General features: G+C 43.4%; 1 protein-coding gene and 1 long non-coding RNA gene across 2 annotated transcripts in view; one reads left to right on the forward strand and one right to left on the reverse strand.

The window, feature by feature from the left end:
* LOC308472575 overlaps nucleotides 1-2,503 on the forward strand; it is a 6,440-nt gene extending 3,937 nt beyond the window's left edge. The window contains exons 2-3 of the long non-coding RNA XR_013983587.1: nucleotides 75-241; nucleotides 1,991-2,503. This is a non-coding gene — a long non-coding RNA (uncharacterized lncRNA). The remainder of the gene's footprint in view (nucleotides 1-74; nucleotides 242-1,990) is intronic.
* A 4,233-nt stretch (nucleotides 2,504-6,736) lies between these two features.
* Nucleotides 6,737-41,698, reverse strand: TBX18 (T-box transcription factor 18). Its single transcript, XM_081000024.1, has 8 exons — nucleotides 40,988-41,698; nucleotides 38,428-38,623; nucleotides 35,083-35,184; nucleotides 30,747-30,918; nucleotides 19,411-19,578; nucleotides 18,717-18,781; nucleotides 16,560-16,654; nucleotides 6,737-10,868 (listed from the first exon to the last, which is right to left on the reverse strand). Exons 1-8 carry the CDS (start codon nucleotides 41,265-41,267, stop codon nucleotides 10,144-10,146), a joined length of 1,803 nt encoding a protein of 600 aa, XP_080856150.1. The 5' UTR covers nucleotides 41,268-41,698; the 3' UTR covers nucleotides 6,737-10,143.
* Between the last annotated feature and the right edge of the window lie 30,391 nt (nucleotides 41,699-72,089).

A 72,089-nucleotide genomic window follows, 5' to 3' on the forward strand; every position in this document is an offset into this window, starting at 1 on the left:
TTACATATAGCTATTGTGACTAGAAGCCATTGATAGCTTTATCCTCCAGGAATTTTTCTAACCCTCTTATAAAGCCATTGCTACATTGAGTGGCAGAATGCCAGCCATGCCCTGCAACATCCTGTATTTCTTCCTTGAAGTGACAGAATCGTCTGCTGACCCAAAATCCAGAGGTCTGGACATTGACATTTCCTCCTTTCCTCCTGCTGCATTTACTGAAGCCAGCCACAAAAAGCTGCAGGTCAGTACAACTGTGCCGCATGATTTGTGTATTAGTCCACAGTTACCTCATCGCTGATTTTAATTTAGCAAGATAGACTACAACGGAAAGTGGACGTCAGTGCATCAGCCACAGCTGTGACAGATGTTGCACAAAACCTGCTTATGCAAAACATAATGTTGGGCCACGTCTTTGAAAGCACCTCCCCTCCCCTCCCCCACCTCCACCCCCCCCAGCCCCAAATACACAAGACTTCAAAGAAATAAATTCTGGCATCTGTAGCAATGACCAAAGATTGTCAGTCAAAGCCAACGCAGAACAGGCTACATCGGAGCGCAGTGTAAGTCATACAGTTACAGAGGTTTGTAGTTCCAGTTGATGGAGGAACATATGGCTGACAGCACTGGGGCCAGGATGTCTTAAAGGAGCTCCAGCCGGGTTTCAAACTTTGATTGTACAGAGGTGTCGGAAAAGAAAAAGGCTGCGTTCATGCCGTGTATATGTTGTCATTTTGGTGATTGAAGGGGCACCTGTGGCACACACACCACTTACGGGCACCGATGAGTGCAATTAATTTACCCTTCACTGAGGTCACTGGAGAAAATCTGTGGGTTTGATTGGTCCTGGACCAAATGGATCGAGTTTCAGATATGTGGGGAAAGTCACAGGAAGCCTCTTTTTGCCAGAACTTCCATTCCTTTGCCAGACAAGGTTAAACTGTAACATAACAATTTACTTGCGCAAAAGAAAATATCCTGTAAAGCTGCATATGCCTTTTTTCTAAATTAAAGACACCCTATTACCTAAAATGTTTGGGGGTTTTCCGTTCTGTTTTGTGCTATATTGCTGTAAGTTGCTTTAAGGTACTTTTCTTTTTTAAAGACTGGCTTATAACTTTAATTAGTAATGATACAAAAGCTATGCTCAAATAAAAAAGTAGAATAGACAATGGTAAAATATTAAGGCACATTCAGTCAAAGAAAAAGGTGAATGGGACTTCTGCACCTTTGCTGAACTTGCTGACTGGGAGAGGAGGCTTATCAGTAATTTGTATTACTTATGTGTACCTGTAATTTCATCCTTCTCTTGTCACATGGACACTGTCCAGATAATGTTATAGAGTAAATAAATGGATGGCATGAGGCCCCACGTAATTCACAATCTGGGTGACCTTAGGCCAGTTGCTATGTGACTTCAGTCATACATATATGGAGCAGTGAATCTTATTTCAGAACAGGGGCTGCATTCCTCATGGCCAGTCAGTCTTCTGAGGGCTGCATGCCAATATTGCGTGGAGCCGAAGACGAAAGTGGGTGGAGAAACAGATGTGACTCTTACCTTTGTACAGTAAGGTCATGCAAAAGTCACAGGTTGTCGTTGTTTTTAAATCCCATATGCACACCTCTACATCCAGGCAAACAAAAGGCATTGACAAAGGTCAATGAGACACATCCCAGCCAGCCAGAGGCACTCAAGGACAATGCAGAACAGACCAGTGGAATCTGTAGCCTGGGAGAGGGGCGTGTGGCCAAGGGAGAGTCCTGAAGTTCAGATATAGAGGTCTGGAGGGCTGCATTTGGCCCCAGATCTGAGGTATACACACTCCCTGGAAGTAAGCCCAGTTGAACACTGTGGGATTTGCATCCAACTAAACATGCAGAGGATTCCATGGGAATGTAGTTATTTTTGCATTATGCATTTTATTGTATGAACTTATTGTGCATTTTTGGATCTTATTCATATTTCACTTTTATGGTTGTTTGTTTTCAGTGTCTTTGGGCATGCTTCTGATTTGCTGTGTTCCTTTTTCTCTCTCCATGGTGGTAGAGGAGGAAGCAACTCAGAGTCTAGAATAATTACAGTGGAGTTGAAGATAAAATAGCAAGCATCTTAATATGGTTAATAAATCCAGAGCATGCCCTTCTGTTGTCTTCTTAAAGAAGGGGGCCAGTTACGAACAGACACTTTAATTAATTATTAAATGTTAAAAGGAGGGGGGGGATGGGAGAGCCTAGTATTTTATATGGGTGGACCATGCTTCCTGATAGCCAAGCCAGATGCATTTGTTTGCTGCTGTGCATATCTGTGGGGGGGGAGCTACTATGGGCAGCCGCGGAGTGCAGTAGTGCAGGCAGCCACCGCATGGAGTTGTGCATTCATTTGAGCTGCTGTTGTAGATGTGTGCACGGGCAACTCCTGTGCCTGATTCAGCAGGCAACTACTGTAGGTGGGTAGATGCTTGTGGGTCACTGTGTGCATGTTTCTGAGCTGCTGCTGCACACCTTGGGGTGGGGCAGCTGCTGTGTGCATCTGTCCAGCTGGCTGCCAAGCATGTTTGTGCAGCTGTCTATCACGGACGCTGTGCTGAGCAGCATGCTGTGGTTGGTTGAAATAGGTGTGGGCATCTTGTGTGCACATATATGTAGTCTGCTTCTGTGCACACCTCTGCATGTAGGAGCTGTATGCATGTTGGTGATCTGCATGTCGGTGCTTGCGTTTATCTGCAAAACTGTGTTGTGCAGGCTCCAGGCTGGTGAGCAGTTGCAGTGTGTGGGCCTCTCTTTTGCGTTGTCTAGTGGGCAGCTGCTGTGAATAGTTGCCATATTTGCAAGTCCACCCCTGTGAGCAGCCATTTTGTAGCTTGGTGCTGGATGCATTTGTACATTTGTCCCGGCCACAGTTCTGCTTTCTGTGGGTAGCTACTGTGTGTCAGTCAGGGAAAGGGAAATGGTTTGTGGAAAAGCCTGCCCAAGAGCTGGGATCATTGAATTAAACTAATGTCAGCTTGGGTTAAAAAGCCTGAGCCTTTAACTGAGCTTTGGGTGCTGTATAAACCAACAGAGCCAATTTCAAGCCAACTCTGGCCTTGGGAAATTCCTTTTTGTGATGCTTCTGGTTGATATTATTGTTCTTAGGGAGCTTATCTACTATCTTGCTGGGAAGGACAGTCCACTTTAATAAAGTGCCTAAAATATCGTAATAAACACAGAGCTTATATCAATAGCATCGGATTTCTCCATGTTGTATTTGTGTGTGGTTTAATTAGAGGGAAGGATCACAGGAGACGTTTGTGTCATAATGATTCTTTAAAGTGAAACCGTAGATCAAAGTTCATAGCTGCCAAATATACAACTTTCAAACTAGGCTCAAGTGCTGCTATTAATCATGGCTGCTGGAGGATTTGATGACAAAGATTAAACTGCTGTAAAGGATACTGCTGTGCATCGGATTCTTGCAACTGTCATCAAATACTCTGCCAACCATTAACAGGCCAGGAAAGCTGTCCAGAATCCATTCCTGATGCTCCACTGCTGGACTTACCTACTGTAAGCCTACACGACAGTCAGCAGCATAGGAAAAGTAGCTGCGACCACCAACTTGATTCGGCTCAGAGGTTCTCTGAGCATGAGGAAATCATCACATTGGAGACCATTGGCTCAAAGCAAGCTTGCCAGAAGCACAGTCCATTGGAGCACGGTTGTGGAAAATTTAGACAGTGTGTTCTGTTCCCAGTTCCTCGCTTCACAAGCCCAAGAAACACGGCAAGGACGATGAGTGTAGCTGCCTCATGCAATCCTACATGGATCACTTTGTAAAGCTGGTGCAACACACTGGGGTTCCTCCAGTTGCCCTTCTATTGCAGCTGCTTTGGACTACGGTTCTCATCAGTCCTGAACAGCACAGCCAATGCTCAGGCAGTTGCAGTCCATGACATCAGGGGTGCACCAGGATGGTGAAACCTACTGAAGAGAACCATTTAGTGTGCTTTGCCCCCTCTGTTGTGACTGTGTAGATTTTCTGATTACCATAGTCTACAAGAACCACCACAATAATAGTGCAAAACATGATATGTCCACAAATCTGTTTATTAGTACACCTCTTCCTCTTAAGCTGCTTTACCAAACCTGGGCAAAAATGTTAACGTTTGAGAGGGAAATAAAGTAATAGGCCAATTTGCTGAACTCTTAGAGAGGACTCTCCCCACCCTGATGTCTCTTTTCCTATTGCATAGGCGAAAGCAACTTCAAGGAAACCTTCCATTTTCTGTGACAGTCAATAATGCACACTATCCATCCCATACACTCGTGAAGCAGGGAATGGAGCGCTGCAGCATATGATAGATAGTATATTAAGGACTTGGTGATACAGGGCAGACTCAGAACAGCTACCATGGGGGATAAAGGTAGGCAGTTTATTTTTACGCCTGCCTTTTGACCAAAAGGCCCTTTGGCCCCCAAGGTAGTGCACCGACACACATATATAATTATTATGTCAGAAACAGTGCTAGGCAATAAAAGACTTGAGGAAATATTGTCAGAGCAAAGTGATCTCTGAGGAGATTCACTAGCTGCCTTCTATGAGACACATGATCATGTGTAGAAATTCCTATCAGAATCAGGCCTATTTACCCAGCGTGGGATACCTCTACTAGCTATTAATTTGTTAAATTATTTAGATACATCCCCCCTGAAATGCCCAAAGCAGCTTACTATAAAAAAATACAATTTGAAATCTACAGTCTAATATTATAACTCAGTAGTAGCGGACACAAAAAACTAAATGGAAAGATGTGTCATCAAAAGACCAGAAGTTGTGTGCTGTATATTACACTAGAGACCACAAGATCTTGATTCAGCACTTTGGGAAATGGCTCACCTTGATACTGAGGACTTTGGAGGCTGGAAAAATTGCCTTGGGGGCCAAGGCCAATTTGGGGGGCGGGGATGAAGTTTCACCCTCACCTTCAGTATTTGGTGGTTTTTTTGCAGAAGTAGATGGAATTTGCAGGTCATCATTACAAGCAAATAGGTCCAGGCTTTTTTTGTGCTGGCAATCTTTAAAGAAAAAGTTTGAGATTGGATATAGAGAACAATCTACCTGTATACCTTTATTTTTGGCAGACTTGTTTGAAATTTGCAGGCATATTCACCCTGCCTGATGGGGGGGGGGGGTTGAATCTTGCCAGATTTCAGGAGAGCTATATTTAGTGTAGGGTTTACGCCTTAGCCTTTTCTTCTCCTGAAGATATTCCGCATGACAAGAGAAGGATCAGAGCTTTCCTTCTCCAGGTTTATGAGCCCCATCTGCTCCTCACTTCCCTCTACAGCATGTAAAGAAACCATCTTCTGGACTGTTGGGTCCACTATTGGTCTCATCTGCTCAATCCATGGGAACCTAGCCTAAGTCCTTAAGTCACTGAGAATTTGAGAGCCACTGGCTACCCCCCACCTGGTTTAGCCAGGTGAAGCAATAGCTGTGTTTTCAAGGGGTTTCCAAGGACCACACATATTATAGCAGATATTTCTATTGTGGTTGCCACCATGCCATTTTCTACCTCCTCACCTCAAGTGTGGCGCAACCATCAATTACTTACATTTGCCAGTGAATCAATATATTCTGCAACATTTAAGTCAGGGGTAGCCAACATGGTGCCCTCCAGATGTTGAGGACAACTTCCATCACCACTGACCATGTTCTTGGCCTGATGTGAGCTGTGGTCTAAATCATCTGGAGAGCAGAGTAATATCTTTCCCTCCTTTTATCAGGCAGCAAAAACAGACCATATACTTGGGGGGTGCAGAGAGAGGGAGAAGCCAAGTGGAGCATGTATGTGAGTGTTAATTTTCTAGATCTGGCCGATAAACAGCTCTCATCCTATCGTCACATCTTTTGGAATGAGTTCAGGCATGTGGCAAAATAGCAAGGGTCTGTCAGGGGCTAGTTCAGCTCAGCAAGCCGTTCATTCCTGTGTTCCAAAATAAAAACGTCGCTGGTTGGCTGCCTGCATTAGACTCTTCATGTGCTCAACATTTATCACAACCTTCACCTTCAAATGACAAGAGGGGACAGATAGCAACAGGTTTAAATTTAAGCACGTAAAAGAACTCCACGTATATTTCTCACTCCGCAAGCCTACCGACTGTGTGCGTAATGACATCCAAGTGGTACTTATTTCCTCAACTTTTACACCTGGGACAAGTGTTTTGAGGGAAATGGATCGTGATGAGACCTTTAATAATGCAGCCATTACATATTCTACAGCAACATGGGGGTTTTGCTGTCTTGTGTGACTGCAAACCCCCATTCCTCTGCAACTTGCAGCTGGTTGCATTTATACCCTAATTTTAGTAGCATACTGAGACCGGATTATGAAAAAAAAAACCTCTCCCATGGTTTGCTGCATGGTTTCTTTACACCAGAATTTTCCACTGCCCATGCCTAGAAGGCTGTAGAGTCAGACCATGATTTCCTTGTACATAATTCCTGTTATGAGTTCCAATTGCCACCTCCGAAGGTAAGCTTGTACCAGGTGCTTAAGGTTTTGTTGTTTCACGCTATGTTAAAGATAGCTAAGGAGCGGGCAGTTCCACTCCTGTATTACGTTTACCATATTAAAATGTTAACACCCTGCAGGGAGAAAGTGACAGGAAGATATATCACACTGAGAGTTCCTCAAGAAGAAATGTAACACGCAATCAAAATGCACAACACTTTTCTGAAGAGGACGGCTGTAGGTTTAGGGTTGTTGTTGGTTTTAAAGGATTTTTATTTTCAAAATTTAATAAAAAGTGTTTTTAGGTACACACTTTAATATCATTTCTGTGGCTTTAAAAAACAAAATACAGCTATATATAATTACAGATATACTGCATATTTGGCATTCATTATATTCCATGAAAAGCTGGACTTTGTAATCATACACAATTTACTATGTACAGCAGGAACTGCATTTTAAGAGAAAAGGTGTTTCAATTATAATACCATGGCTTTATTAATATATGAGGGGGGAAATGTTGCAAAAAAGGCAGGATAATGGAAATCCAATAGAAATTACAAAGCAGATACTGTTATAATTGTGCATATATACCCAGGGGGTTCGGTTGTGCTGCATTTTTTTGCTACAAGACAGCATGACCTTGACCTTCATGGTCCATTTTGCCCCATCACTTCTTAGCATAGCTTCCTTTAAGGTGGCAGCATATAATTCATTTGCGTTAAAAAATTAAATATAGCATCATGTCCATTTAAGATTTTGTGTAACTTAAATATTAATGTTTTCAATTATAGCAGGATTCCTTGTAACTGTGTTGGAATCACAGAATTGTAGAGCTGATCATCTAATCCAAGCCCCTGCAATGCAGGGATCTTATTTAATATATTTTTGTTATTTGAAACTTCACTGCCTTTGTAACAGCATTCATGCAACAAATAAAACAACTGTTCAGGATATCTGACAAACTTAGAATAGAAACGTGTAAGACACTGATATGAGACATCCAAACTCAAGGAGAATCTCATCCAGAATCCTAAATTCAAATTTTGCAATTCAGATACATGTTTAACATCATTTGCGGTGCCATATTTGCTTCCACTTATTGGCACAACCATTTTTGTCATGCCAACACTTTTAGAACTACGATCCTACATTTTCAATAGGAAATCCTACTGAAACAAGCGTTTGCTGCTACAGTAAGAGGGTCCAGAACTATAAACCTAATGTGCTTTTATAACATTGTGCTTGCTGAGTGTTCACACAATATACTTCAAGATTTACAGTTATGCAGGTTAGCCGAATAGACTTCTAATGCGTGAAACATAAACCTTCACAAACCAGGTTGATATTATGGGTTTAAGGAACCATACAATATTGGCCAGGATCCAAAGAGCCGTGCATAGAACACTGTGCATATTTCCTGCCCTTCCCACTATAGCTACTCACAGCCTTCAGAAAGCCAATCTTGGAAGCTGGTGGTCTCCCCAGAGTAGGGTCCAAAGTGTTGTGAAAAGATGCTGCTGAAAGGAAACACCAGCCCTATGCACCTGTGGAAACACTTCCTCTTCATTCACAAGGCTTTTTGGATCCCAACCTCTTATACCAGAATGTGGCTTGAGTTTAAAATTGGGCACTCAAATTCAAAATACCAGGTATAAAGGATACAAGAACTTCTCAGAACTTATCTGACAAGAGCCGCTGCTTAAGTCTGAACAAATCCTATCTGCAATTGGAATAGCCAGACACAATATTTCTGGACCTGAATACTTCTACTCTCATTTCACTGCTCTGCAGATGTAAGATTGCTAAAAGGATAACGAACAGTTTATTCTGCAGTTGCAGTTCTAGTATTCTATATAGCACAGCGGTGTAGTTATTTTAATTGTGTCTTGTTGATGTTTTTCTTCCTTTTAAGGTCTACGGGCAAAACAAATATTCAGAAAACAATCAGGAGAAAAAAATTATAATCAAGTGTTTGTTGGGATGGGGGCAGGGAAATGCTAAAGTTTTGTGTATTGAAGGGGAACAACTGTTGCCCATGGTGGTGCAAGCAGAAAATGTGTACAGTTTAGGTTTCTTACCCCACTACTAGAAACATCATACTTGTAGGGTTTCGAAGAGGTTATAAGAAATGTACACTGCTGCTTCTGCACATCTACTGAAGCATGGCCATTTTTCCGTTCTGACTGAAGCTCCTTGCATTACACCAGTTGCCAGTGTCACCACAAGATGTGGCAGAAGTCTGTCAACACACTGCCAGGCACTGTCCCTGGAAAGAAGAGGCTTCAGATGACCCAAATCTACGCAGTATGTTCTTCTGCTCTTGGGAACACACTCAAAACAAGCTAGCAGTAAGGTTTACAGTGTAATATCATGAATGTCTACTCAGAGGTAAGCACCACTGTGCAGTGGGGCTTCCTTGTAGAAAAGGGTGTACCACATAGGATTGCAGCCTTAGCTATACTGTGACAAAGGTGTGTGAGCAAATGATTTGTAGAACTACTGAAACAGAAAGGGTGATTTTCCACAGCACCCTACCCTGGAGTGGATGGTGGGAAATAGTAGTGATGCTTACTTGACGCCCCAGCAGGTAGATCATTGCTGCTTACCAGGAGGGAGGGGCAAGGCAGCAGGCAGGTCACTGGGCAAATGCAATGGAGGAGTCAATATGGTGTTCCTGCTGATACAAACTGCAGAGTGCCAACCTGCCTAGCACCTTGCCCCTCCACTTCTCCTTCCTCTTAAGCAACAGTGACCCACCTACCAGCTCAGGCAAGTGCCACCCTCCCTCTCCACCATTCTGCTACTGTTCCTAACACCATTCTTAAATAGAAAGCTTATGGAAATATGTAGAAGTCCTGCCTTGTCTTTTCTATTTGCAAACATATATTTAATATTTTAAAATATAAAAATCTCTATCATCTTTATACTCTCTTCACATGGAGCAAGCCTCCTTTAAATTCATTCTGTACAGAAAAATAGGCTGTGTTGCCTGTTCCAATGCTTAATTTAGGTCGTTGTCTCTTCATAGTGCGCGCAAAGCAATGGTGTGCCCATGATAAGCCAGATACACCACAAAGATTGAGAAGGGAGATCATCCTGTCCCTTTATTTAGAAAATTTGACAGACTTCTGAACGAAGCCTAATGCAAGCCCACATATGGTTATTATCTCTCTTACAACAGAGAAGTAATGCGTGCATTGTGGCACCAGCACGTTGTGGTAAGAACGCTTTAAGGACAGCTGTTACCAAATGGTAGTTATATATATTTTAAAAGTGTTTTTTGTTTCATCTAAATCAGACCTGAGTGTTGTTTTGTTCTTTAAAGAGGGAAAGATGTGGGGGGAAAGAGTGCTGCAGGATGCCCTTGTTAATTTGTTGCATATGGCCAAACGTGTTATAAAATGAAGTCTATTGCTACCAGGAAACTAAATGGGCTGCTCTGCAAACAAACTCGGCTTAACTCTGAACACGAGCACATATTCAAATATCTGCCGATAGGCAAGTCAAAAGATTAAGTCAAACTTCCCTTGATGACTTTTTTTTTTTAAGCATAAACACCTTACTAGGCACATTAATCACCTTAGCATAATCCCGAAAAGGAAATACATTGTAGAAACCAATGTACTTTTGTTTTAAAAAGGCTTTATCAAACCATATGTGCAGATACTTGAGATGATGACAGCGTTAAGCTTCCTAGGGTCCTGGAGTCAAAGAAATTCTGCTGCCCCCCGCTGCTAAGTAAGTGCACTCCTTCTACAGGGGGCAACATCTGCCGATCGGTCATGGTTCCACTTGGCGACGACCCCAAGAAACTTCCTTGGGAAGAAACGATTTTCTCAGGACTGGCAGCCAGTTTGGGGGACGTGGAGAAGTTGTATCCGTACAGAGCACAGGGGCTGTGCAGCCTGAAAGTGTTGTAGGAACTCTGGTGGGTTTGATTTGCAGCGAAGGCGTTGCCCGACGGCGAGGGCATGATATACTGCAGCTGCGGAGACATCCCTGAAATCTGCATCGATAAGCCTGTCTGAGGGCAGCCGAACGCATCGCCATCGCTGCCTGCCACAGGCATGTTCACGGTCGAACTGCCCGACACACCGACATAGGAGGGAGTCCTTGGGGTTGCAAAGGTCTCGCTGGATTGGTTTGTAAGCCTGTTGTAGGTTTCGGCCAAGGAAGTGCTGTATCTGTTAAGGGCCAGACCGGAACGGGCACAAGCTGTGTAGTCAGCTGGAGCGAGGCTGCAGAGCTGGCTAGTGTTGGGAGCAAGGTGGAAGGCAGGAGAAGAACAAGGGGACCCCGGGAGCAGGTGGGGGTGAGTGGTTGGTACTCCGTTTCCGGTTCCCTGGAGCAAAGTAGAAGAGCCAGCGTTTCCTAGAAGAAAAAACATATCCAAGTATAAAATGGCATCCTAGGAAAAGAGAATTATTTATTACATACATATTCGAACCTCAAGGTGGCTTAAATAGGATTACACTCTTTTCTTTTGACAAAACCCCTGTAAGGTAAGTTAGACTGATATAGATCTGTTGAAACTTCCTGGCTAATGATGGATTTGAATCCAGATTTCCCCCCTTCAAATGGTACATCTACAGTACAACTATACCTTAGGACATAAGTATTAAAGTTACTTTCGTTGAAGGCAAGCCATTTCCACCCGCCCCCCTGCAGATCCACATATTTCTACAATACAATTCTCAAACAGCAATACTGAAGCTCCAAGCAAGATGACTGATAATAAGCAACGGAAGAAGGGTCCTGCTGGATCACACCAATCTACTTCAGCATATTCTTCTCACAGTGGCCAACCAGAGGTCTCTGGCAAGGCCACAAGGAGGACAACCTATGGGTCCCAGAAATTGGTATTTGGAGGCATAGTGCTTCTGGCCTTTCTCACAGATATGGTTAGCCTTATCCATGAACATATCTAACTCCTTCCAAACATCATCCAAGATGATGGCCGTCGCTACATCTTGTAGGAGCAAATTCCATAGTTTAAAAATGGGAAAAGTTCTGTGTGCCCCGAACCTTCCAGGATTCAGCATCTTTGGGTGGCTCAGGTACTATGAGAGAGGGAGAAAACCTCTCTGTTCATACGATACACCGCTTTAAGTCCACTAAAGGCAAGGTGGCCAGTGGACTGCAGTAAGTTTTTGTTTAGTAGAAGCTTTCCCCCCAGGGGTAGCATGCATTTAAAAAAATATATACATATAGAAGAATCCATGAATCCAAATAGCAATGTAATCCAAATGATTACTATTCAGGTACACCGCTTAGAAATTCTAATGGTTAAGTGGTATACAAATGTCATCAATCAATCAATCAATCCTGAGGCTGGAGTGTTTGTTGAGCAGGGTCACGGAGCTGCCCAACTCTTGCTAGTCACACCATTTCACACTGCTACAACTATGATGCATTTATAGGGTTGGGTGGCTTTCATGGTGCTTCTCAGCACAATCCTACACACACACACACACACAGACACACGTGATTGGACTGGGGGGGGGAGTTTCCACTAAACAGAAACTGACTGCAGTCCACTGACCACATTGCCTTTAGATTGGTATACAAGTCATTAGCAAGATGTTGTCAGTCTCCTCCCCTTGTGCAGTACTGCTGGCTAGTTTTGGAGCTCTGTGCTGACTCCAATCTGTAGCCACTCTGATATCTATTTTTAGCTCACATGTGTAATTCATACCAAGGTGTGTTTACATGGGTTCTGCTAGGTAACCTGCCCTTGAGCAAACTTTCCGAGTCTTCTTCCAGCCCAATCAGCTCAATTTTACTTGGCCTCAGCTGGTGAATTTTGAAGTTCAACACTGAGTGCCCATTCACAGGTGACACATTTATTGTTGCTAAGGACAGTTCTTTTTGGGAGAGGGGAATCCAGTGGTTTTGGGAGGTGGCAGAAATTATTCAGAGGGGGACACTTCCTATGGCAGTGGTGGGTACTTTTTTGTTTTAATTTACTTTTTTAAAGCCTTAACTCCACTTGCATCTGTCCACGTCTGCCTTAGGCTACACTTTGTATCAGCTATGCAAAGTCACATGAAGCACTTAGAACTAATTACATGAACATGTTTTTCTCATTAATTTTGGAATCCGGATCAGTGCATCTCATAAGGAGGAGTCAAAGGTCCTTTCCCAAGTCCCAATGCCTGGGCAATTAGAATTTTTTCCCCCTATTTCTTTTAAAGACCACAGGACACCGGTACACTCTCTAAAGGGGATGTCAAGCCAAGAAGATGGGGAAGTGTATCATATGGAAGAGTTTTCTTGGGCTCTCTTTCTAATGCTAAACACCTGCTAACACCAGCTTGTGTGGCCCTAAGCAAGAGGAGGAAATACAGAGAAGATTCTTTTTTACAAAGCCATACATAGCTAGTAGGAAACTTATTAAAATGGTATCACTCTTCTAACTCTACTCCTTTAGGTATTTAGGAGGGGTATTTATTTTACATCACCATAATCCCTGGCAATTAATATGGAATGAAAAACACCAAGCAAAGTCCTAAGGGACATCTACATCAGTATCTCTATAATGCAGATTTCAGATCCAAAACTAACTTCCTATCAAAAAAATACTTCTGGCACACTCATTTTCCCCACATAGTTTTCACAAAGTTGAATCACCCTGGAGTTTTTGCCTATGCTTATATTCTAGTGCTGCATTTTTATGGAAATTCTGAAGCAAATGATTTTAGAAGAAGAAAATAACTTCTTGCCTTATTGTCTATTATTTTGCTGTTGCTGAATATATCTCTGAAATGACTTAGCATGGAAAACAGAAGATTGGCATTCTGGTTATGTTAAAGACTAGAGCATTGTCTTTAAAAGGTGTTGGGGTGGTTGTTACAGGGCTAAAGAGTATACGTATGTATATATGTGGGTGTGGGTGTGTATACCACAAATTATCTTGACATGCTCTGGGACTGACACGCTATCAACAAAAATGTCTGGTGCCAAAACAGCTATCAACAAAAATGTCTAGCCAAAGTTACCATTTTCAAGTCACATTAATTTTGATGAGGAAAAAATTGAATGTATGCTAGGTTAATGCAACATTTGTTGCATATAGGGTTGGGTGAATATGCCAATTTTGGTTTCTCTCTGTTTCACGTTTTCCCATCTTCAGTTTTTAACAGGTTGTGGCTCTTTTATATAAAATAAAATCCATATGAATATTTATCAGCATTATAGTACTAATTCTGCCCAATAGTCACATTTTTGCCAGGCAACATTTTGCCCTTAAAATATTGCATTCTGGTATGTTTAGAATCATAGAATCATAGAGTTGGAAGAGACCACAAGGGCCAAATAGGTACATTTTTGTGGACATTTTACCCATGTATATACGTTTTTCTACGCATTACTTGACTGGAGAACTGCACTGCAAAATTCATAGAAAGGGCTTTGTAAGATTTGCAATACATCAGTTTTTGCAGTTTACTGAAGACACATTTACTAAAGTTGAACTTTCAGCTCAGACCCGTTTTTTAAGTAAATGTGTAATATCTGAATTACGTAGCAATTCAGGCTTAGAATTGGCAAAGTTTCATAATTTGTTCCACTAGCCAGCAAGCTAAGCAGGACATACTAAATTGAGAATGTTAAAACCAGAGTGAAATAATACTGACTCTCACACCTAATCATAAATGAAACAATAAAAATTAAAATATCAATCAGGAATTGTTTTGTTTGCATCTTGAGTCAACTGCTGGCAAAATAAAGGTAACCTTATATCTTCCCCTTCTTGTGGGAGGTAAGTGGCTCAATATGACTAAAGGCTGACACCCATGACAAAAAAACTAACCCAAAGCACATGGAAAACTCCAGGCACGGTACAAGTTACTAGTGCAGTGAAGCAGTGCTGACTTCTCCCAGATCAATTTTCAGCATTTGGTATGGACAGCAATTTTTCCTGCTCATCTCATCATGTTCTGAACATTAATCCAGGGATGCCTCTAATGAACTCTGAACATACCATTTGCTTAGGGCCAGTTTAGCTTTTTCACTGTTTTGTTTAACTGAAGAGGCTCTCAAAATATACAAATGGAGACTGGAAATCCATGGTTAATTTATTTGTGTTTTTATTCTACCCTTCCATCTAAGAAAGCTCAGACTGGTAAATATGTCTTTCCCCGCCCCCACTGCCGCCTTTTAGTTCTTACAAAAACCCTGAGGACAGTTGACAGAGGTTAGGGTAAAAGAGAGCGAGCAACTGGCCAGGCTCACCCCGTAAGGAGAGGTTTGAATCTGCATCTCCCCAAGTTCAGCACTAGCCTAGCATCACAAATTGGGTGAACCACATCTGTATATTCACAAATTGGGTGAACCACATCTGTATACCTGTAGGTCCCAATTACCTACTGTCCCTTTTTCCTTCTTTCTGTTTAGTTTCAGATTAAAAACTGCTTTTGGGCAGAGACCTGAATTATTTATTGTAGAATACTAGTATATAAGTAAGTAAAAGTATAGATCCCATACCCGCCCCCAGAAGTGTGAGGTGCTTAGCATTTTACAATGGAGCAATGAAGCCTGGGATTAAGTTGCATATACCTGGCTTTCTTGTACCACCACAGCTGTAGCTGTAGCTGTAGCTGCAAGTATCAATTGAAGAGGCAATTGCAAGACAGAGATGGAAGAAACCCTGACATACTAGATCCATTGTGCAGGGCAGAGAGAGACTTCTTGCACCAGGTGTAAATAAGTCCACAAGGCTTCAGTGGCTAGCTTTCTGGGCTGTTTTGGATGACTTGCACCAACTTTCCCATGCCTGGCATCATATGCTGTCAGGCCCAGGAAAAATTGTTACTTGCAAAAGAAGAATCAGGAGTGCAACTGAAGTGTGCTCCCAATTCTTCCTTTGCAACTGCAGCTTGAATGTTAAATCTCGTAATATCATATGTCAGGTGACTGACATGTGGATGAGGACACCCAAGTGTCAAAGTGGCCCATGGAGGGTTGGCCACTTCTGGTACCCTACCCCTGAAGTAGATGGGACACACTGCAAGTCATGCTGTTTCTGATTATCGCCATAACTGTAGCCTTACATTTATATGACTTGCAGCTAAGCTAGCCATGGCTTGAGATGAGGTTACGTGCAAAAATGCAATTGGCATGGACCATTTTTTGGTGGCTTAAATAGCCGCTAAGGAAAAGCATGCAAACCTCAGAGATGTATGAGGTGGCCAGGAAAGGGAGAAGTTCTCTTCCTGCCACAGTCCAGAGAAAAGTCCTCTCCTAGAAGGTACTATTTGCATTTCAAGAAACATTTTCACCAGCTGCCATGTACATAATGTGACTGCTTGACTCTAGTTTGGCCCACATGTCAAGAGTGATGCATGAGCACATCAGTTAGTAAGCCCCGCAACATGGATTAATAATTTTGAAATTAAATTATAAGAGTAAAGGTAAAGGTAAAGGGACCCCTGACCATTAGGTCCAGTCATGACCAACTCTGGGGTGGCGGCGCTCATCTCGCTTTATCAGCCGAGGGAGCCGGCGTACAGCTTCCGGGTCATGTGGTCAGCATGACTAAGCCGCTTCTGGCGAACCAGAGCAGTACATGGAAACGCCATATACCTTCCCGCCGGAGCGGTACCTATTTATCTACTTGCACTTTGACATGCTTTCGAACTGCTAGGTTGGCAGGAGCAGGGACCAAGCAACGGGAGCTCACCCCGTCATGGGGATTCGAACTGCCGACCTTCTGATAAATTATAAGAGTACAAGCTATATTTATGCCCATAACAGTGAAAAGAGCACTGTTATTATATTTAGGCTGAAGTCCTATACACACTTGCCTAGGAGTAAACCCCATTACACTCTATGGAGTTTACTTCTGAGGATGCACAGAATTGCATTGTTAATGATAATCACAGATTTTTTTTCATGTATGAAATTGCTGGAATTGCTGAGTATTGTATTATTGTGCCATTGTGTGATTAAAGATGAAATCTGTTCAAATCAATGTAAATTTTTCCAATGACCAAAATGGGAGGAAGACTGCACCCTCAGTGAGTAATCGTTAGCATTCTTCAGGTTCCCAAGTGAGATTCATACCTTGTTTTGAGATCCCAGGTATATCTTCAAATGTAAGTGTCCTCAGTGAAGGTCTCCAGAATGCATAAGACTCTACTAAAGCTTCTAATCCCATCCTATACAACATAACAAAATCATGAGTTGAATAATAATTTCTTATTATATTTCACAGTGCTTTATGATTGCGCTCTCTCTCTCTGTCTCACACACACACACACACACACACACATAGTAGAAGTATTACATTAAAACAATCTGGTTCCAAGACAATATTTTCAACCAAACAGCAGCCAAGCTGTGGTTGTTTGAACCTCACAGCCATTTGCAATAAACTTGCTTGTGACCCGCAAAGAATATGCCAAAGACACATGATTTTGGCTTTCTTCCTTGTTGCTGCTGCTAAATCAAATATTTTAAAAGCTAAAAATACATTAAATTCTTCCTGAATGTTGCGTCTTTATGTAAGCACTTGTTGAAATTGCCAGAATGTCCATTTGCTATCTTTTACATAGAGGCAAACAACAACAACAACAGTTTTCCCGACTCAATAGATCAACATAGTCATAGAAAAGAATGGGACCTGGATCTCTTTTGAGAACTATGAACAGGCATGCTGAGAGTTCTCAGACACATTCTTTATACATTTGATATAAACGTTTTCTCTTGGCCAACATATGCTTCCCCAAACCCAAATATTTACAATTATTTAGTAAATAAATTTATACCCTGCCTTTGTGGGAAACTTTCATTCCAAGTAGGCTCTCTTTGAAAACAGATTAATAATAATATAATAACCAATGTATTTAAAACCAGAAGCATAAAACCACAACACAAAACAACTTCACCCAGCAATAAATAGCCTTTTTAACAGTGCAATCCATAAAACTATAAAATCATAAAAAGAGCAAAATCAGAATAACCGCAGCCCAATTAAAATACTTACCATTATTAAAAGGAGTAGTAATTAAATAATTTTTAAAGCCCACTTAAAAGCCTGCACAGATGGCACATGTGAGTTAAGTATACAAGTTTTAAACTATTTTTGAATTTTATAGAGCTGGGGGAAGTCCAAAAAGTGGCAACCAAAATGATAAATGGTTACTTGGAACACATTTCCTATGAGAAGAAGTTAAAGGATTTTTAGTCTGATAGAAAGATGATGGCAGGACAGGCATGGTAGAGGTTTAGAAAATTATGAGTGATGTGATAACAGACATATTGTTCAATTTCTCTAATACACCTGCAGCTTGGGGCTCTCTCAATTAAACTGATTGGCAGTAGACATTGGACAGCCAAGACAAAACACAACACTTCTTCATACAATGCACAATTAACTTATGGGATTTGCTTTCTTTGGAAAGTTAAATCAAGATGGGAATTGCATTTCAGCACAGCAGTTGAAAGCAGTCCAATGACGCTGCTTCTCTAAGGTTTTGTTGCCAGAAACACTGAATAAATTTTGCAGGAAAGAGTTACAGAAGTATTAGCTAAATGTGATTTAAAAAATAGTCTGCCCCCGCCCCGTGCTAATGGAGGCTTTTCATTTGTAGTTAAAGTAGAGATAAAAGCCCACCTCCTGGAGGAGCGTAGCCAAGGTGATAATTTATACAAGATGCTTTCAATCATTTTCACATTTTACCGCCATTCCAATTTATATTACCAAATGGCCAATTTTCTTTAACTAAAGCAATCATATTTTTCTCCTGAAGTACTTAAGAAAGAGAAATGTTCATATCCCCCAAGTAAAGATTTTTATAGGATCATTTTCTATGACCTATGTGAAGAATCTAAGCTATTCTCAAGAATATAAATTCTAACTTTGCAAGTGTTCAACAGGAAGAGAGAGCTTTTAAAGCACAAAGCCATTGCTTCTCTTACAAAACAATTTATTTTAAAGCCAGCATTTGCTTTGGGTTAGCAAACCTGTGATACAAAAGTGATTCAAATTTGCATTGTAGATTTTACGTTCCAAATCTCATAAAATCTCATTAAAGCAATGCAACAAAAGGACATGCCAAAAAAAACTAATGCACACAGCACTCTCTCCTGTCATAAGCAAGGCATTATACAAAAGGAAGTGCAAAGTATTCAGTGAAATTTCTCTAAAGCATTTAAAACAGTCTAGCCCCATCATCAACAGCAAGAGTTCTGTAAATTGCAAGGTGTTCCAAAGCTCACCTGTTGCGTCCAGAATCTCTAAATCCTTTGGCAAATGGATTCCTATCAATCTTGAGTCGGGTAATCTGTAAGGGCAACAGAATATGCTGATAATGAAGGTCCAGAGATATAAACAAGTACATCTTAGAAGCCACTCTGTTGATACTGAATGTCTGCTGCATTGCTAAATCACAACTATATTTCAAAGCACTAAGATGCTATTAAATAATTTGAAACAGGGATTCCCACAGTGTGGCCCATAGGACCACCAACGGTCCATGGCGTGTCTGCATTAAATACTCATGTTGTTATTTAATCGTATTTGTATTGACTCTTGTATTTTTATAATATATTTTTACATTACAATTTGCATTCTATGAAATGCTAATTGTAATACAATGAAATGCAATATAAGAAATAAAAGAAGCAGCAAAAAAAATAATACAATTAAAATAATACCATGCCTAGTACGGCATGTTATAATTGCTACAACAGGCAGAAAAAATCATCAAGTGATCTGCCAAGAACATCAGTAATTCTGAAGTGGTCTGTGAGGGGGAAATTGTTTGGGACCTACTAGCTTAATAGACATTAGATGGTTTTCTTTCTCACCTAGTGTCAAGACAGAGGTTCCTTCTTCCCCAGCCATTTGCTTGTAATTAAATGAAAATCCAGTAAATCAGGAGCATTAAAAAGGAAGGAGAGCAAAAGTTACCTGTTGGTTCTGGTATGCCGTGACAGTTGTGAAAACAGTTTCAGGAAAGGAGAATGCCTTCACTCCTTCTCCCGAAGGAATGGGTTTGACTGGGGAGAGGTCATCCCCACAGTCCTTCCGAATGACATGGACACGTGGCTGATATTTGTGCATAGAATGGAGGATAATCTACATCAAAAAGAAAGAGAGAAAGAATGGGGTTTGCAAGAAAAGACTCCCTGTTTCTTCTATGCCAGTATTTTAAACACTTCCTGTTTTGTTCTGAGGACTAACTAAAGGCAATGTGGCACATCTCAAAACTGGTCTTATACCTGATATTCGTCAGCTACTCTTGGAGCCTTTTTCGGCAAAAGAGCAAGGGAAAAATGCTTTAAAGAAATAAATAAGCAACCTCAAAATTAGCCTGGCTTCAGTTCAACAAAGTGCCCATGAGAGTTAGTTTTGTAACCATGTTACCAGAGGCTAAAGGGGAACCTATGTGGCCAGATTGCAGATGGATTCCCTCCAGATCTGTCCGAAGCCTTTAAAAAGTACTCTGGAACTTTCTGTTTCTTGAATCATGAAGAAATATGAAAACTCAACCGCTGAATACGCCCAACATATAAATAGTTACAAAGAATATTAGTTACGTTTTGTTTTTCATGCATTGCATCTACACAATATTTTAATTCTTTTATTTAAATCCTTACTACTGTTATTATTGAAATATGTAGCATGGATATATTTACAGAAGGACAGCCAAACACTGGCCATGGACAGAGCAATCCTATACTGCAATTATACCAGCTAGCAAAGGGCGATGGGGATACACCATCACTATGTAGGCCCAACAGCTGCTGTATCCAATATGAGCTCAGCCCAGGAGGGGAATGGGAAACATGATAGAAACATTTTAAAAGGCCTCAAAAATGCCCTTGGCAACTCCACCAATGGCTGCCAGTTCCCAGGATGGGGCAGAGATAACACCCGCCAACTGCACAGAAATGAAAGGAACAAAGCCAACCCACCACGACTGATCTGGGGGCATGGCCACCAAACCACCACAGCATAGAAGCAAGTGCCCAGCTTTCCCTACAGGAAAAAGGTTCAAGTCCCCAAACACAAAGCTTGCCATGAGCTCAGAACTCTCAGCCCCTTTCTTGTGATGCAGGGTTTTGGAAGAGCTAAAGAATGAATACTGCATAGGCTGAGAGACACCAAGATGCAATCACAAGTGGCCGAGACCAACATCTGTCAATCTAATAAATTGTATCCTCCTTTTATCCCATTATCCCTGCCAAGATATCTGGTTACCAAATGCTAAAATGAGGATAGCCTTTACACAGGCAAGACTAAACGTCCTTTCATTAGCAGATTGGACAGGCCAACATAAAGGAGTTCCTAAGAAGGATAGAGTTGTGGCTGCAACTCTATATCAGTAGAAGACATAACTCATATACTCCTTGAGTGCCCTTTCTATGACGATTTCAGAAAGAATTATATCCACCCATGCTAAGATCGCAGAAGGGAAGGTTCTCTCCCTCTCCCTCTCTCTCTCTTTTTGCTGTCCGATGTTGAGAGAGATATACCCTTTAGAACAGGGGTCAGCAACCTTTTTCAGCCGTGGGCCAGTCCACCGTCCCTCAGACCATATGGTGGGCCAGACTATATTTTTTTTGGGGGGGGGGGGTATGAACGAATTCCTATGTCCCACAAATAACCCAGAGATGCATTCTAAATAAAAGGACACATTCTACTCATGAAAAATACATGCTGATTCCCGGACTGTCCACGGGCCGGATTGAGAAGGCAATTAGGTTGCCTACCCCTGCTTTAGAACATCTAAATTTCTTGTTACACAAATCTGTAAAGCCTTAATAAAACTTGAGGGGGGAACGGGAAATGATTTATCCACTAGGGGTCGGGGAGTAGAAATGTCAACTGTGATTAGTAGCAGTATTCCTGTTGTTGTTGTTGTTGTTGTTGTTGTTGTTGTTGTTGTTGTTATTATTATTATTATTATTATTTTATGTGTGTAATGGCTGCTTGCTAAACACAATAAACCAAAAGAAAAAGAAAAGGGAAACACAATGCTGTTGACCACAGTCACCTCAGGACCCAAGTAGTTTCTCCCTAGGAACCCACAGGACCAATCCGCACCACCCAAGTTCACCTGATAGGCTAGGGCAGTGTAAGGTATCCTGGCAAGTGATGTAACTGGTGCTTTGCTGGTGGAGTGGGGCTTTGCCAAATCCTAAAGCTCCACACCAAGTTCAGCTGCACTATAGGATCGCACTTAAGGCATACCTCATTCTAGAGAGCAAGCAGAAAGAACTTCCACTTGTGCAACAGGCCTGATTGTCCTCTCCTCCTTTCCAGAAACCCTTTGAACACCCTCAAATTCTGATCCAATGGGTTGGGGGACCCTCTTAAGCAGATTATGCAGGACAAGGGAGCTGATGGAGGAAATGAGAGGAAGGTGGCATCCTATCGTGTAAGTAGAAGGAACACTGGATTCCACCCAGAGAATGAAGAACGACCATTGTTCATTTGTATATTTGGGTTCGTCTACATGTAGGCATATGGTGATAATCACTGAGGCTGAACAGAACAAAAGCTAGCTAAATGGCCCCAAAAATGCTTAGTTACCTTGTTTAAAACTGGAAGTAGAAAGAGCAAGAGAAGATTTCAAAGAGGATCAGAAATGTTTGCATTGACACTGTATAGAAGACAGTTTTGGTTAACCAGAGTCCTGAAAGAAATAATTAAAACTGGAAATGCTTTGGACTAAATAAAACATTTCCAGTGAATCTGTGAGGTCTCCTCTCTCGTTCCTGAATTAGCAACTTCCGCTCTTTCCTTCTCCAATTCAAAACGAGTCACATGCAATGAAGCAAATGCCTAAATATTTTCATAATGCTGTATGAATCATGATTTTCAAACTCACTTGGAGAAAGCTTTGCGTTCATTCTATGTTACATATGAATTGACTGTGAATAGTTCAGAATCAAAAACATTAACTATTACTTTTGGAAGCCCATGGGGACATTATATATAAACAGTTCCATGGGCACCAGGCAATAGAAAATCTAATTAAAAAGGAGGGAATTTTTTAATTTCCTGTTTCGTTATTAGCCACAGAATACTAAATTCAGCAGCGCATGTCATCCTTCGCGCTGCCCTCCTTTTTTGGCATCACAATGAACGCCAAATACCATGAAACCTAATTACCCAAATAAAAGAAAGCCTTTTCCATCTGAAAAAAAAAGAGGTATTGTCTATCTGAGATGCTTTTATATGAATTAATTCCTCACTGGGGAACATGACACTGTTTTGGATAAGAAACTTTCTGGATACTTGAACTTTCGCTAGACTGAAGTCAGACTATTACATCAGAAGAAAACCAAAAAGCATGCTTAGGTAAAATCTCCCTACTTCTGCACCTAATACAGAGCAAGATACAAGAAAGCTTTCTGCTGGGTTAAATATTACATTTTGAGAAAGGTTCTGATCTTTACGTTATGCTTTGTTAAAGGACCCTGAAAAGTAAAAAATTATGCTGCAGTCCTGAACACACTGGCTTCGACCCAGCGTGCCTTTTTGTGTATTGTCACATTCACACCATGCATATTATTATTCTTATAATTATTATCATTTATACCCCACTTTTGCCCCCCCCAAGAAGCTCAAGGTGGCCTAGACGGTTCTCCCCCTCCTCATTTAACCCCCACAATGACCTTGTGAGGTAGGTTGGGCTGAGAGGCAGTGACCAGCCCAACGTCACCCAATGACCTTCATGGATGAACACGGATCAGACTGCTTGTCGACACAGGGCCTCTTTGGCATTTTTTGAATAAGAAAAAAAACTAGAAGGGGCAGGGGATATATATATATATCCCATTCCTTTCCCCCAAAGGATGATATCATCTAAGTAAGTGTATGTAGTGGGGAGAGAGAAGGAAACATGAGATGGAGAGAAGCAGGCTGCAGTTTTCTGAGTGAGAGATGAATGAATACAGTGGTACCTTGGTTTAAGAACAGCCCTGTTTACAAACTATTCGGTTTATGAACTCCGCAAAACCGGAAGTAGTGTCCCAGCTTGCAAACTTTACCTCGGTCTGAGAACGGAAGCCGAATGGTGGAAGGGCACCGGCGGCGGGAGGCCTCATTAGGGAAAGTGCGCCTCGGTTTAAGAATGGTTTCAGTTTAAGACTTCTGGAACGGATTAAGTTCGTAAACCGAGGTACCACTGCTTCGGGAGCTGTCTCTCTCTGGATAGATTCTATGGGGCAGTGGGGCACTGTTGCTTTGTACCTCACCTACAATAAAGGACAGTGTGGTGCATCACTGCCACTCACCTGACCTCTCGCTGGTCGTATCACTGCTGCTTGCCAGGAGATGGAAGGGCAAGGCAGCAGGGAGGTTGTTACGGTGCAAATGGACTGGCAGGAGTGCCAAATTGACTTGGCCAGTGTGTTAGCACCATGCCAACCTCCCCAATGTGTTGTCCCTCCCTCTCCTGGGAAGCAGCAACAACATGACCGACCAAAGAAAGGTCCCATGGCTGGTGGCAGCACACCATCCTCCACCACCACCACTCACCTATGCATATTTGCAAATGAACTCAAATACTAAAAAACGTATAGCAAATTATTTTGAAACAACGCCAAACCTAGGAAAACGTTGCATCTCTGGAATTTCTCACTGCTCAGGGAAGTGGAGAGCAGATAGCTTTTATCTTCACTATGAAATTCAGCAATAGGAGATGAATTCCCTGACTGAGGTTGCAACTCTATACACGTTTACGTGGAAATAATCCTTATCGAACGCAGTGTCTAAGCATAGCGTTGTGCTGTAAAACACACTGAATTTTTTCTTACACTGATACATGATATAAATGATATAATGCAAGATTAGAAAATCAGCTGTGCGTGGCCTGATGGATTCCAAATCCAAAATTACAAAGAGCTTCTATTAAAGCATACAACATTTTTAAAGTGTTTGTAAAGCACCTGTAAAGCTAGATTTCACCATCACTTTCATAGCATCAAGAACCAGTCCCCCACACCTACAGTTTTACAGACAGGCAATCTTTAGTAAACTTCAGATTTGAGTACACAGAAATGTGCACACAGACACACACACACACACACACACACACACACACGATAATTTTGGATTAGCAACAAAGACAAGAGAGAAATATATTGTGAATCTTTGTGTTCCCTCTTCTACTTCTCATTCCAATGTTCCTGTCTTGTAGCATAGAGATGCACCCTTACTGTAAAGAAAGCTTTGAAATCAGTGGGTCTGCTAGTGCAAATCTGTATGTTCCCACTCAGAAGTTCCCACTACATTGAGTTCACCAAGTTTTACTCCAAGATGAATGAGAACAGGATTGTAACCTGAATCAGCTAAAACCTAGCCAATCCAGTGGTGTGGTTACAGATTACTATAGATATTCTGCAAAACGTACCCAAAATATCCATCACCCACAAACATTTAGCTTTGCAACAGTAGATGGTCAAAATTGCACTTTACAGCTCTATAATTTGTGGTCAAGATCGAGAGGATTACATGCAGAAAAATACTGCTCTCATTGCTCTGCTTCAGCTAAATTGTGGGTATGTCTTGTGCAAGATATATAGAAGGGGATCTCTGTTTATGTCTTGAAATAGAAAACAGTTAACTCCAGTTACAGTTGCCAGCTTTCCCATGCAGGAGTTACGGTAATCTTTTGATCCTGGCCATAATTTCACCCCCATGTTGTAGCCTCCACACATGAAAAACCTGATGGATCATTAACAGTTAATCCACATTTAGAACCCCAGTTGCACCTGGAACATTCACCTATATATCCAACCAGCTGGAGTCAATGACAACCAACAGGTGTTGCTATCATCAAATGTTGTCAGTTTATATTTTTAGCCACTTAAAAGCTGAGGCAACAGATTAGTAAGCTTAGCCTGACTAGTTTTGTGCTGGATCACAGACTTAAGATATTGCAAGATTTTAAAAATGCAAATATGTTGGCAGGATTTTTTGTGTTCTATTTAGTGATGCTTTCATGCTTCCTAGCTGTAATTTCATAAGCATGACAAAAAGAGGCTATTTTAGAATACTGTTGAAATTCTTGGAACAAGTGCAGATACAATATATAAAAATGTTTTCTTTTGCAGTTCTCAAACTTTCTTTTATTAAACGACATGATAAAGTATACATACTATAAGTACAGAGATAGTATCAATAAAGTTAACACAATTCCCTGTTTTTATTTATTATCTTATCCATAAAACTGTCTTAAAAAGAAAAAGAAAACTAACAAATATAGCAACCAACCCTCCACCTAAATTCCAAATCTGTAAATAAAATATAGGCATACAAGCTTCCCAGTCTGCCCTTGGTTTTAAATAACAAGAAAACACACAACAGGTAGTCAGCAACAGAAAATAATACCTAAGTAACAGTCTTAAGAGTGTGTAATGCTTGTGAAAATATGGGACCAATACATAGTGGAGTTTAATATTTGAGCAGGCATCCCCAAACTCGGCTCTCCAGATGTTTTGGGACTACAATTACCATCATCCCTGACCACTGGTCCTGTTAGCTAGGGATGGTGGGAGTTGTAGTCCCAAAACAGCTGGAGGGCCGAGTTTGGGGGTGCCTGTATTAGAGCATCTGTGACCTTCAAGTGTTGAATTTAAAGTCTAAAATCTAAATTTTAACTTTCCCTATTTCCCTTTTGCAAAATAACCTCATCTTCCCTGTGTTCCGTGATGCTGCTATATCATCTGTAAGTGGACGGACGTATATAATCAGTGGGCTTCTTCAGGCAACTTGCTGTTGATTTGTGTAAGCAATAAAGTTATACCAAACTCTATGTGTTTGTTTTGAGTGGTTGCTAGTCAGCGCTTTTCTGTCAATTTTTCAACTAAGGCCAGATTAGAGTATACTACTTTTCTTTGCTAAGCCCCTCTAAATTGTTCAGAGTCCGTGCTAGCATTGTTGCCTATTAACTGCTGTGAAGACAAACTAAATCTTTGTTTTGCAGAGCTTTATTTTCATCAGTGACTATATTAAGAAGGGCTAACTGCTGCATTATTTTGATTTTTTTTTATTCACTATTAATTGTATTCCCCTAAAAACCAGTTCAGAATTCCTGTAAGTTGGGCACGCCCACCACTCAGGCATACATGTTCCTACGCTATGTCTGGTTCAAAGAACAATACAGGGAAGAGTAATACTTAACAAATTGATTACTTATTTGAGGGACTGTTTGTGCCACAGATCTGCCTTTTTAAAAAAAAGCAAGAAGAAAAAATAATAATGAAAACTGGAGGCACCTTTTGTATCAAAAAGACTAAATTATCTGTATTCTGCATCTCTGGTTCTGTACTAAATTAGGGAAAGGAGCAACTGTAGTAATGAGTAAGGTAAGTATGGCGATATTCTTTGTCTCATCCAAATGTGAGCAAGCAGGGTGCCATCCACAAAATATTTATGCATCCTTACTCATCATTGGTTCAACTGGGAATAAGCACTGTGCTAAGAATGTTTCAGTAATTTATTTTGCAAGAGTATAACAGTTCTGAATACCAGCTTGTATAACTCTACCTCCAACTTTCCTCCCTGCATTTATATAAGAAAAATTTTCCCCTGTGTGTTTCTACATGGGCAATCTTTCAGCCATCTCAAAACACTTTTTCATTCTGCTGTAAAGCAAAAGAATGAAAGTATACACGTTGGAACAGCCAGTTCTCTGGTTTATATTTCTGCATTTTCTGGTAACAATAAATGACATTCTTTGCAAACTTTCCAATTTTAGAAAGATGAATTTCTTACAAAATCTTTTGTCTCCAAAACCTATATTTTAATTTTCAAGGCACATTTCGGGACTGAATCAGTTCAATGTGTATTTTGAAATACTCTAGGAAAAAGCTACTTGACTTTCCTCCAAGCTGAAGTACTCATTAAAGTGGAGTGCTCAAATAATTCCAACCACGATAGAGTTTTCAATTCAGAGGGGGGAAAAGTTAAACCTCATTATCACACAATATGGAAACTTGCTCTTTCCATCCTGAGACTTTGTTGGTAGACTACCATTATCTAACTCACAGAGGTTTGTCTACCTGCTGCGTCCAATGAAAATAATGATTATAAGCAATCAATTCATGCATGGTAAACTGCAGACTCCAGAACCTTTGCTGAATAAAACTCAATTTTAGGAGTCTCCCATGTTTGGCTCTTAGAGGTTATTTAAAATGATGGGGCCTGATATACTGCACCCTATACCCTACTTTCTTTCTTTACAAGTGGCCTCATTATTTAATATCCAATCCTATTACAGTGGTACCTCGGGTTAAGTACTTAATTCGTTCCGGAGGTCCATACTTAACCTGAAACTGTACTTAACCTGAAGCACCACTTTAGCTAATGGGGCCTCCTGCTGCTGCCGCACCGCCAGAGCACGATTTCTGTTCTCATCCTGAAGTAAAGTTCTTAACCCAAGGTACTATTTCTGGGTTAGCGGAATCTGTAACCTGAAGCGTCTGTAACCTGAGATACCACTGTACTCCTATTCATAGTAGCTGTAGGTATGCAACAGTGCTCCTGAAATAGAGTTAATTCACCTGTATCTATTGCTCAGCTTTACATCTCTCTTTCTAATGATACCAATGAGGTTGTAGATGTTCTAGACCAGGGCTAGCTCAGATGTCAGTTATGGGCAGGATGAGGACTAATAAACTAAAGATAAATCTGGGCAAAACAGAGGTTCTTCAGTACAAAAGGTATCAGTTTCAGTGTCCAACTGGTGCCAAAAAAGAGGCTACACTCCCTCTGATAACACAGCCTTGCAGCTTCAGAATGTGTTTGGACCCAGCTTTGGACCTGGGTTGTCAGGCTTCAGTCAGAAGCACCTTTGCAGAATTAAGATTGGCATGCCAGCTGCATCTCTTTTCAAACTTGCTATGGTGATCTGTGTATTAGTCACCTCTCATATCTTGATTTCTACATGGTGCTCTGCCTTTGAACGCAGTTAAGAAATGTGAACTCGTTCAGAATGCAACAGCCAGACTTGATATGGGGGTGAAATATAGGGTTCATGTTTCCCCCACTCCAAGCACCACTTTTGTACTAACTGCCTTGGCTTCCTATTAATTTCTGGACACGATTTGAAGTGTGAGTTCTAAAAAGCTCTAAGTGGCAGGAAACCAGTTTGTCTGAATGTCTTTCTCCATATAATTCTGACCTAGAAGTAAAGCATTCCAGACAGTTCCTGTCCCTACAGGTATTCATAAGGTGACCATGCAGAAAAAAGCAAACCTCACTTCTGAAACTCTCTCACCCCACCCCAAGGAAATTCATTCCGATCCTTGCTGATTATATTCAGGAGAGAAATTAAAGCCTCTCTTTTTAATAAGCTCTCTCAGGTATTTTGGCTCGCTGAACTGAAACTGAAATAGTCCGCTGGGTATATATTGCCTGTTATATTTTACTGTTTTTACTGTACACTGTTCCAATCTCCTTAGTGAGGAAGAACAGGATATATATAATTTTAAAATAAATAAATATTCCTCTTCCATCTAATTCACCTGATGATTGCAGCATCAAACCCCAGCAACCTAGGGACAAACTAGTGCTCAAAGTTACAGAGACAAAAAGTTAAAATTAGCTTTCAGCTGGCTTACAAAAATGTATTATGGGATGCTTCGTTTATTTTCTAAAACATCATATTGACGTTTAAAAAACAATTGGCCAGGCATTCCAATTTTCAACTCCTATCTCTGAACTGTTACTCATGGAATGCCGGGGGGGGGGGAGACTCAGGCAAAGTGCAAAACAAGGGTATGTGCATCAAAATTCCATACAGCCTTGACTGAACTAAAGTCAGCACCGCTGTATTCCCAGACATTCTAAAACAACTGACCATTTACCTTGTAATTTCATCCTTCCTTAGAACTCAAAAAAAGCTGATTTTTTACAAGTAATTCCCAACAATTTAGCTAACAACTTGCTCGTGGAAAAAGAAGTAGCAGATTCATTCATAACTTCATTAAACAAAATTACAGACTCTAAAAGTGCTTAGAGTATTCAGTATGGATCAGGGCTACAAAACAGTTAGAGGTGGCCTTGAAGAAATCATAGCATGCAAATCCTTCCCTCATGTGCCCAAGAGGGAAGAGTTCTCACAAGAGTGTGGTCATGTCTGTAAGAATATTAGGATGGCCATCACATCCCTCAGTTTTTAGAAATCCACCGCAGTGTTCTCTTTAAAAGAGGTTAATGTATTCCTTTATTAATGAATTTTCAAAATGTTCAAAGAGTCCCGTCTCAAAACCATTTCCTATAATTTTTTACCAAGGAAGGAAACGTGGATATTTTAAGGATTAACTGAAAGGTATTAGTTCGCCTGTCTATCTTCCATCTCATAAGCATTGAAGAGAAAATGAAATATTACCATAGTGTATTTTGTCATGTGAGGTGTTGTCATAGCTAAACAATCTGGAGCTTGCAAACAGAACACTTAACTGCACAATTCCCTGCCAGTGTTGCAGAAGTAATGAGCTTCAGCTGTGAAAAGGTCTTGCTCCATAAGGTAGGTAATAAATCACTATCAGAGGGAACGTAGCTCTCGTGTTGCTCCTTTTAAATACGGTTATTAACACCTCACGAGGCTTTCGCACAAATGATTTTATTTCTAAAAAATCATTAATTGAATTTTATTTTGCCCAGTTAAGGCTGCTAAATACTGAAGATGTTCACATTAGGTACAGACATATTGTTTCACCTTACAGAGGGGGATCTGAAGACTATGAATACAATGCCAATGTGTTCAGGTAGATCTGCACTTTCAGTTAAGTTAATTTAGGGCTTATCCATACTTCTGCTTGTAGGAAGCACAGATCCAAGCGGTTTTCTAGGCAAGAATCCAAGCAGTTTCCCCCTTGCCCTGTTCCTTTCCCAGGGAAAACCCGCTCTTTAGCTTTAAATCAGAATGAACAGAAATCCGCTGAAAACCCAATTTCATTTGTTCTGATTGAGCGCTAAAGAGCAGTTTTCCCCAAGGGAAAGGCAGCTGGAAAAGCAGAAGTACAGATGAGCCCTTACTTAGGAAGCTCAGTTCTGCTTCTCCAACAGTCCAAATTATTCCACAAGGGGAAATGGCACACAGTTACCGATGAATTGTTGTAGCGGGGAAGGGAAACATGTCTGTATCTAACCTGCCCTAAGCTTCACAAAATCAATCAGTTTTTGCTAATGTGAGAGTGCAGGTCAAAAAGAATTGTGCTTTTTTTTAAAAAAAAATACTGTACAATTGATGATTAAATGCACATTGTAGAAAATAATATACTCACGTGTCCCTGGTCATCCAGTTCATTATTTGTAAGTTTCAGTTTGTCAAAGCTAATCACCTGCCTCATCCAAGTCTCTCCTGAGGCGGGTGAATCTGGGTGGATGTACACACGGGGAGGAACCGGCGAATCAGCATTCCCAGCTACCATCCATTTGGAGCTGTGATAAACATACCTATAGAAAGAAACCCAATGTGCATGAGATACAGAATGGAAATAATGTGGTGGCATTGCTTAATCGTTCTGGAGAAGCAAGAGGAGGGAGGAAAAGCAGACGAGGGAAGAAGAAAGAGCGACTCACTTCTAGGCAGCAGTATTTGTTTATAAAGGAGAAAAACAGTTTGGTACCGACTGTTTTTGTTTTATTTAGCCCTTTTCCCCAAATTAAACTAGCTGTCGAAAATCTTCAACTGGGGGTTGCACAAATTAGCTAAATATCAGGAGGAATTCAGGAAAAGTTGTAGCCTAATATTTAACATTACAAATGGATTGTTTCAACTGAAAACAAAATTCTACGAAGATCTCTTTTAAAGGCCACAAAATTACAATAATTCTGAGCTTTATCTTATAACCAGAATAATATTTTCACTTATAGGTCAATCCATTTAAAATAATTTATTGAAAACTGAGCCAATGAATATATTTATGAAGTATTTTCAGCCGTTATAAAAAACCTCTGTAAGGTGAAGCTTTTTATAGCATTCTAAAACAGCCTTAACGTCTTCATGTGCATTTTAATTTTAGGACATTTAGTTCTAAAAGGGAGTAAGCATCATAAGTGCTATTTGCTCTCACACTGAAAATATAATTGTTTAATTGTAATGTGGCACAAGTAATCACAGCTGACACAATCAAGACAAAATGGACATTTTGTCTTATAAAAGTATTTTAAAAATCTAAGGATGTCGGAGAATTCCGACAGAAATGGGAGAACTTGGCAGTGCTCACTTATTCATCACATGACTGAAACAAAAATCAATCCAGCAATAATTATCAGTATTCACTGTCGCTCCTGTTTTCAGTCTGAAAATGATACGTAATTGATAACTCCCCTCATCTCATTTGCACTGTGTTTCATTTGCATTGAAATGAACGGTGCAGAGTAATGTAAACATAACACAATTATGAAATTAATTGCATAATTATCTACGTAAAATTCTACGACAGAAGAAAGCAAGACGAATAATGAAGCGTTTGTCAGAAGCCGAACTGCAGCAGACTGGAAACAGCACTGCCCCCAGCAAACACAGGTCGGAATGGAAATCGATGCCTTCTTACACCTATACACAAGCCAAAGGCCCATCTATATGCAACTGCAAACACAGAACTCTTGCAAGTAGGCTGGAATTATGTGCTGGGCTGCAGTGAATATGAAAACACTTCAGGGCACTAGAACTGGGCACTGGAGCCTCACAATTACTGGAATGGGGAGATCTAGTGCAGTGATGTGGTCATAACCTAATCTATTTTATTACAGAAACTTTTTAAAAAATCACTGTCATTTTTCTATTTGCAAACTATACTGTACTATGGTCCTAAGTATTATCTCAACATTTCATTTCTTATATTTACAACAGCATTAAACATTAACTGGGCTTCAATAATGAATTATTAAATATCAGAAATTTATTTTAAACTGTTTATAGTTGAATAATGGCAGAACTGGGATCATTGGCTTGAATTCCAAGTGTCCCTTCTTCAAATGGAAAGGCTCATACCGTTTGCTGAAAGGTTGTAGTCCTAGCAAGCACTCCTGCTGGCTGATTCATCAATTTCCCTTCCCTTTGCAGATCCAGCACCACCACTACCTATTCCAGATGGCCCCCTACCCCACAGAGCAGATGTTCAGGAGGTGAAGGGATAGCAGGAAAGGGGGAGAAATCAGTGAAAAACACCTATCTGTCTCACCCACCCACACCACAGACAGAGGAAATGTCCCATGTTCTGCTCACAAGAACTCGGAATCTGATCCTAGGGACACAATCTACAAAGCACTGGTCCCATTTAAGCCATTTAAAATAATGTTAGTCATTTTAATTTTAAATAAATCCATTATATGAAAAGCTTTCTACCTCAGTTCAAGAGGAAAGGGGGGGAGGAAATAAGTATGCCGTCTGACATATAGAAAGACTGAAATGTACAACAAAATCATCTGCGTGTGTGAATCACGGACATAAAATTCAGTCAAACCAATCTACTGGTGATTTAATTTCATTACTAATTTCAATCTTGAATATGTTGTTGCTAACTTTAGAGATATGCCATTGCAAAAAATATGTCAAATGTATGAGCATTCATGAATACTTATCAAGTTCAATGGGATCTCCTCTGAAGAAATCCTTATTTAGGTTTGTACGCTTAGACTAACTCATCAAATGTTATCTGACTCCAATTCAGACCCAAGACACTGACCTTTAAAAAACAATCTAATTTATGTTGAGCCAAAGGAAAGATTACAGACTACAATCCAGCCAGTTATACAATTTTAAGACTCGCTAAACAGTGTATCCAGTGTTTTCCTTTTATATACAGGGACACATATTTGATGGAAATTTAATAATAATGTGGCAAGGGCAAACAAATTCAACTATCCCACAAAGCAAGCGTAATTATGCCATGCTCCTGCTAGTGCAAGGCACAAGCTAGTTAAAATAAAGTAAAACCATAATGATCCTAATCATTCTGACACAGTTAAATTAACCATTTAAATCCAGATATTCTGTCAAAACATAGAAGTGAACCAGGCCATCTGAAAGCAGCAATATTCCATATATTAAGAAAGTATCAGAGAGCTGCATAGATTCCCACCCCACCCCCCAATTAATGCTGTAGTCACAGCCTGGTATTACAACCATGAGTAAATTATGTTGGAAGCATGTCTCATGGGTACTTTCATGAAATGGCTACAAGCAAAAAATGGTAGCACTCTCCAATGAATATACAGAGCTCTGTGTCAGTCCAAAGGTTCACATAGCACCTTCATTTTGCATCTGTCACATGCTCAAGACACACTTCTTCATCTTGGCCTATGACACCTGAGCTATTTTCAGTACCTACCCTATTCTTATAACAGTAATTTGCTTCAAACTGTTTTAATGTTACTTTTTAAAATTGCCATAGGTCACTTGTGTTGAAGGGCAGATAAGAAAGTCATCAACAACAAAAGAAATCATCCCAGTTTTTACAACACTTGTGGTAAATGCTCCATAAACCCATGAGGTATGAGCGTACACAACATTCTTTGCCAGGAAAAAAAATGGACACAGGCTTTGCTTATACAAAATTCCATTTCCATATCAGAGCCTGGACCAAAAAGCATTCTCCGTTCCTGAATATCATTCAATCTGTAACGGAACTGCAGGTTTGCCCTCACTTTTGAAATGTCAATTTGCTGAGAAACTTGTCAAACGTAAAACAGAAATAATAACGGCACATAATACGTACTGTACAGTAAGATGACTGGTTTAAAAAAGGAGCAAAAACTTCAGACCATATACAAGGCATGATTGAACCTATTTATACAACAAGACTGAGAGGACTGGGAGTAGGAAAGTTAAGCATAAGGAAGCTATCTTCCTTAAGTTTGATAACTTGGGCTTCTTAACGAAAGAATTAAAAAAAAAACTGTTCTAATGATGGTATCATTAAAAGTGCTAATAGACAAGAACACGGAGAACCATTTGGGCAACCCTTCTTTAATGCAACAGCAAATATACTTGGGATGCAGATCTGTCATCTCTTAAATTGCTAAAAGAAGTCACTGTGTTCCCATTCCTACAAATTCATGCCAGGAGTTCTAGAGGGAAATGATTACTTAGATGTGCATTGCCTTGGTCGAGGTCTACATGATCAAGACCTTATGTTAAAGCATTTAAGGAGTGATTACTGATAGCTACTAGCCAATTATTGCAAATAGCTGCACAGACAGAAATGCTGTTAAATAACTAAACAAAGAAAGCCACCAAAAGTGCTATTCTGCAATTATACTCGAACTGGGTTAGAATAGTGGTTTATACAGGTTATGGACAATCCACCCCAGTCTTCCCAGCTTCAATAAATATTCCCAAGTAAGGGGGCTCAAGAACAGCAGCTTGTGATGGGGGGGGGGGGGATACAATTCGGATAATGTAGAATGTGTTCAAAATATGAGCCAATGTACAAAGCAGTTCAATAAAACAAGCCTTGATTGTTCTCACGTGCTTGGCACAAGGCACTTATTTTTCATGCAGTGAGATGAAGATAGGAATTTGGGAGTTAAGCACAACCTTCTGTTAATTTCCAAACTAGCAATATTCTTTTGCAGTTCCTGATATCCCAAAGGTTTATATACTGCAATTACCTGTATCTTTTGTTATCCACAGGGACAATGTCCATGGCAATATAGTATTGCTGATGAGGGTCTAGGCCTGAAATTTTCACTCTCATTGCAGGAAACATCCGTCTGAACACAGAAAAAGAAGAGCATTTAATAAAAAACAGACATGGAAGACAGAAACAGCAACATGTTTGTGGAATCTACCTCCAACTCTTTTTCATTTAAAGTTATTTGTGGGAAGCTTCTCTTTTTAAATAATTATACTCATTCACAAAATAGACTTATGGCACATGCCTCCATGGATTTTAATCTTTTTTGCTGAACAAAAACTTGTGTTTCTCCCCTGAAATTTCTTCAAAGAGCAAACTGCCAAATTATTCAGATGCAATTGTTAAGCATTTTTTAATGGAGATTTTCTTTTAGCAGGGGTTTTTTTTTTTTAAAAAAGGTAATTCTAAGAAAACATGTGCTTAATTTGGAACTGTAATTCACAAAAGAACAGATTTTTCAGACATTGCAGTTTGGATTCTAAGCAAATTGAAGTATTTTCTAAGCCACAGGCCAAATAGATCATTGCATCCAGCACTGGCTTTGTATGCAATGAGCATCTTCCCCATGTACACAACTGTGCATTGAAATCATGAGCAGCAGCCACAGGGGTGATGCTTGTTTCTTATTTCCAGTGCAGGCTTGTACTGATTACCTAGATCACATTAAAAATATTTTTAAGAGAGTATTAACCATGAACCAGGGAGAGTGTCGTTGTGATCATTGCCTGCTCAGGGGCTTCCCAATGGCATCTAGTTGCGCAGCGGGAAAATAGAATGCTGGACTAAATGGTCTATGGTCTGATCCAGCAGGACTTTCCTTATATGCTTAAGATGACATTAGAAACAAGTCCCATTCAAACGAATGGGATTTACTTCTGCAGAAATGCAATCAGGATTGGGCTACAATTTAAGTCTAAGGTTGCAGTCCTATACAAACTTAACTGGGAGTAAATCCCATTAAACTCAACAGGGCTTACTTCTGTGTAGACATGAATAGGATTTCACTAGAAGGTGAATTAGTTACTTGAGGTGCAATCCTAACCTGTTTTCTCATAAGAAATCCCCACTAACTTCAAAGGAACTTACTCTCTAATAAATATACTCTGGTTTCTCTTCGGATCGCATGAATATGCTTGGGACTGCAGCCTTTTTATTATTTAACAATATCAAACAATTAGCAATTCTATAATGGAATTCTATGGAATGACAGTCTAAATATAGAATCATGACAATGCCATAGGATTTATTATACTAGTATAGACAAAGTACAATCAAAGAGCACAGCTCCCATTCATTTCAACTGGGATTGCAGAGGGATCGTTTAAGCCAAGGGATGTGTTCTATGAATTCAGAAGTTATGTAAAATCTTCATTTTTAGATATTATAAAGTTCATTTTCTTAGGAACAGGAATTGATATCAAATCTACACTAATACAAAGGTGCACATGTGAAGCTTTGCTAGAATAACGCTGAAGTGGTTATAGGTTGTAGAAGTTTAAAATACATTTTATTTTCAAATTAACATATACCCGATACCTGTCTCTATTCATCTGTTTTGAAGGATATTTTTCACAAAGGCATGTTATATTTTTCTTTCTATACAAATGAATGTGCAATGCTATTTTCTTGTATTACTGATGTTGTTGGAAATGCATGAAATCAAAGTTAGATTTTGGAAGGGGGAAAGGAGTTACTGACATCATGGCTAACTAAAAAAGAGGGCAAAACTAGCTGCTGCTAACTAGTTCTTGCTGTTATTTCAGTGCACCTGTAAGATAAAAAAGAAAAATTTTGACAGGACAACTTTTAAGACAAATGTTGCCTTGTGCTGTTTAAGACTGCACTTCAATCATTAATAAAGCCTCTCTGAAAATGTAGAAGGTAACATATGGATTCAATAAAATATGTTTCTGTAATTTCTAATAAGTTTAGATACTTTTATACTGTGCAGGTTTTTACCATGTGTATCCTTTGGAAAGGGAAGAAAAAAAGTTCTTTTAAGAACCTAGCATTCATGCCCTTTAACATAATGAACAGGAAACCTAGAAGTCCACATATTTCTATATCATCTGAAATGACTGTGGCCTATCCAGCTTTATAAATCAATTTGCTTAATTCATTTTGACATATTGACAGATTTGGGATTGTATTCGCAACTTTAAGCATTATAGAAATTAAGAGGCAATTTAAACATCCAGCTTCTGCAGCATAAAGACTTTGTATTTAATTAAGATGGTAGAGAAACTATCTTGTGAAACAACATGCTGCAACATATAGCACCTTAAGCCATCCACATTGCAAAACCAAGAGAGATCAGTGGGTTCTCTTGTATATATGGATTTGACTTGATCTTCCGCAATAATCTACTCAGAAAACATCTAGTAGAATTTTAATCATGCTAAAAATGTCAGGCACTGTACAGTGGTACCTCGGGTTACATACGCTTCAGGTTACAGACCCTGCTAACCCAGAAATATTACCTCGGGTTAAGAACTTTGCTTCAGGATGAGAACAAAATCTTGCAGCGGCGGCGCAGCGGCAGCAGGAGGCCCCATTAGCTAAAGTGGTGCTTCAGGTTAAGAACAGTTTCAGGTTAAGAACGGACCTCCAGAACGAATTAAGTTCTTAACCTGAGGTACCACTGTAATTATACACATGTCTTACATATATTTCTACAGAGTCAATACAGACTTCTTAAGAGGCAGACGGCTCACTTCTAAAATGACCCCATCACTTGTAAACAATTCAATTTTAAATCAAGTGATTTTATTTCAAGTACTCCAGATCAGGCTGTTAGTTTGCAAAGCCTTATTGCCACTTACTTTAAAATCAGTATGTCTAGGTCAGGGGCAGAATGACCTATCTAATAACCAAACCTTAAGCAAACGACACAGTATTCAACAGTTTACAAAGACCTGCTCACGAGTGGTTTAGAGTAACAGAAGGAAATAAAACACCTTTTAGGGTTGTTAGGCAGATAAACTAAGGCTATTAAGAAATGAATGGTGCTGTTTTGAGGCAACCCCCTCCGGCTGAATGTGAGGGAGAGAACTGTCAAGAGTGCGCAAAATGGATGCATGGCATTCGCAACGAAATTTCGCGGGGAGGCAAATCCCTGCCAGGAGAGGAAACGCAAAACCTCGGCCCGTCTCCAAGTGGCGCAGCGCCGTTGGCGAAAGCGGGAAAGGCGCCTAAGGGCGCTGCGGGCCTGCCGCTCCTTCCAAAGTGCTTCGGCCAGTCTTTCCTACGGCTGCCTGCCTGCCTGGCTGGCTCCGGGAGGCCTTGCTTTGCTCGTGTTGTTTCGCGTTTTGTTCCTTACCTCCCCGCCTTGGTGATGATCATCTCGGTGCCGATCTCGTGAAAGCGCTTCCAGAGCTCGGCGCCCTGCAGGTCGACGCGAGGCACCGGCGGGGCCAGCAAGGGAGAAGCAGGCCGGGAGGAGCCTTTGGCCTTGGCGGGGCCTCCGGGGGACAGCGGCGGCGACGTAGCGCTCAGGAAACTGTCCTCGCAGCCACCTGCAGGAGGGGGAAAGCGGGCGACGGGTTAGAGGGCGCGCCGGGCAAAGAAACGCGAGGCCCGGAGGCGCCAAACCTAGAGAGGCGCGGGTCGCAATGTACCCTTATTGCTGCCTTGCGCGTCTTCTCGGGAAAGGCCGGCGCTTCTAGGGATCACGGGCCAAGCCGGGAAAGGCCCACGCCGGGTCCCCCTTCCTTCTCCCAGCGGCACGTGCGTCCTGCGCCTTCCCCCGCGCCACGTTTTTGCGCGCTTCGGCGCAGCCTCTGCGCGGGGCCAGAACGCACAAGGAAGAGGGCCGGGAAAGGGATTCGCTTGCAGAAAGGCCGCCGGGCCCGGCCGAAGGCGGGAAGGGAAGAAGTGCCCGTTTCCCTCACCGCCACACTAGGGAGACCAGCCCCGGAAGGGGGCCGGGGTCGGGGGGGGGGGTGTTTCGGTAGTAGGCACGCGCGTCCTGGCGAAAGACGTGGCCCTTCCTCCGAGCAGAAGGAAGCCCCGGTTCGGGTCAACGAGGGCGGCTTGGAGGAAGCCGGCCACCTCGAGCTCGTCTGCTGGGAGGTCGAGGGCCTTCGCTTCGAGGAAGGCCCGTCCGTGTCAGTGGAAGTCCCGAATCAGGATCGAGCTGCCAATCTAGTTCGAGGTTCATCCTTTCCTCCATAATAGCGCAACTCCGCGCAACAGAAGTTTTAAGTTCCTCGGTTTTTCTGAAGGAATTAGTGTCTTGCAGCATCTTTATGATGGCATGAGTTTTCATAAACGGCTATTTTTCTTCACAGAACAACCAACATTTTCGCTGGGGGACTTTTGGGCAGGTTCTGCAACAGTTCTCGGGGATTATGAGGTGCAAAACTGCGCAGGCCCAAATGCTATAAAAGTATACATGATCGTAGCAATAAAATCGGCGTTTCAACTGTACTGTAGATACGTTCTTAAGATTTCAGTGGGTTACACCCAGGTTGCCCGTGCAACCTAGACGCTACTCAGCAAGACCCACTGAGTTCAATAGAATTTACGCCCCGATAAGTGGGCATAGGATTGCAGTCTAAAATAGAAAGCCAAGCATTCCAATCCAAAACACATTTGAAAATAAACCCTAAGGATTTGAAATGGATTAAATATAAAATGGATTAAATATAAAAGGAACTGGTTTCTTTATTTTTATAAAGGATGTTAATCCATTATCTCGCTAAATAAATCCCTAAAATAATATACTAGTCATTTTAGTTCCATTTTTTGTGGGAAGGCACCAAAATAATAAAAATGAATGACTAGAAACAAATTATATGGAATGTATTGTTCCGTATAATTATTATTTGTATATGTTTATTTGATATTTAATAAAAGACACCCAACATCTTCTGACTCTGGGTGCACTTAAAAAACCTCTGTGTTTCTAATTAGTTAAAGCTGAAGCAGATATGAAAACAATAGTGTGGAAAAAAGACTGAGAATGTTATTAAAGTATCTGTTCATTAGTTTGGCACCTAAACATAACAATTAAGACATAAGCTTGAGCATTCCTATTAAGAATAAAAAATATGTCAGCTAGACTGGATTTTGTATAAACTGAATGATTTATTAATGGATATTAACACAGCTCTAAAATAAAATAGGATGAGCCATATATGTCAGGCTAAATAAGGGTTAAAACCATCTGCAATTATCTGATAAAGTTAAGAACATCTAATAGTACTATCACAACCAGTAATTTAAAGATAAACCCCTCATGTATATAATTCCTTTCGGTACCAGTAAGATTTACGCAGGCCTGATTTTGTGCCCACTGTCTGAAACCAAGTACTGTAACCCGTTTGGTTTAGCGTCACAAGACTCTTGTGTTCGCATGTCTTTGGGCGCTTCTTTGGGATCAAGTCCCATTGAACTCAACCAGATGAGGAAATCCATAGGACTCCTCTCAGAATGGAGAGGAGTCGCACAGATATTGCAATGTGCATAAAATTAATGCTAAATAATGAAAACGATCGTTAGGGGGGGTGTTATTCTCACGCCATCGGAAGTATTCTTTAACAATAGCGGGTTGATCTTGCATTTCACCCCCACTCGCCCACCCACTCAGACCTGGGAAAACTGCAGGGGGGGGGACACTTGGGCACAGTCAAGATCGCCTGGTTTTTAGCAGGGTACCGAGGGCAAGCTCTCGGCCATGACAGCTGTCTCCGGAGAGGCCACTCGGTTTGGGTACAAGGAGAGTACGATCGCCCCCCGAGGGGGGGGGGAAGCCTTCGGAAGCGGGGCGCCTGGGGAGACGGGCTTTCACGGAAAGAAGGGGAGCCCGAGAGGGGCATTCCCCACACCCCACCCCACCCCGCGACAACACAGGCCGGGGCGCTACCTCGCTCACTCACCGGGAGGCAGAGCCCGGACCCCGCAGCTCCTCTCGGCCGCGGCCGGCCCCGTCTCGGCGCTGGGCGCCAAAGCGTCCGCGCCTTCGGCGGCGCCCTTCCCGCAGCTGCTCGCCCCTTCGGCGGCCGCCGGTGGCGCCTCTTCCCCGGCCACTTTCCTCCGCTTCGGCGGCTGTTGCTGCTCCTGCTGCTGCTTCTCGGCGCCGATGAGGGCTTCCACCGAGAAGGCGTGCGCCTTGAGGCTCAGCATGGCGCACGGGGACGCTCGCCTTTTCTCCGCCATGCCCGGGCCGGGCTTGGAGCCCTCCGCCACTCTTCCCCGGGCGCCTGATCGCCTCCTTCCAGGCCGCGCCGTCCGCCTTCGCGTCGCCTCCTTCTCTTTTACATCCGACTTCAGGCAGCCCAAAGAGGTTTGGGGTTCGTGTCCCCCCTCCTCCTCTTCTCCCTCTCCCTCCTCTTTTCTTTCCAAGCCCGATCTATTCCTTTTTGGAAAAGCAGCGCTTCTCTTCTTCTTCTTCTCCTCTCCCTCCTCCCCCTCCTCCTCCTCTTCTTCCTGCAAGTTCTGCTTCGTCTGAGGGGCCAAACAGCTCTGACATGGGTAACAAACGCTCTGCGGACACAAATTAGGGCTTGTAATTGAAATTTGTTGCCTTGATCTGTCAGCACTTCCAGGCAGGAGACCGGTGGGAAGAACTTGCTCATTAGTGTCAATAAAGGGACGGCGACGGGGCGGAGCCCAAAGGACCGGAACGGCTGTCAATCAGGAGGTGCCCTCGGCCAATCAGAAATTACGGGTCCCCTCACCCTCCCCCCCCAAAAAACCGGTTGCTTCTTCCTTAGAAGGTTATGCAAGTGGATGGGGAGCGTGGGAGCAATCTAAGGGGTGCCTGCCACCCTCTCTTCCGTTCCTAGCACCCCAAAGCAACCCCGTCTCTTTCATATTCTTACAGCCCTTGGCTTTCTCCAGGCAAGGTGCTGGATTTATCTAGCATTTAACAAAAAATCAACTAAATCTAGAAATCCAGATCTGGGTGGTATCAGGGGGAAAGGGGGGGCTGGGTTTTAGTTCCACCTCCTTGGGGAGACCCGTTGGGTGGCTCTGGGAGAGTCCCGGTTTTTCAGCCTCAGTTCTCCATCCGTAAAATGGAAATAACCGCGACTGGGTAATGTGTGCTCAAGCAGTGTAAATGTTGCAGAAGAAGAAGTCTCAGAATGTTTTACAAAATTACAGACAGCTCAGGCTGGTATAGCGCAAGCCGTTTGCAGTCGTTTTTCACTTTGCTCCCCACAACCCCAAAATAAACAATAAATAAATTGAGATATAAATACTTATTTAAAGTATGGCAATTTTTTTATTTAGAGGCGGAGAGGATAATTAATGCATTCTTATGGATATATTTCCTAAGGACAATTGTTTTGTTCCTTTCCAGCATAAACTGAGCAGTGAACGTTTAGTTTTTAAAAATATTAATAGTAAAAAAAAACAATGTGTAGAATAAGAGCTACATATTTAATCCTCCATATAGAGGGAACTTTAGACATGTTTAAAACTGCACCCGAGCACTGAAGACGTAGCGCACCATTTATTGGGAAATTCTCCTGCGCAAGAGCAGAGACCGTTGTTCCTATATTCTTTCAAATGTGAATTGAACATAAGGATTTTTTTCCTCGGTGAAAGCAGGATCCTTTTATTTCCATCAGTTATATTCCCAGGAGTCTGCGACTCCCATAAAGTCAATGCGGGTATAGTGCCACCCACTGTCTCCCTTCCCCTTATATTCCTCCTTAGAGTCTAACTAATGACCTAGGACTGAAAGGTTTAATCAAATAATAGATGCAATTCATCGGATAATATACCGACTGCAAGGTTAAAATATAATTTTAATCTCATATGAATTTGTTTCTGATGGTGCCTGGTAAATAAATATTAATCCATGCACCACCTCTTCTGTTTTAATCCCCCCCCCCTTTTTTTGCGATTCAATTGATAATTTCCCAAACGATTAGCATACAACCTGGGGCAGATTATACAAATTAACCACACTGTATACACTTTCCAGATTGAACTGTGGACCTCGGTATGTTTATTCAAAATTATGTACGCTATCTTTGCGAACATTCTGAGAAGCGAAGATAAAATAAGTTTTTTGTTATATTGTCATTTAAAAAGTTATTTGTTTATTGCATCTGGAGAAAGCCAGTCGGATGAACAGCCCTAGAATGTGTATTTGTGTGTGTGTGTTCTTTTCCTGCTCAGGGAGTTTGTAGTACCAATTTAATTTTTTCACTAAAATTCTTAAAATATAAGCAGCAAGCGGGCTTCATCCCAACACTGCGAGCAGGCTTCAAAACCATCTCTCTCTCCTCTCCTCTGCTCTGTGTACGTGTGTGCCTTTGATGGCGGGTAGTTCTACACCCCTATATTTTCTTCTAAGAAAATGCTGCTGATTTCAGCTGAGCCTTTTTCCAGGTACAATCATCACACCAGAGAGAGAGAGCTGTCCCTGACAGAGCTTGGGGCATCGTTACCTGATTTATTTCACCAGTAATCATTTTCAGATTCAAACTGTATTTATTAAATATTTATTTATTGCTCCCCCGCCCCGCTGCCTGCTTGGCCTTACGTTGTTATTTACTATTGTGATTCCTTTATTCGATTTCTCTCCCTCCTTTCCCCCCAAAGGAGACCGAGACAGGAGCAAATATCACCTCTCCCTTTTACAGATAAGGCTACCTTTGCAGTTGGGCGGACATCTTTGTTCTTTAACTAAGCAGGTTATAAAACTGGTCGCCTGGAACTAGAGGTATTCAGACACAGTGACTTGCCATTCGCATACTGTGATTATTCCGAAGGAGCCCCAGGGTTGTTAATGGGATTACTCTGGAGCAGGTAATCTCACAGCCTAAACACACTCAGTTGGAACCCACCGTGGAAATAATCTAGGTCGGTTTTGGAGTTGTTGTTTTTAACTCAATTTATTCTACAATGAATTATGAACTGCATAGTTTGATCTAGGAGGGATTCATGTTTCAGTTTTTGTCCCACTTTTAAGCCACAGCGGAGGAGCAGTTTTCTTACACAGTGTGTCGATGTACTGTAGTTATTTATTTTACTCTCTTTGGGTGAGCAATCTTTTCCCCGAGCACATTTTTGAGAGTCTGAAGTTGAATGCGCTCGAGTGTGTTTCCCTCCTGTTCGTTTATAATATTGTTCTTATTGTTGCTCTTACTCCTCTTAAAACGATCATCTCTGGAGCCTGAGGAACAGAGCGAATGGGAACGTTTGGAGGATGGAATTTAACGTGTCACAAAAAATGTAAATCCATCTGTCGCTTCATTGGCGGCAGGGGCAGTTGGAGAGGTCAGCATTTACAAGAAGGGGACTCTGGAAGTTCAAAAGCTTCGGTGATCATTCGCTCCCCATCTATACACATACACACATGCATATATAATCACTACTCTCCTGAGCAAACCTGGTTAAAAGTCAGCGCCCCTGATTTTTAACGTGGAGCTTCCTCCAAGTTATGCTATGGATCGGGCTGTTAATACTGCTAGCCAAGCAACAAAGCTACGCTCCAAGCCCTGCCCCATAGATTTAAGCCCGTTTGGCCCTGACGCCCAAGGAGCGCTAAGCTTTAAAGCTCCTGTGAGAGTCTTAGAGAAAAGAGGTCGCTGGTGGGTCTCGGTGGGGCGGCTCTTTTCGACTGGGGTCACCCAGGCAAGCAGTTGCCAGTGGCGGTCTGCCCTTTCCACTGGAACCTAAAGCAGCAACGGGTCTCCTGGGGGAAATACTTTTCCTCCTCGGTCTTGTCTTGTGTTCAGAGGGGTAAATCGGGGGGTTGATCATTATTAGTATTTTCTTGGAGAAATAAAGGGCCGCTCTGGAGGGGGTGGAGCGGGGATCAGCAACAGAGTTTATCTGTAGAGGCTGCAATTCTGTGCACGCTTCCTTGGGAGCAAGTCAAAGTGACTCTTAAGCAGACAGGCGAGTGCCAAGGAAACGCTTCGCTTTATGCAGGAAGAGAGAGACAGAATAGAAATAGGCTACAGATTACATCTTCTGAGCCTTCCTTCCTTCCTTCCTTCCTTCCTTCCTTCCTTCCTTCCTTCCTTCTTTCCTGGGTCTCTCTTGCTGGTGTTAAAGGGCATCTAAGAAATTCTCCACCCGTTTAACCTCTCTCTCTCTCTCTCTCTCTCTCTCTCTCTCGTTGTTTGACTTACCAAGACCCCTTTAACAGGAAAGGGAAGAGGAGAAGAAAGCGAAGTGGGAGATAAATAACTTTGAAACAAATGTATTCCCGTGTTTATATATATATATATAGTTACAGTGGTACCTCGGGTTAAGTACTTAATGCGTTCCGGAGGTCCGTTCTTAACCTGAAACTGTTCTTAACCTGAAGCACCACTTTAGCTAATGGGGCCTCCTGCTGCTGCCGCGCCGCCGGAGCACAATTTCTGTTCTCATCCTGAAGCAAAGTTCTTAACCCGAGGTACTATTTCTGGGTTAGCGGAGTCTGTAACCTGAAGTGTATGTAACCTAAAGCGTAAGTAACCCGAGGTACCATTGTATTTATATATAGAGAGAGTTACTAGGTGGGCAAAGCATTTGACAGGGCACGATTAAAGCGAATTTCCGTTCAACAATTAAGGCTGAACTGGCTTCTTCACCGACTTTGCCCTCCAGGGCTGAAGAGGCGCCTTGTTCCGAGATATGAGGCTTCGGGGTACCGTCCTCCCACCCCACCCTCCCCCCCAAAATAGCAGGACCCCCTGCACCTTGTACTCAGCGAGGCAGGTCAGTGTGTCCCGGCGTGTAATGCGGCGTGTTCTAGTGTGACAGAACGTAGAGAATCTCAAAGGAAACTGCGCTGAGCAAAAAAGAAGGGGAAAAGGCTTTAGAATAGACCATCGCATCTCACCACTGTGGTCCTGGCCAGAAAAGGTGGCGCGCGGGGGGGGGAGGGGGGCAGGCAGTCCCACACACACTTATTTGGGAGTTAGCTTCCTCCGACACAGAAAGGCTTGCTTCCAAATCCACACGCACAGGATCCGGCTGCGCGGTAGTACGAAATGCAGCTTGGCGCATCTCTCGCCGCCACTAAGGAGAGTCCCGTTTCGCCAAAATAAAATGCTGGGATCTTTCAGTCACTTGCTCCCTCCCGGAGCCCAGATTTTCCACCCGGTGCTCCGCAGCTGTCTGTCAGTGTCCTGCTTGTCTTTATAATAATAGATAATAGATGCTTGGATTCGCCGGGCTTTCTACAAGTGCAGCGGAGGGTGAATTCTGCCTCCGCATCCCTTTGAGAAAAAAAACTGGGAGAGTGCGCAGGAACCAAGCAATTTGTGCAAGTACCCGCAAGCTTGTCATTCATTCCTCCGGACTCTCCTCTTCATGGTTTCAGGCAGCCGATCTGCCAAAAAATAATGTTTCCAAAAAATCGTTTTAAGGGGGTCTTGCAAAGGCTGCTGCTATAGAGGATGGGGACGAGATATATCTTTAAGGACCCAACCGCTGGTCTCTTAAGCTGCTGCTGCAAATCGAACCTGCAGAGACGCGCGTCGGTTTAAACTGCACCGCGACGCCGATATGAGATGTTGTGAACGCTGCATCTGTTCCCCTATTGTGAGTGTCTTAATAACTGAGATGAAATCTGCAATGAGTTCGATAAGAAGGGTAGTCACCTTTATCAACAGGATTCCATCACTAATACTATTGATCCTTTACGAGAAATCTCCTATTAAACGCGTTTAGCTTAGAATTAAACGCGTATAGCTCGCGATCCTACGATCCTCCTATTAATCCTACGATCCTCCTATTAATAGGAGGATGCTACGATCCTCCTATTAAACGCGTGTAGCTCGCGATCCTACGGTTTTTACCAGTCCCACTTTATTCAGCTCGGGTCACGTCCCAAGTAAGGGGGCACAAGACTGTAGCCGAAGCCAACCTGTTAGTAAAAAGAAATAAATCTCCCCCTCCGCAAAAAAATTGATGTTATGTTATTTCCCGTTCACGTGCCTTTTTCTGACATCCTAAATATACTGGCTGGGAAGTAAATGTTGTTGAAATCCATCGACAGACATTACCTCTGTTATTTATACATCTTATACACGCGTAGATTTTTTAAAATGGCTGGGGGGGGGGGGAGGAATCTGAGTTCCAAAACAAACCCCTTGTTTGCCTGCTGTGTTTCCCAGGTAAAGCGTCTGCTGATTATGGAAGATCAATCAAATTATTTCCAGGGGCACTGTCTATTTTGTGTTGAGCTAAAAAAAAAAAAAAAGTGGGAGAGAATGAGTTGCGCTATTATTTTATAGCTTGCTCTGGAATTATTGTCATGGGGAACTAAATCTGGGTTGCAATCCTGTATGCAAGTGTCCAGGAAGTGTGTCCAATGGAAGTCCGTGGCGCTTACGACCGAGCAGACCATGCCTAGGAAGCATTGCAGCGCGCAGACTGCTGCAAAACCGAGGACAGGAGACGTGGCGTCGCTAGTTCTGAAAACAGGACACTTTCTCCTTTTCGCCTTCGCGGGCCAAATCAGACTCTGGAACAAGGAGGAATCTTAAGCCTCCTCCTTCCCCTTTGCTTCTGTAGCGCTTCTCTCTCTCTCTCTCTCTCTCTCTCTCTCTCTCTCTCTCTCTCTCCTTCTCCACTCCCTCCCTCCCTCCTTTCGCCTGTTGCACGTTCACTATCAGCCAACAAAGCAATGGTAGAACGTTAACATTTTTTTTTAAAGGTACTTCAAAGATCGTGAGGCTGGAAGAAACATATTGGAAATCAAAATTAAAAAGGGGAGGGGTCGGTTTCTCTTGGTGGACTATTTGTCCTCTGAGGACTCTTTCTCTCTCTCTCTCCTTCAGATTCGCGGTCTGCGTGAAATCTAACATGCGCTCGAGTGCTTTTCATCTCCGGCAAGGGACGGGAGTGCATCTGCAGGACGCCCCCTCGAACTTAATTCCCACTCGTTTGAGCGGGACCCGCTTTGCACGCGAGTAAGTCCCGTTGCACACTTCCCATCCGCGGGTTAGGCCGCAATCTGCAAATCGCTGTCACCCGCCTGCAGTTGAGTCAATGACACCCGATCTGAGAGCATATTTTGAAACCGCTTTGAGTTCATTGGAACTTGAGGTTTTTGGTTTTTTAAAATAAACAAATCTGTTGGAATAAAATATAATTTACTTCCATGACTGGGTGGGAGCAGGGAGGAAAAGGTGAACTCGAACTCTGTCTTCTCCCCTCCAGTCTCATCTGAGAACTGTACGAGGATGAATTCATGGGAACCGCAACAGCAACCAACTTTCGGCTGCCTTCATCGCAGGCAGTACAAGCAGCGTCAGCACCGAGGCTTTGACAGGACTCGTGGTGCGAGCGGCTTATCTCCTAGTACAGTACTATATACATGGGCTGCATCAGATATAGGACTCATACTAAGCCCGCCGAAAGATTGTTTAAAAGTTCCCTTTTGTTTAGGGAATAACAAAAGGGTCCCGGAGAAGTTTCTACAACGCCCGTGTAAATGGAATAAGAGTATCACCCCTGATTTGTTTCCTCCATAAGAGACGCGGGTTCAAGAGGAATCAACATCTGGTTCCTCCAGTACATTTATTCAGAACCTCAGTTTGCTGTGTATTTTTTTTATTGATGGGGGGAGGGGAAGCTGCCCCCCCCTCCCTCCCTTGGATACGTCCATGTTCAGGATCATCATCCTGGATCACTTTAGATCGTCTGCTCCGTCCAATAAGCAGACGACAATCTAGTGCTTGTAAGCATCCCTTTGCTAAGGGTGTACTAGGGGTGTGTGTGGGGGGGGGGGTTCCAAGGGTCCATCCTCACCTGGAAGTGAGGCCCACTGCCCTGCAAGACGTGGAATGAATGAAATCCTAGGCGTCCTTACCCTCACTCCCAAACGATCCTAGGAGTGCTGCTGCACAAAGCACGCGGGGTCAGCCTTCCTGCGCAAGCCCCACGGAAAGGCCTGCGAGGTTTAGCAGCGCGATTTTCCGCCCGGCCCTCGGTCCTAGGCAGCCCCTAATCCCCCATCCTGAGGACGCTGGGCCTAAGCCCAAAACGCATCTTATGCGTGCACTCTGCGGGTGGTGGGGTCGGTGTGTGCTTAGCAACAGGACTCGGAGAGGAGTCGCCCCGCTTCCTCCAGGTTGCGCTCCAGTGGAGGTGCGTCCCGCAGATTTCCGCAGGGACTTCCGAAGCCCCTGACCAGCCGACGCTAATGAGTAACTCTTGGCAGGAGCCCTGCCTTCTGATCCAGGCGGTTGTTTTGGTTCAGCCGTTCTCTGACCGGGTGGGCCAGAGAGCGACGCTCTTGGCAGACCCCCGGAGGTCTTTGAAACGCGCGCAAAGATCCGAAGATCCTTCCTTTCACCCAACCAGCAAGGGGGGGGGGGCGGCGAGTTTTGCTTCTTAGCGTCCTGGTGCTTTAAAGCAGAGCCGGAGGCAAAAGAGGCGCTCACGTTTGGCCAAAGGATCCCTTCCCAGGGCAAGGGGATCACCCTGACTCGCACCCCTCAAAGCCAATTAAACCGGGTTGCGATGGATTCATTATTATGTTTATCTGATCACATTTTTCAATCCCTCCACAGAGCTTAAAGCAAGACGCGAAATTCTCTTTCCCTCCCTGTCCCCCCGCAGTTTATCATCGCAACAACCGTGCGGTGTAGATTAGACTGAGAAACGGGCAATGGTTGACCCCAAGCCAAGCCAAGACGAGCCTCGCGGCTGAGCGGGGATGGATTTGTGCCGGGATCTTCCCAGCCCTGCTGTGACACTCCAGCTCCGGTCAGCCCCCGCGGGCATGGCCGATAGGCACCGATGATGGAAACTGTATGAGCAGGTTCTCTCACCTAGGTGTTTGCGTCTCGCTGAGCTCCGAGGGACCATAGCTGTCAACGTTCCCTTTTCTTGCGAGGAATCCTATTCGGAATATGGGGATTTCCCTTAAAAAAAGGGAAACGTTGACAGCTATGCGAGGGACGCCGGTGAGTTTTAAGGCCGCGGCTCCGTCCAACCGGGCGCTGCAGCCGCGAAGGACATCACGGTCCTCAAAAGCACAGCCCCGTCCCGTCGAAGTCATGGCAAACACTGTAGCAGCAAATGGGTGGGAAGGCTTTTCGGGTGGATTTGGTGCCCAAACTGGGCTACTGGATCTTCCTATTGTTTTGTTTTTTAAACAACAGAGACCCTTAACTTCTTTGTGGAGTCGGGGTGCAGTGTAGGTCCCAACAGACGTGAGGCAGGAAGAAGGGAGGGGCGAGAGAAGCGCGCCCTCGTCTTCCTCCCAAACATGGATCTGGCTGCGGCTTGGGGCAAAGACCCCGGAGGGAAGGGGCACAGGTGTCCCCCCCCTCCAATGTGGCAGCTAAACGAGGCACAAACCCTGCAAGGGCTTTGGAGCCACACGGACTTCAGATTCCATTTGAAATGAACGAGGTGAAACGGTGATTCACCGTTAATGATGGAAGGAAGAGAAGGAAGGAAGGAAGGAAGGAAGGAAGGAAGGAAGGAAGGAAGGAGAGGCGAGGAATGTCCCCAAGAATGAACTGCAAGCCGTGCCGCCCTTCTCCCATTTCAGCTGCAGGGGAGTGGGCGAGGAGGGGCGGACTCATTACGGAGTGCCTGCTGAGGGAACGGTTCTTTGCACATGCTCAGAGACCACTCATTTATTATTTCATATCTTCCAGGATTGAACCTTGCCTTTCAAAATCAGCCCGGGCTCCTAATTCCTCCTACCCTTGCTTAGAAACAACCCCCTTCCCCAAGCTAGTGGGATTCATCCTGCTCTACCGAGCGGAGGCCCACCGTGCAAAAGGCAAATACAGTATGCAAGATCTTTCTGCCTGGGCATTGTTGAGAATGGACGTGGGGCCCGGGTGACAGGAAGCTCGCTTTAGTTTGGAGGAGATTTGATCGATTTTGTAAATCTGCTAGGAGCCTACTGTGACGTTGAGCGGTGTAACAACAACAAGATTAATAATAATAATAATAAATATGAAATATCGTGCCTTGTTGCTGCAATTGGTTGAGCCAGCCCCCTGCCTGCTTCTTCACTGGGAATGTTTAAGCCCTGCTGGCTTCAATGGGGCTTGGCCGCTTGGGCTATCTTCTGCCGCGCAGGTTTTCTCACTTGTTGGGGGGGGGGGGGGACACGCCTCGCCATTTCCGGGACTGACTTCCAAGGCTACACCCCTGTAAGGTCGGCCGGCTGCCGCCTCCCTAACACTCTGAGCTCAAAAAGTAGACCCGTCCGCGCCGCGGGAGTCCTTCCGTGGGAAAGGATCAAAGCGACCAGGATAAGGTTGTAGGATGGAAATATACTCTTTATTCTCGCCTGCATTTCCTGCCTGATAAAAACTCTGGAGGAATGGAATTAATAGAGCTTCTGGCGGTGGAAACTCACCATCGCTATCAAGGCAAAATAAGATCTCTTATTTCTAACAGAGGGTGAAATCGCTGACATTTGCAAATTTGGAGTTCGTGGTCTTACGCCCTCCGCTCTTTAGTTGGCAATGCATCTCATGTTATTCGTTTCTCTGCCTTCAAAACGCAAGTGCTGCTCTTTCGCTGAGAGGGGCCCTGGCACTGGCCCTCTGCCCCCAAGTCCTGTCATGAGGGTCCGGAGGTGTGGTTTTCCCTGGAGATAAATTTTCCCTGGAGAAGAACCAACCAGACAAACCCCAAACTCTTAAGAGACGCTACCCGCAATCCAGTCGAAGGAAGCGGTGGACAAGTTGTCTCAGTTTGGTCTGACCTCAGACGACAAATTTAAACCGCTTTCAAGCTCCTTAGTAGCCAGGACTGAGAACCACCGGTTGTGTGAATGGCGCTGGTTCAGCAAAGAGCACCCCCCCCCCGCGCTCTTTTAAGATCTGGATTAGGGAGTGCTCAGCAACAACCCTCTTCCCTACAGAGTTCCATTTAGAGCCTGTGTGAAACCCATCTTGCGTTCCTGTGTAAACCGGGCCCTCCGCTAGGTTTTGGATTCAGGTTATCTTCCTGCTCAACACTCCTGACATCAAATGCGCCTCCTTAAACGAAACCTCTGTTGATCCAGAAGAGCTTGCTTCGAAGGAGAGCCACCGGCACCCGCCCTAAATACTACTTCTGGACATTAGAATCAAGCATAGGAGCCAACTCCTAGGGCCGAGGTCCCTTCGTCCCCTCCGTTGCTGGGCATTGCCATTCAAACGGTGTGCATGGGTCTTGGGATCAATTATGCTGGTCGGGGCTTACCTGCTTCCTCCCCCCCCCCCCCATATTTTATTCAAGTTGGCACTCCTGGAACCAAGGACGCCTAAAGTGGAGGAAGCCGAGTTAGTGGGCTGCAGTGCACACCTTGGAGCTGACCTCCCAGCTACCACACCCAAGCTCGCTCGCTGCTTGGTGGAGCATCTGAAGAGCTTTGGAGAACTCGAAAGCTTGCCACGTTTTCGGGACAATTTTGGTTGGTCCTAATAAAGGCTGCTCCTTCTCCTTCTCCTTCTCCTTCTCCTTCTCCTTCTTCACCACCTCTTAACGGGGCTTCTTGCTGCTTCTGATGTCACATCCCAGCGCCTCGTGACTGGCATCTTCTAAAGACTGCGATCCTAAACCCATCCGCAAACAGGTGAAAACCACTGAGCACAGCTGGGCGTCCTTCCTTCCTTCCGTTTACACACAGAGCACGCCAGGCACTCCTGTCTTCCACTGCCTCCCGCAGTTTGGTCAAACTCATGTTTGTATCTTCGAGAACACTGTCCAACCATCTCGTCCTCTGTCGTCCCCTTCTCCTTGTGCCCTCCATCTTTCCCAACATCAGTGTCCTTTCCAAGGAGTCTTCTCTTCTCATGAGGTGGCCAAAGTATTGGTGCCTCAGCTTCAGGATCTGTCCTTCCAGTGAGCACTCAGGGCTGATTTCCTTCAGAATGGATAGGTTTGATCTTCTTGCAGTCCATGGGACTCTCAAGAGTCTCCTCCAGCACCATAATTCAAAAGCATCAATTCTTCGGCGATCAGCCTTCTTTATGGTCCAGTTCTCACTTCCATACATCACTGCTGGGAAAACCATAGCTTAGAAAGTTAGATAAGAAAAGTATTATTATCTAACCACTCACTACTGTATGGCCATAATAACTCTTATTCTCCCTCATGGTAAAGGTACTCTAATTCTTATTCGGGCGGTGGTGGTATTTCCACTCTGATTCGTGCCATTTTTAGGATCCGGGTATTATTATTATTACGGAAGCCGGTTCCTCTAAATGCAATGATTTCAGCCGACGTATCTAGCTTTGGGGTGCCTATCAAGGCAGGACTCTGGGACAGGAAGACCAGCCTTCACCCAGAAGGAGCTGTGGGCTGGTCGACCGCATGCCGAAGTGATGGCCTTATGCCACCAGTTTGGTTTGGATGTTGGACTAGAACTTGAGGGTTCGAATCCCCCCTCAGCTATGCGGCTCACTGGGTAACCTTGGGACAGTCCCTGCCTCTTAGCCTACCTCGCAGGGTTGTCGGGAGGCATAGGACCCAACTCCTAGAGGCCGAGGGAGTCTACGCCCTCCCCCAATAAAATATTTGAGGGGGCTGCACCCTAGCCAAAGTTGATGGCCATTGCCATTCAAATGGTCTGCGTGCACCGCGTCATGTGATCTATTATGCAGGGCGGGGCTCACCTGCCTCCCCAAATATTTTATTCAAGTTAGAACCCCTGTTGTGAGGATAACACGGGCAGAGGGGAACCATATACGTCACCTTGAGCAAAAGTGGCACACGTATGCAACAAGAAAGTGGTGGTGTCCTTTAGAAAGACCAATCCGGAGTCTAAACTTCACTTTACTGCAACTCTGGCTATGTACAAACTCGGTAGCGCGCAGTACCACTTCTGTCCTCGTTCCTTTCTTCAGTGGCAAACTCTAAAGGTAACAGGCAGGGCCCGTCCGCCAAAGTGTGTTTGTCCTTAAATGAAAATAACAGAAAAGCACGATTTGGGTAAAAACACCCCTAGTTCTCTGTGAAGGCACTCTCAGTCAATGGCCATATCCCTGGATGTGCGCGGCGCTGCCTTGCGCGAGTCCCGGAGAACCAGGCCACCTCCGCGGAGGAGAAGCGCGCGGGGCGCTGGGGAGGCGGAGGCCGGGAGAGGTTTGTTTCTTCTGGGCCAGTTGCTGCTGCGAGCGCGCCTCGCTCGGCGCGCAAGGCGGGTTCTCAGGTTACACGAGATCGACTTGGAGAAGCACTACCTGCTCCAGCTGTCGGGGGGGGGGGAGAGAGAGAGAGAGAGAGAGAGAGAGAGAGAAACCCACAAAGGGAGAAAAAGAACGGCCGAGAAAAAAAGAAAGAAAAGAAGAATTGAATTATGAAAGTAGGAAACATATGGAGGTTGCATATTGCACCAGAAAGGTCCATATGAAAGTTATAAATTTCGAGGTGTTTTTTTTTTTTAAGTCACCGTTGTAAACGCGTTTTTATGGGCTTCGCAGTGTGTAGGACATCTGTAATGTTAATTTTTGCAATATACCTTCCTTGGAAGATAAGAGACCTGGAATTGCTGGGAAGGACGCGCAGAGGCGAGAGCGAGGTGGGGAACGTGGCGAGGTCGGGGGCACAGGAGGGGGAACAGGCGCAGGCGTGAACGGATTGAAAAGGAAACTTTTTTTGGAGGGAATTTTGTGATCTGGGCTTTGGGGTATGGTCACGACGCACCATCTATTGGCTGAGGAGGCTCAAATGCAACGAGCCCTCTAGGGAAGACTTTCCGTCTTCTCCAATTACAGATAGGTAGCCGTGTTGGTCTGCCATAGTCAAAATAAAAAAAATCCTTCCAGTAGCACCTTTAAGACCAACTAAGTTAGTTCTTGGTATGAGCTTTCGTGTGCAAGCACACTTCTTCAGATACACAGTATCTTCAGATACACAGTTTGTTTCTTCTGGGCCAGCAACTGGCCCAGAAGAAACAAACCTCTCCCGGCCTCCGCCTCCCCAGCGCCCCGCGCGCTTCTCCTCCGCGGAGGTGGCCTGGTTCTCCGGGACTCGCACACGAAAGCTCATACCAAGAACTAACTTAGTTGGTCTTAAAGGTGCTACTGGAAGGATTTTTTTTATTTCGTCTTCTCCAAGGTCATCTTGGAGTAGGATCCAACTCATGATGTTCAGTACATTTCGGCTGTGATCCTATGCACTTGTCTGCGATCCTATACGGCTCGCGCCTCCCTGAAATCAACGGGACTGTTTTCTGAGGAAATACTTGCGCTGTTCGGTTAAGCACACTTCCCTGGGGGAGGCGGGCAGCGCGATCCTGTGCATCCGAGGTCGCCAACGCGGCCCCCTTCAGATATTGCTAGACTACAATTTTCATCACCTTGGCCATACTGGATCAGGGCTGATGGGAATTGGGAGTCCAGCAAGCATCTCGCGGGCGCCACATTGGCTATCCCTGCCGCCCACGTTTATCCACAATTCAGTCCCACTGAGTTTAATGGGGTTGGGTCGCCGGACAACGTATTTGCAGCTGCTTCGTTCTTCCATTTAAACCAGCGAGGCTCTCCAAAGGCGGTCAGGGTCGCCCGGGTAAGGATTCAGGCCTCGCGGTTTGAAAACTGAGGACAATTTTTACAAAGACGCGGGCGCAAAGATTAGGAAACCTGCTTGCCCAGAGCTGTTGAGATCAGCTAATATTTCTTTTCTTTCCGACGGGTGGGATATCAGTACAAATAGCAAATTAGGCCCGAAGTAGCCTAAGTTAGGGATGAGCCTTAGAGACGGAGCCGCGGGCTAGCCACACCCGGACCATTTGGCACGCATTTTAAGTGCACTTTGCGCTGGAAATGAAGAGGCTTGCTTGGGATCCAGTCTCATGAAGTCACTGGGACTTATTACTTAGGAAATAGGCGCAGGATCGCGCTGCCTATCCCACCAAGCCGCGAAATAAATTGCGTTTACTCGGCAGCAGCTCACGTCGTATTTAGTGAGGCTTATTCCGGCTGAATCGCATTGTGGGCTGAGAAGTAAGAAGGAGATCAGTCTCTCGCTTCCTCGCAGTGGAACAATAAGTAATTCTTATTTATCTCTTACGGAGAGCCCTTCCCTATAGATTTAAACACAGGCCACCCGATCCAGACCAAGTCAATGGAAAAGGTAAGCAGGAGTAGAAGCCAGCGGGACCCCAAAGCGCCTCACTTATGCTGGAGGGCGCAGAAACCGCCCCCCCTTCCCTCGGAGCGCCGCTCGCCTACAGAGCTCGCCTGCTCTGCCCAAGCAGAGAAACCGGTACTAGGGAGGGAGACTTTCGCCGGGATCGGAGGAACTGCGGCGGCAGATTGCGGCGATCCTGCAAACAGTTAAGCCCAGAGTAGCCCTACCGACGCCCTAGGCGCGCGTGAAAGCGAGCGAGCGAGAGCACGTCTGACGCCCACAGCCAGGGACAAACTGGAAAGGAAGTGACTTCGGATCCTACGTGTGGACCCTATCAGCGGGATGCTGCTGCCCTCGGAACTGGGCTGGGCAGGGCCTGCCTTGAGGGTAAGAGGACGCAGTGCCTCGGGACCTGTCCTCGAAAGAAAGGACTCCGCGGAGTTAGCCTTTTTCGAGGTGCAAGGAACAAACGGCACGTTTCTTCGACGGCAGCCGGGATTCAGAGCACTCCGCGGGGGCGGGGAAGTGGGGAATGAATCACCCTTCTCAGTGACCCCACCGATCACATCTCCAACGGGGAATCGCATCTCCCACCCCTCTCCCGCTCGCTCCCTCCGTGCGCCTTCTTTTCGCGGTGAATTTGGTGAAGGTCTTCTTGTCTCTTTCACTTCGCTCGCCACACTCTGAGCATAGGAAGAAAGACGCGGCGCGCCTGTCTGGGGGAGCCTTTCAGCATTCTTCTGACGCCTTTATCTGAATAGCCGCCTGGGGATCTCCGATTCTCATCCTGCGCTGGGCTGGGAGGGGCAGGGCGCCTGGAAAGCTTCCCCTGATCAAACAATAGCTATTTCCCTTAGTTCATCCATAGCAGTGAGGTATATGCGTTCGAGACACAGATATATAGGAATAAATCCATAGCTATCCAGCTAGAAAATCAATCCACATCCAGAATACAGTGAGGGTCAGTGTTTGTGAATACTAAAAATGTGACTCTTCTTATACTGCTGAAAACTATTTTTAAAAATTTCAGTGACTCTTTCCAGACATATGATTTAGTTATACATATTTGTTTTCACCATTTGCTTATTTTGTCTGTTTTATTGTTAATGCATAAAAATAAATTGGTCGCCTTTGGGGATACAGACCATTTGTCAGGACAGAATCACAGCAAAGTTGGTGACGAACAATGAGCAGGTGGGGGGGACATTTTAAAATATGTATTTTGTTACATGGACAAATGGGAGGGGGTCCTTTGAAGGTCACAATAAACCTTTTGACATCACAACACCACAGCAGAGAACCTATGGGAGCACTCAATGATTTCCCCCATCTTTTAATGTAAAAATTGGGGCTGGGGAAATAAGTTTTGCCTTTGTGGCATCACAGTAGGGGATCCATAGGAGCAGTTAATTTAAAAACATACACAACTAAGGTGGTTTTCTAATGCCAATTTTGGGGGCTGCAAGAAGGTGTAAGAATAAATTCAAACATTCAGGAAGATTTACAAAGCTGTGATAGTAGCACTGAAATTTCAAAGGGGCTGGAAAACACTTGCAAGGTGTTTCTCAGCCCTGTCAACAGAAAGACTTTTAACACCAAGCTTTACTAACAGAGTCTGTACAAACAACTTTGAGGATTCAACTCCCTTCCATGTAATATTTTTTTTGCTCATACAGTTATTCAGAGAGGTTGCTATCCTAAAACTGCCACTGTTAAGGAAATCCCACCAGTTTAGTGACAAAAATGCCATGCTTTCATTCTAACCATTTAGTGTCCGTATTTTGGGCAACGTGTTAGCCAGTATTCATATGGCTAGATCAATAATGCACTAACGGACCTAAGCTGACTAGTGATGAAAGGAGGGACTGCTGCCTTTCAGTGTTTATTTCTTGGATTTGCAGCCCACTTCTCAGCCAAAGCTCAATTTTCCAGCGATTTAACTCAGATCAAATTATTTAATGAGATTTTGGAGAAGCACGCCTATCCCTTCCCATCCCAATGGCACATTCTTTCAATTATCGTAAAACTATTTGCTTATGGAATCCTTCTGAAAGCTTGAGCTAATGTTATTAGGTCATTTAATTTTTTTTAAAAAAAATACATTGTAATTGATATGTAAATTGCAGTGTAAACTGAGCCTCTTCTCATCTTTGGTTTACGACATAGCAAATCTAAGCTCCTTTGGGAGGAAGGGCAGGGTATAAATTAACTAATTAAATAATAATAAGGGCATGAAAACTTTCAAATTGTCAGTCTTGCCACCATTTTTTAGAGATACAACAATGTGAAGAGAGGGAATTCCACAGCTAAGGGGCTGCTGTAGAGACTGTCCGACTCATTCTGTTAGGCTCATAACTGGATGGCCTGGTGTCTAACTGATACACTTTGCACTTGCTTGCTGAGGATATAGCTGGTGGCTTTTATAAAACACAAATGTGGCCACAACCTCTCTTCTAACTTAATCAGAATGATAAATGTTGAATGCAGGAACTGCTTATGCATAAGAACTGCACTGGGAGAGCCCTATGACTCCAATCAGTCCCATATTGCATGGGTTATGGCCAGGGATGTTGGGCGTTTTTGTCCAGCAATACCTTTGCAGAGCCACAGATACCCAGCCCTGCTCTTAAAGTACCAAAGTCCTTCACAACGGAAACAAAACACTCCCACAGAATACACTGCTTTCATGACCAGGGAAAAGCTATTACTTAGTCTTTGGTATTATTGGGCATGATATCTAACCACCTTGATTCCCTGCAGGGCAAAAGGTGGGGTATAAATAAATATATGATGATGGTGATAATAATAATAATAATAATAATAATAATAATAATAATTCTGTTTCCAGTTCAAATTTGACAGCAGATATGTGCAAATAGAATAATCTAAGAAAGGCAGTTTCTTAATAGCAAAATAACATTTTAAAGAAATCTGCACCCAATAAACAAATCTCCATGTGACACAGTAAACTGTTTGCACAACTACCTACTGAATGTGGGTGCAGACAGCATTGTCTATCCTTAAAAGATGGGGGGGGGGAGTGTCAAGGATCTCATCTGGTAGGCTGGTTAATGTTCAGCTCATCATGCTGACAATTTCCTTGACAAACTGAAAGGCAGGGCCAACCCATCATGGGCCACTGCAGGCATGACTCTGGTGTTTTATGAAAAATGGAAGTGAAAGTTCTTGATCAGTTCTTCATGGCTGTATTGGAGGTAAGGCAAGGGAGACAGTATGTGAGCTCAAAGCTTATTCCCATCATGATAAACTATGGTTAATTATGAAAGCCATGGTTTATTGTGTCACCTAAAGCAGCTCGTTGCCTTTTAGAACAAATCTGTGGCGCAGTAATCAAGCTCAGGGGTAGAACAAGTTTGCTTATTGGACTCCTCCAAACTGGAATGCTGGAGTAAGCATGAAAGACCCAAGGAAGCAGATTGTAGAGTACTTTGAGCACTGAATAATAATAATGTGGGACCAACTTCAGATTAAGTTCATACTAATATGGTTTTGCTGCCTTTTGTGAACCGAACATGTGCCTAAAATACATCCTACAATATTCAGCAATATTTGAGCTGGTGTATGTGTATGGATGTTGAGTGGGCATGCCAGCCAAAAATAAACATATTATGGGATGGGTTCATCATTGTAGTTGCAACCTATCAATGGAACTCGCGCAACACACACACGTATTTATGATTCATGGTTTGTACTTGTGGACCTCCTCACAATAATATTCTTTATCGGAAGAAGCGCTGGAGGTCATAGGAGCAAGAGTGGCTGTGACACCCCCTCCCCACCAGTGAAGTGTTCGCTGAGTCTGTGGTTTATGATGGGAGGAACCTGGAAACAGCCTGGAATCAGATTTACATTAAAATATAAAAAGTATCCATCCATCTACCTGCCTGCATATTAGAATGAGATATATACATACGCATAGAAAGGAGGAACTTGGACGCCATCTGGTTAGCAGTCTCAGAAGAGACAGCAGATTTTTTTTTCAACATGCAGAGCAATTTTCTTTCTTTCCCTCTCTCACTGCCCCCGCCTCCTAATCTGGGTCTAGGGTCACAGAGTCTAATTTTTCTTATCATCTGGAAGAAAGATTTTTTTTTAAAAGCTTGCCAAAATCCAATTACTTTGTAATCATCCAGACCAAAAGACTTCTCTAGAGAAATGCATCTACCTTGCCTCTGGAGTTTGTGAGCCAGCGGACCAGAGCGTGGGACTTAACAGTGCAGCAGATCCCACCATTTGATCCACGCAGATGGACCTTTTGATGGTGCATGCCTGACAATTTGTGCTCATGACGGTATCAGGACAGTTACACACTATCTCAGTTTCAGTACTGTTTGCACCTGCAAATGTTTCAGGATGGGCATATGGCTTCATTTCCAGTTGGTGCAGGGCCCATAGCTTTCTGGTGAAATCCTGTAACTTTTTTGGGGAGGTGGTTGTCCCACTTAAAGTAAAGGTAAAGGGACCCCTGACCATTAGGTCCTGTCATGGCCGACTCTGGGGTTGCGGTGCTCATCTCACTTTATTGGCTGAGGGAGCTGGCGTACAGCTTCCGGGTCATGTGGCCAGCATGACTAAGCCGCTTCTGGCAAACCAGAGCAGCGCACGGAAACACCGTTTACCTTCCCGCTGGAGTGGTACCTATTTATCTACTTGCACTTTGACGTGCTTTCGAACTGCTAGGTTGGCAGGAGCAGGGACCGAGCAACGGGAGCTCACCCCGTCGTGGGGATTCGAACCGCCAACCTTCTGATTGGCAAGTCCTAGGCTCTGTGGTTTAACTTACGTTGCACTATAGTGCTATCGTGCCCCTCCAGAACAACAAATACAGCAGAATGGTGTGAGGACAGTCCTGTATAAATCCACTGCGAATGCAGTGGCCAGCCAGATGCCAAAGTGGGATTCTGAAGCACAACAGCACCCTCCCAACTTCTGACAACAGTGGAGGTACAACATGGCTGTTAGGGTTAGAAGCAATGAGTTAGTGAAGTATGGAACTGTTCCTGCATTGAAGTGAATGATGAAGCATGTTTGTTTAGGTACTCTGTGTGCATACAAGCTCTGTACAGAGGGGCACGTGAGCGCACGTGGCAATAGCCAATGGGCCAGGATGCTTGTTGTTGAATCATCTCTAAGAAATGTTGATCTAAACGGTTTGCAGATGAATCTTTTCCTTTTTCCTTTTTGTTTCTTTGGGTAGGCTCAATTGATTCATGGAAGCTAAAGCATTTACACCTCTGCCTCTGCCCGTTGGATGGGCAAATGGTTTTACAGCTGTGAAAAGGAGTGTGTGCCAACAGTGCAGTTTTTAAGTTTAATAGGCCAACAGAAAAAGAAAAAAAGTGTGTGGGACCTACAGCCCGTCTGCAAATATACCTCACGGTGCCTAATGACATGTCTGCTTGAAGAACCGATGCCCACATCCTTGGAAAGCCCCAAACCATCACCTATCAAGCTGTGACATTTTTATATACTAAATTGCAATTTAAAGTCATTTTAAAAGGTGTCTCGGATTTATTAGTTAGTTTTCTCTCCCCTCTTTGAATTCCAAACAGTTGGACTCGTCGTATGTAGAGCACCTGGCTTTATGGCTAGAAGGATTGTTGGGCGGGGGGAACACCCTTCCATAAGTACCCCCCCACCGTTTCTGAAACATGAGGAATGTACAGAACACACAGAGTGCTGCAGAATAAATTCTTTATTAGCACTCATGTGGGATAAACTGTATTAAGTCACTCATGGCTTTGCCACTTGTAAGTAATGGAGCCACACTAGAAACTCACACAGATTAAGCCTTTTCAATTACTCTGCTGTGTGTTACACATACAATGTGCACATAAGGCAGCAACCCTATACCCTGGGGGTCAGAGAGCCAGGGGTCTAGTGCAGCCCTCCAGTCCTTTCTATCTGACCTGTGGGATTTTCCCAGGCCACATCTCCCACCAACTGTGCTTGAGAGCTTTTGACAGGCCCTTGAAGTGTAACAACGCCTCTTGCCTATTTATTTATTTGAGCTATTTTAATACTGCTTAGAACCACCCAACTGATCACTGCAACTAAGATATTTAATGGAAGGCAAGAAATGGGGTGTGCGCCAAATTTTGGTGCTGCATAGGACATTGCTGAAATTTGAGGCCCCAAGGGCAGAGATGTAGCGTGGGAGGGCACAGGGGTGGGTTGTCCCAGGCACAACATTCTTAGGGGCACAAAATTCAATACCCAGTGCTGCCTCAAGACTGCTGTGTGCTTCCATTGCTGGGATCTGTTGAAAACAGCTTCTCCATGTGAACCAGGAAGTGACCTCTCCAGACAATGGAACAGCTCTTCTTTTCTTATCTTTGCACCTGTGATCTCCTCGGTGACATGGATGCTGTTAGGCAGTTGAATGCGCATGCATACTACAGCTGTTTTCCACCCTCCCACCCACTCCCTCTGCGAGAAAGTGATATGATGCCAGCTGCTTATGACCATGCGTTCTGATCTGTTCATGATGAGGTTGTATGCTGCTGCATGAAGCAATTGTCACCCTAAGCTCTTCAGTGAATTTTCCCTGTCACTTTCTTTATTGCAAAAGTTTGATTTTTTTGTGTGTGTTGAAAACGGGTTTGTTGCACAGGGCCTGGCTGGTTGGATGAATATTTAAGGACCACGATTTCAGACCTGCAGTACCCAACAGACCTAGAAAGTTGAAGGGAGTTTCTTTGGCACTGAATCTATACTGGGCACAAGCGTCTTTACTATTTACATTTTCTCTCCCTTCCCCAAAACACAAAGATGCCAAAGTGCAGTATACATTACACAATTTCTATTTCTCTCTCCACAGGCACAGTGACATTGATGGAAGTTATGCACATGTTTAAAGTGGAGAAAGGAGCCTTAGATCGTTTCCTGATCAGAGTTTACATAAGATCAAAGGGAGCCTAATAGAATTAAAGAAGAGCCAGATGGCACTTTTGTTTACATTCTGTAAGACGGTACATGAGAATAGGAAATAATATTTGGCAGGGTTTAATGGGCACCCAAGCAAGCAAATGATCTTCCGAGAGGCAAACGTTGACTCGCTTCTCCGTCCTTAGAAGTGCATCATGGATTTTGGATGCATAGCTAGAGTTGGGCTTTGAAGAAAGGCATTCCAAGCTATGAATATAAATACTGTTTTGTTCTTATAAAAATAATGAGTTTCTCTAGGACCAAGCAGGTTTTTCTTCTTCTAAAGCATCAAAACATGTGAAACCCCCTCCCAAGTTCATGACAACTGTGTAACCTAAGCTTCCAGTGGAAGAAATTCTGCATAATAAAGGCCAGGGGATCTTTGATCCTCACTGTGAACATTTTTGGGATGTTTTGATATATAGGACACAGGATGCTTCATGGATGTTTTCTGCTTATATAATATTGCCACTTCCAAATCATTAGAGCAGGAGCGGGGGAGCCTTTGGCCATCCAGATGTTCTTGGACTCCAACTCCCATCCGCCCCAGCAGGGTCAACATGCAGGAACAATGGGAGTTGTAGTCAAATATCTGTAGGGCCATAGGTTCCCCCATCAGAGTATCAGATGATGATTGGGCTCCCTTTTGTATGGCACATTTCATTGGCTGCATTGTTTTGTTAGCCACCCCTGCATCTAAGGATCTGAACATGCCTCCAGATTGTTGCCTAAATTTTGTGCAAGCAAATTAGTAGGCAAACTGAATAAGCAGGTCATCTGGAGCCGTCCTGAGTTGTTACACCCAGTTGTTTCCCAGTTATCAAAAGTAGATGAGTCCAAATATGGAGAGATCAGTTTCCTAGCAAATATTCTTTTAAAACAGACAAACAAATGATATGTCAGTTCAGCCAACCATTCTGTGAAGGCTCAAGACCAATCATTATGGAATTTAGGCAAAGGAATAATCAAGTGCTTGGAACTACAGGTCCAAAGATGATATAATCAGAGAAGTTCTAAGCATGGGAAATGGCCTTGTTTTGGTTGTCCATAGTAAAAAGTTTTGGGGATCATCATAACTCTGGGTTTTAGTTTGGGAGATCATGATACTTCTGCAGATCTGTTCTGCAATGGCATTATTGCAATCTATACATTTTTGTGTTGTGTCAGTCTAGGGACCTTCTGCAGCCATCACAATGTGATGCTGTGCTGTGGTTTATTACAGTTGGCCCAGCTCTGTGAAGCATGGCAGTTGTGTACGAGCTACACATTTTTTTTCTGTTGCAATGGTAAAAAGATCATGTCCAGAGAGATCACTTATTCTGCATCTATACAATGTCTTTTTTTGGGGGTCTTTCTATCTTTCTGTCTTTATTTGCATCAAGAATAGATGGACTAAGGCCTCATTCACTAAGGGCTGTGCGTTGTGAAAATCCGATCTTACCTGCTGAACTGAAACTTGGTTAAGTAAAATCTCTCTCTGGATTTTCTAAATATCTGATAAGATCCAATTCAGTGGGTAAGATTGGATTTTAGCAAGGCACAGTCATGGAACAATGAGAAAAGCTCTTGGACTGGGGAGAATTCAGCAGTAGGCAATACTATCAAAATACAGGGTGAGTAAAGGTGAAGATGAGCCCTATTGGTCAGACTCATATAAGTCAGTCCCTCATGTTATTTACAATCTTTACGGCATCAGCAGTTGACTATGAATTGTCAACAGAAGAGGGAGGAGCCAGCCCTCCAGTTTGCTTTACACAGGTTTGATTGTTGTTAGCATAGGATTCATATCCTCACATGTTTGTTTCATTGGCCTCTGTTTATTGCTTTCCCAACAACAATTGCCCACACTGGTTTGCACACACAAAAAGGTATTGGTTTAGTGTAACTGCTGTCTGCAGCAATGATTTGATTAGTTGCTTCAAGTATCCCAGTGGAAGGGAGGGATATGATAAATAATGGTTGTAAACATCATTTGAATGATGGCCTCCTCATTTCATTGCTCTTGCTGTAAACTACAAAGCAATGCCAGCTCTGCCTTCCTTCCGTGAGAGAGGGGCTGAGATGCAGGTCTTGCAGACTCCGCTCCCATGAAACACAATGGCTCTTTTTTGCTCAGCTTCTCAAGCTTTGGCTATGAGTTTTGGCTAGCCATAGTTTTTTCATTACTTCAAAATACTCAAATTATGAGAAGGGGGGCTGAACGCCAACAACCTCTGTTTGCACTGCAATATTTTTGTCCAGAGTTAGAAATATGTAGCACTTTCATCATACTCGGGACTTCAGTTGGTGGATATAGCTAGTGAGATCTCAAGGGGGGAATTTTAAAGGCCTCTATTATGCTGGATCAACTACTAAAGCACTAGCCTCCCAGGCCAAAGCCCATTAAAGCAAAGGAAAAAACAACGTTCCAATGGCCTTTTGCCTACTCTCAGAAATTTAATTGAATCTGAAGTAGATGTTCAGAGTTAAAGACCCACAGCGCGAGGTTCATTATTTGACCTAATGATGTCCAAAGGAGCTGGCCAGTTGGTGAAGCCAAGGTGATAAAAGAGGCCACTCGTTAGCCAAGGGTGGTCAAGGTAGATTAGGTGTGACAGCGGGGGGTGGAATTCCACTTCAGGTGGCAAGGGAGGACCCTACGAGGTAGAAAGAAAGTTGACTCTCATTGCAATAGCTTGAGCAAGCCAGTGCCCTAAAGGGCTATGCTTTTATATAGTTCTGTTTACCCAAGAGAATGAAGCCGTGGGAGTGATGCCATCTTTATGCAACTCACTGCAAAATCCTTGAAAATACATTGAGGTAGAAAAAGAGTTATTCTATGCATACATAACCATACATAAAAGAAGAAATACGAAGCCAAATTCTAAGTTGCAGTCAATTAGTAGACTGTAGTTGGATTAAGAACGAGCCCAAGGAAAATTCAGTTCCACACGCCCCCTCTTTACTTTTATAGCTCATCTTTCGTCATGGAACCCAAAGTGGTGTACATGCTATTCCCAACTGAGTTCTTAAAGATACAGATTCTGTTGTGATTTTTATAACGCAAGCTGACAGAAATGTCTGGAAGAGAAACTGCCCAGCCTGCTAGGAAACATCCTGCTTTGGGGGTGGTTCTGACCTCACCTTCACAAGTTGAGTTAACCAAGGGTAGAATTTATGAGGGTCATGGGCAAGGCCTGGGGCATGTCACTTGCCCACCCTCCTACCCCTCCATTTGGAAACTGAAACTGTGGCTTGTTGATGGATGGGTATAAGAGTTGGCCCCTGATTGGGTGTGGCATCAAAAAAATCTGTACTACGTCCATAGCAGTCCAGAAAACAGAGCAAAGTTCAGGTTGTGGGTGAGCTCAGATGAGCTTGCTAGTGATTGGTGCTCATCTTGTTCAGTTGCATGGCTGAAACCTGGAAAAGTACAATGAGTGCAGCAGATTGGATTCCAACACCAAAATGGCAGCACTCTTCAGAGAGAGAGACACAGAGGCAGAGACAGAGGACTCAGTCACATTAGTCAAAAAACAGCGCTTAGAATGCATTATTAACGTGCCATGCAAGATGGTGCTGGGACAGAGCAACGGGAGCTCACTCTGTTGCAGGGATTCGAACTGCCAACCTTCTGATCGGCAAGCCCAAGAGGCTCAGTGGTTTAAACCACAGCGCCACCCATGCTTCTGACCTAGCAGTTCGAAAGCACGCCAGTGCAACTAGATAAATAGGTGATGGGAAGTTTTCTGTGCACTCTGGTTTCTGTCACAGTGTTCCGTTTCTCCAGAAGTGGTTTAGTCAGGCTGGCCACATGACCCAGAAAGCTGTCTGTGGACAAACACCGGCTCCCTCGGCCTGAAAACGAGGTGAGTGCCGCAACCCCATAGTCACCTTTGACTGGACTTAAGCATCATGGGATCCTTTACCTTTACCTTTTAAACAATAACTCCCCCTCCCACAACACATTTAAAATAGAATCAACCAAAGGCCTGGTTTAATATTTATTAATTAAATGGTGAGATATGTGTGTATATATATATGAGAATCAACAGATTCATGCGTGGAATGAATGACAGAGTCTTCCCCAATGCAAATTGCAGAGGTGTGTGTGAATGTATGTGTGTGTTTGAGAGAGAGGGGTGGTGGTGGAGAGGGGATAGTGGGAAGGGAGAGAAAGAGAAAGAGAAAGAGAAAGAGAAAGAGAAAGAGAAAGAGAAAGAGAAAGAGAAAGAGAAAGAGAGAATGCGTTGGATGGAGCCACTCATTTTTGACTCTGCACATTTTGGACTCTGGCCTCACCCATATGTTGCCCCTGACACATTACTCTTGAGACAATGCAGCTCTGGGGGGAAGAGTTCCCCACTCCTGCCACAGAGAGTTATAACTGCAAGCATAGTTCTAACTAACACTAGCAAGCAAATTTTCTATTGTCCATATACTGTGAGGAGTGTATTCAATGGACCTTCACATTTCAAAAGCTTACTTTTTTTTCCAAGAGAAAAGAAACTGATGCTGCCAAAGCAAATTTATTAGATCATGGATTCAGTTGGGCTTCTATGACTGGAATAAATGAAGAGGCACATTCTCCCCTTTCTCCGAGAACATTTTCAAAAACCAGTTCCGCTAAACAGAGTCTAGAAGCTCTGTGTATTGTAGCAGCAGTGCTTCTTAATAAATGTTTCTGAGAACTGGTATGATTTGTTTCTAATAATTTCCAGGAATTATAATGTGTTATTTCCCACTTTCAACTAGTGAGCAGCTACAATGGATAAACATCTGGATGGACATCTGGCAGAGATAGGCTATGCATAAGATCTGTTCAATTGTCAGGGGCTGGACTACATGAAGTCACTCCCCTTTCCTGAAGTCAGCGCGTAACCTCGTATTTTACATCATGAAATCGGCTCTCAAAATCTCTGCATAGGACCAACCCAAGTCCAATTTAATGGCCATGTCAATGCCAATGTCATTATTACAGTGGTACCTCAGGTTACATATGCTTCAGGTTACAGACACTTCTAACACTTCTAACCCAGAAATAGTATCTTGGGTTAAGAACTTTGCTTCAGGATGAGAACAGAAATCGTGCTCCGGCGGCGTGGCAGCAGCAGGAGGTCTCATTAGCTAAAGTGGTGCTTCAGGTTAAGAACAGTTTCAGGTTAAGAACGGACCTCCAGAACGAATTAAGTACTTAACCCGAGGTACCACTGTATTATTATTTATTCCATTTATCTACTGCCTTTTATCATAAGATCCCAGGGTGGTGTACAACATTAAAAACACATTGCAGAACACAAATAATAAAAACATACTGACAGACAGCCTATGAAAGTATTCTCTAGCTGTTGCACCATTGTCTGAGGGCTGCATTTTCCAGCATGTTGAGAATCTGGGAAACTTGAGTGCACTGCCTGTCCCCATAATGACACCTGGGAAGACTGCACATTACAAACAATTCTGCTCCCGAGTACCAACAAACAATGCCTAGCACTCATGGCACTCTCAGTTGGCATCTGCAGGTCTGAAACAAATCTAGAGAATCCCACCCATTGGTTTTATCATCCCAGCTTATTTGCTACTATATATATATATATATATATATATAGAGAGAGAGAGAGAGAGAGAGAGAGAGAGAGAGAGAGAGAGAGACCTGCTAAACAGACAATTCATCTATGTTCTGAGAGACCCAGATGAGTTGTACAGAAGTAGCTGGTCTGAGTGAGTAGGATATCAAAGCTGTTTACAGAGGAGAACATTTATTTGTCCAACACACACAATAGATGAAAGACTTCTACAGTGCAAGCAGAGGCCCTCCAGTTGGCTTGTGTCTTCAGCTGGTGACCTGGGAGAGGAAAAGGGAGAAAAAACCATCAAAAAGAGTTGCTTTTAATAAGGGCTCTTTTTCCACAGCTTCCTGCAAAATTTGGTACATGAAAGCAATTTATTGGTACATGTGTGATTACGGTGTCTTTCCTATCATCTGTTATATCTAAAAGGTTAGTTAGCCAGATATGGGGGTGGGGTGGAAGAGGAATAAACTTTTAAAAAAAGAAAATATGTATTTTTTAAAATTTTATTTCCAGGCTCATTAAAAAGAATCACAAAGGAACAGTAACTAAATTACTGAAGCAGAGTCTTGTTTTGATTAAGATCTTCCAAATCCATTAGATAGGAATAAAGTAGAGGTTCTTGGCATGGATGCCTGTGTCAGTGTCAAATATATGTTTTAATGGAACCGACTCTTGCAGTGGTCTTTGTTTTGAAATACATCCCAGGATGTCATGCAAAAAACTGCTGGTGGAGCTCTATAGCTGGTTCTGGTTGGTATACAGATTGGCCTCCATTTTGGGGTTTTGCCTACCTTCCCCATGGGTCTAGTCCACATTGCTTTCCCTTTCTCAAAAAGTCTTATTTATCAATGAAGCAAGTTTGTTGCACAAGACCTCACCTTCCAACATTTCTCTGATGAAAATAGGGATGTCCTATTCAGCAGCAGCAACAACAACAATACCCCACCCATTTGGCTGGGTTGCGCCAACTACTATGAGTATCTTCCAACATATATAAAAACATAATACAACATTAAACATAAAAACATCCCTATACAGGGCTGCCTTCAGTTGCCTTCTAGTCTAAAGGTGGTATCCTATCTCCTTGGCTTGAGGATCGGATAATAGCAGTGGTCTGTATGTACCTTGTTTCTGTGTCTGGGAAGCCAAGAGACTGAACTCTAGGGTTCATTTTACATACGAGAGCTATAGTGTGTGTGTGTGTGTGTGTGTGTGTGTGTGTGTGAAGCATGTAGACAAGTCTTGAAAGCAATTTATTCTTGGGCAGTAGAAGGCTCTGGATACATTGAGAATATTAGTTAGTTGTCAATGATGTCATGCTCATGTACACTGTAAATGGGCAATTTTTTGATTTCATGCACTGTAGAAATTCCACTGCTGGAGTGGAAATAGTCACTTCAATCCCCAAACTTCCATTTATCATTGTATTTAAAGCTCTTGGCTTTTGCCCTTTTGAGTCTGAAAGCTACTTAAAGTTGTGCGATGATCATTCAGAATCATGCTGCCCGTTGCTCTTTTTATTGCTTTTGTGAAGGCTGTCCAATTTCTCCCTGGCTGACAAAAAGAAGAACCAGAGACTGCTGCAGCTTTTTATTTTTTGGGGGGTGGGGTGGGCGGGTGGGGGAGTTCTGTAGCTTTTCAATCCCTGATAGTCCATCTCTTTTCCAGGATTTCTGACAAGAGGCCGCTTAAGCCAAATGACTTGGACTTGGAGCAACTTAACTTCTATGAAGCCAAGAGAGAGAGAGTCATGTTAAATTCAATGACAGGTTTGAAGTATATTATTATTATTATTATTATTAGTAGTAGTAGTAGTTGTTGTAGTAGTACTGCCCTATACCCACAGGTCTCAGGGTGGTTACAACATAAAATCACAACATGGAAACACAAAATATATAATAAAAACAAAAATAAAAATAACCAATAAACCCTTCGACACATTTTGAAAGGGCATCAGATGTCAGAAAGTAAGGATTTCTGACCTTTCTTCCCCCAAACCTTAGAAAACAAAAGTGTTTTTGTTTTTAGTGCTACAGCAATGGCAGACTGAAACTTCTTCTAGTAAGGCTGTGAATGTGCACAAACTTCTCCCCACTCCAATTCAGTTCTTTACTTGTTTTAAAGTCTTCTTTCATTTAGTCAGTCATTAAATTCACATTGGTTTCATCCTTTATTCATTAATATTACATTTGTTTAGTTACTTATGCTCATCAATTTTTCTCTTGCTTTCATTTGGTTGTGCTTTTCATTTTCAATTTCTTTCTTTCTTTTTTTTTCTTTGCTGGTGGCTGCAGCCAACGAAGAACTGATTCTGGCAGTCACTCCTGGCCACTTCCGTTTTTTCTTTCCAGAATGCCCCAGATGCTGCGCTGTTCCGGGCTATTTAGGCAAGAACTGAGCAATGTCTAGGTCAGGCCTGGTGCCATTGATCAGCCCAGTGGAGAAGTGGCTGAGGGCCTTGGTGAATCAGATGGGTTCCTCACAAGCCTGATCCCTCTGCGCTGCCACTTGCTGCTCTTTCTAGGGCCCTTCTAGGCAGCTGTTTTAGCAGCGAGTAGATGGGTGAAGGTAACTCCAAATAGGAGGAGGGACATGATCTTTCAGGTAACCTGATCCCAAGCTACATATGGCTTAAAGGTCAAAAATCAGCACATTGAACTGGCCTTTTTCAGGAGGGGGCAATTGCCCCAGGCCTCACGCATGGAGATGGCCCCATCAACAGTCAATACTGATAGGCATTGCTGCATAGTTCCCAGTTCCCAGCACGTACCCCATCCCACTAAACCACAGAGCCTAGGGCTTGCTGATCAAAAGGTCGGCGGTTTGAATCCCCACAACGGGGGGTGAGCTCCCATTGCTCGTCCCTGCTCCTGCCAACCTAGCAGTTCGAAAGCATGTCAAAGTGCAAGTAGATAAACAGGTACTGTTGTGGCAGCAAGGTAAACGGTGTTTCCGTGCACTGCTCTGGTTCGCCAGAAGCGGCTTAGTCATGCTGGCCACATGACCTGGAAGCTGTACGCCGGCTCCCTTGGCCAGTAAAGTGAGATGAGCGCTGGAACCCCAGAATCATCCGAGACTGGACCTAATGGTCAGGGGTCCCTTTACCTTCAATCTTAATGGGGAATACCACAAATTAATTTACTTTAGCTATAAATTAACTAAATTAACCACACCCAAGGCTGTGTACACACCATACGTTTAATGCACAGCTAAAGCACATCCCCACTATCCTCACAGAGATCCAATTCCAAACATCCATTACAAATTATAGTTCCCATATTATTATTTTTTGGGGGTGGGGAGTGGTGGTGGAATGTGCTTTTCTTGTATGTTTTACTTGTAGAACCAGCCACTCTCACACCTCAATAAAACATAGAAATTGGTCCAGGCCAGATAGTGGGTCCAAGAAAGATAATTCCAAATCAACTCTGGTATCAACTGCTTCTGACTGCTTCTGGTCCAGCTTGGGTTCTCCTTGGTCATC

This window comes from Podarcis pityusensis (genome assembly GCF_964106645.2).
Source record: "Podarcis pityusensis genome assembly, chromosome: 3".
In the NCBI taxonomy this organism is placed as follows: Eukaryota; Metazoa; Chordata; class Lepidosauria; order Squamata; family Lacertidae; genus Podarcis; species Podarcis pityusensis.

What these genes read in the sequence shown, in the direction of transcription:
- TBX18 (XM_081000024.1), bottom strand. Translation starts at nt 41,267, where the DNA reads ATGGCGGAGAAAAGGCGAGCGTCCCCGTGCGCCATGCTGAGCCTCAAG. An exon ending in GTGGATAACAAAAGATACAG is followed by an intron (nt 30,919 to 35,082) that starts GTAATTGCAGTA and finishes TTCTTTCTATAG; the next exon opens with GTATGTTTATCACAGCTCCA. An exon ending in CGGCATACCAGAACCAACAG is followed by an intron (nt 18,782 to 19,410) that starts GTAACTTTTGCT and finishes TTGCCCTTACAG; the next exon opens with ATTACCCGACTCAAGATTGA.